At 47.3% G+C, this 52,637-nt stretch overlaps 4 protein-coding genes across 4 annotated transcripts in view; all 4 read left to right on the top strand.

Annotated features, from left to right (window-relative positions):
* The first annotated feature begins 2,295 nt into the window (after positions 1–2,295).
* Positions 2,296–5,968, top strand: arsib (arylsulfatase family, member Ib). The gene is made up of 3 exons (XM_047042887.1): positions 2,296–2,998; positions 4,025–4,174; positions 4,381–5,968. Exons 1-3 carry the CDS (start codon positions 2,688–2,690, stop codon positions 5,966–5,968), a joined length of 2,049 nt encoding a protein of 682 aa, XP_046898843.1. The 5' UTR covers positions 2,296–2,687.
* Positions 5,969–9,687: 3,719 nt separating this feature from the next.
* camk2a (calcium/calmodulin-dependent protein kinase II alpha) lies at positions 9,688–39,208 on the top strand. Its single transcript, XM_047043066.1, has 19 exons — positions 9,688–9,891; positions 12,434–12,528; positions 15,382–15,441; positions 18,635–18,689; positions 19,807–19,872; positions 20,430–20,502; positions 21,161–21,263; positions 24,652–24,735; positions 25,033–25,127; positions 25,433–25,555; positions 26,126–26,209; positions 26,506–26,548; positions 28,175–28,215; positions 28,933–28,965; positions 29,597–29,645; positions 32,561–32,636; positions 33,200–33,294; positions 33,599–33,827; positions 36,317–39,208. The coding sequence occupies exons 1-19, from the start codon at positions 9,830–9,832 to the stop codon at positions 36,318–36,320; spliced, it is 1,470 nt and encodes a 489-aa protein (XP_046899022.1). The 5' UTR covers positions 9,688–9,829; the 3' UTR covers positions 36,321–39,208.
* Positions 39,209–39,530: 322 nt separating this feature from the next.
* On the top strand, positions 39,531–44,584 carry LOC124482642. Its single transcript, XM_047043082.1, has 6 exons — positions 39,531–39,546; positions 39,640–39,706; positions 39,808–40,164; positions 40,336–40,599; positions 41,208–41,336; positions 44,342–44,584. The coding sequence occupies exons 2-6, from the start codon at positions 39,649–39,651 to the stop codon at positions 44,488–44,490; spliced, it is 957 nt and encodes a 318-aa protein (XP_046899038.1). The 5' UTR covers positions 39,531–39,546; positions 39,640–39,648; the 3' UTR covers positions 44,491–44,584.
* Positions 44,585–46,708: 2,124 nt separating this feature from the next.
* The window catches only part of LOC124482644 (hepatocyte cell adhesion molecule-like), a 13,857-nt gene continuing 7,928 nt past the window's right edge, over positions 46,709–52,637 (top strand). The window contains exons 1-2 of the mRNA XM_047043087.1: positions 46,709–46,832; positions 47,400–47,732. Coding sequence (XP_046899043.1) covers positions 46,784–46,832; positions 47,400–47,732 — 382 coding nt within the window. The 5' untranslated portion in view covers positions 46,709–46,783. The remainder of the gene's footprint in view (positions 46,833–47,399; positions 47,733–52,637) is intronic.

The raw sequence follows: 52,637 nt of genomic DNA, 5'->3' as shown, positions 1-52,637 counted from the left end.
GCAGGCAGACAGGTGCTGTGTACTGGTTCTGTGCAGCTGTGTAATGTGATCTACGGTGTTTCCAACCAACATGGCGCCAGCTACATTCCCCACATAGCTCTCACACATATGCAGCTCCAGCCATAGCCATGACAACTGACCTGGGGGGTCGCCCCCTGGGTCATGGCCTCACCCAACCACCTCTACTACACTGGAGCAGGCTGTGTGTGTGTGTGTGTGTGTGTGGGGGGGGGGGGGGGGGTTTCAAAGCTCATAAAGGACACTGATGATGTAAGGTATAATGGGGTTTTTACTTATATATACACATTTACATATACATGTATACCTTGCCATCTATCGTACACATATGTATGTATGGACAGAGAGGGAGAGGGATGAGAGGAGAAAGAGAGAGGGCGGGTGAGGGGGCGCCTCTCTTTTACTAGCCGTCTCTGGAGGAGGGGATCCCTCACTGAATGGCTCCTCCCAAGGTTTCTTCCTTTTTCTCCCCTAGTGACCTTTTCTGGGAGTTTTTTTCAAGTCTTCTTTGAGGGTTGAGGTTGGTTGAGGGGCAGTTCTATGGGTGTATGTGAAGCCCTCTGTGACATTGCTTGTCTATATAAATAATTGATTTGATTCAAATTCAAATTAAGATTTGAGGAGAGCAGAGGGAGAGAGAGGACAGAGAGGAGAGGAGAGAGGAAGGCCAGGAGACGGTATCTTTCAGCAGGCCAGGACAGTGTAGGCTGCAGGACATTATGTAATTCCGGTAGAAAAGCCAACAAGCTTCTTTGAGACCGCCACACATTCCTTCATACACACACACACACACACACACACACGCACAAATCTGATATATAATAAGTGTTCTATTCATCCTCCCCTGTGAGGGAGTCACGATGCCCTCTGCATTCTGCACTGCTCAATCACAACAGCACAAAGCCTGAAGGACCAGGCAGACAGGGAAAGGAGGGACGCAGGCTGACAGACAGACAGACAGACAGACAGACAGACAGACAGACAGACAGACAGACAGACAGACAGACAGACGGATAGATAGATAGATACGGACAGATGGACGGACAAATAGACAGTCAGACAGTCAGACAGACAGATAGACAGACAGTAGGATAGATAGATAGATACTTACCGGTCAAATATCAGATATTGGTGCCCCTCTTCTGAAATACTGTCACGGAGAGGAACTGAGAGCGAGAAAAAGAAAGAAAGAAACAAAGAAAGTATGAGGAGGGTGGGAGAGATAGAGAGAGTGGAGTGGAGAAAAAGAGAAAGAGAGGAAGAGAGATTCTGTGCGAGATAGATAGATATACAGCCAGGCGGACGGACAGATGGACAGGTAGACAGATACACAGATAGAGATAGATAGAGAGGCAGGGAGACAAGGAACCGGGTAGGCAGACCAACAGCTCCAAACTATTATTTTACAAACACAAGAGCTAGGGAAAGTATGTTTGTAGTGTGTGTGTGAGAGAGTCTATGTGTGTGTGTGTGTGTGTGTTTGTGTATGAGTCTATGTGTGTGTGAGTGATAGAGTATGTGTGTGCTTGTGAGTGTGTGTGAGAGAGTTTACGTGAGTGTGTTCGTGTATGAGCCTATGTGTGTGTGTCAGAGTTAGAGAGTAAGTGTGTGTGTGTTTGTGAGTGTGTGTATTTGTGTCTGACAGGGTTCAATGTTGCATGTGAACGAGCCCGTCTCAGTAGAACTGTATTTTCTGAAGCAGACAGGAAGTTGATGTCTCATCCACGCTACACCTAATGAGTCACATCTGGCATCCCTCCTCCTCCTGTCTGCCTATCTGTGTCTCCATACCCCATCTTTCTCTCTCCTCCTTTGTCTCTACCCCCCCCCCCCCCAGATATCTCTCCATACCTGCCTCTTTCTCTCTCTGTCCTTGTCTCTATCCTTACCTCTCATCCATCTCTCCATGGCCTCTTTCTCTTCCTTCCCTCTGTTCATCTCTCTCTTTCTCTCTTCTCCCTTCTCCTCTCAGTGGGTGTACAGGCGTCCATACTGAATAAAATCTCACACATCAGATCTACTTCTGCCCTCATCTTAATGTTACCGACTAACAATCGATCTTAATATCAACAAGATGTTTCAAGTGAACTCTCCCGTTAGATATAAGCTTGATTCGTTGCTACTACTTTGGTCATAATAAAGTAACAAAGTTAACCCCTAAATGAACAATCATGGAGGTAACCTCGAGCCTTGGATTTTCTTGGGCCGAGATGCACCTTGCCTCGCGGCACCGAAAGGGTGCTCTCCGGTTACACGGTGTTGGGATGAGTCCACGAGAGCCCCGGGCGGGGTTAGGACTTCACGAGTAGGAAGACAAAATCAATCGTTTTGGACAAACGTTGAGACAAATGCGTACATGTCTTGCGTAATATAAACAGTGTGATTTACATTTGTGAAGTGCAATTTGCGCGCGCGTGGCGCACGGAGATGGTATGCCACGTCCTAAAATGTTGCAACTTTCTGGGAAGTTGAACTGCACTCTGATAAAGAGCGAGAATTGGCTGCGTTCATGCGACGCTCATATCCTTGGTGTGTAGCTTAACAAGACTGTTAGAGGAAAGTCTGTTTGTGATGCGAACACACGAGAATGTGAAGAGAAGAATGAATCTGTGTGTAAGGTCGAACGGACTGGGTTTAATTCCCCCGCAGAACCCTTCCAAGTTGTGAGAATGCAAGCCGCGAGCGCCCTGTGCCTCTTCAGCCTTCTAAGCATCGCTTACTCGTCGTTAGACCCGTTCCAACCTAACTTGCTGGACCGGGACGAGAACACACAAAACGACGACGCCGCCTTTGAACCGAGGCGGCCTCCACACATCATCTTCATCCTTACGGACGATCAAGGCTACAATGACGTTGGGTACCACAACCCGGACATCCATACGCCAACGTTGGACCGGCTCGCCGCGGAGGGGGTGAAGCTGGAGAACTATTACGTACAACCGATCTGCACGCCGTCCCGGAGCCAGCTCCTCACCGGCAGGTACGGTGGGGTCCTAGGGTATTCGACGTGTGACGCTACACATACAGGACATGAATTCCCGTACATCTTGAAACTTTGCTTTTGTGAGTGTGTCTGTGTGTGAGAGAGTGTGTGAGACTGGGTGTGTGTGCGTATGTGTGTGTGTGTGGGTGCGTGTGTACTTGTGTGTGTTACCATATTCCATCTCAGTCATGCTTTGTGAACAGAAACATCTGTTGTGAAGAAGATGAGGGGGAGGGGGAGGTAGAGGGAGAGAGGGAGATGGGGAAAGAGAAAGAAAGGGTGAGAGAGCGGGAAGGAAGGAGGAAGAAGAGAGACAGGGATAAGGGAAGATTGGGGGAGCTGGAGATAGGGAAAGGGGGAGAAAAAAAGGGGGGGGGGATAAAGGGGGGAGGGGGTGAGGGGAGGGAGAGGGGGAGGGCTGCACTGTAAATGCACAGGGCGGTAGTTTTGGCTGCCGATGCTGTTTCATAGACTCAGTAAGCTGAGCCAAGACCAATATAGAGGGAGGAGGAGAGGAGAGGATGAGAGGAAAGAAAAGGAGTGGAGATGGGGAGAGGAGAGGGGACGGAGACGGAGAAGGGGGGGGGGGGGGGGGGACAGGAGAGGAAGGAGAGGAGGGTGGCAGCAGAAGTCAGTCAGTGTTTACTCTGTACAGCATCCATCCAGGAATGTAGATGTTCACCTTGTGGAACAAGGACGGCACGCACACACACACACCCACACTCACACACACACACACACACAAAAATTGAGCTTGTTCTCAGGAGAACTCACCATACCATGTAACACCTCTACGACACTCTCTGGAGGCCGGGTGCGTGTGTGTACACACGCGTGTGTGTGTGTACACAAAAGCGATTCAAGTGTGTGTTTGTGTGTACAGAGACCCCTAGCCTCTTGTTCCAGTGGTGTAGCTGTCTACATGCCCAGATTAGCACAGACTGGTGTATCCAACACACACCCCCACACACACACCCACCCCCCCCCTACACACAGTCACTAAGCGTTGTGTGTGTCTCCAAGGTACCAGATCCACACAGGCTTGCAGCACTCCATCATCCGTCCCCGCCAGCCCAGCTGTCTGCCCAGGGAGCTGCTTACCCTCCCCCAGCGCCTGCTGGACCGCGGCTACGCCACCCACATGGTGGGGAAGTGGCACCTGGGCTTCTACAGGTAGGACAAGGAGGTGCAGGTTGGACTGGGTGGGGAGGTACTACTGTATGCACCGGAGGAATGGTTCATGACTTCTCTTCTCTTGTCCTTCTCTCACCTCACCTCCCCTTCCATTTCCCCCTCTCTCCCCTCCCCTCTTCTCCTCCCCTAACCCCCTTTCCCCCCTCCTCCCCCTCCCCACCTCTCCCCTCCCCCCCTTTCCTCAGGCGTTCCTGTCTTCCTACCCAGAAAGGGTTCCAGAGCTTCTTCGGCTCGCTCACAGGAAGTGTGGACTACTACTCCTACGGGTCATGTGACGGCCCCGGTCTCTGCGGTTACGACCTCCACGAGGACGAGCACGTCTCCCGCGGTCACGCCGGCCGCTACTCCACCCACTTGTTCACCCAGCGGGCCCGCGCCATCCTATCCTCCCACAATGCATCGCTCCAGCCCCTTTTCCTGTTCCTGTCGCTGCAGGCAGTACACACGCCCCTGCACCCCCCCAAATCCTACATCTACCCCTACCGCCGCATGGGCAACATAGCGAGACGCAAGTACGCCGCCATGGTGACCACGGTGGACGAGTCGGTGCGCAAGGTCACCTACGCCCTCAGGAAGTACGGCTTTTACCGGAACAGCGTGCTCATCTTCTCCACGGATAACGGGGCTCAGCCCTTCACGGGGGGCAGCAACTGGCCCCTACGTGGGCGGAAGGGAACCTACTGGGAGGGGGGGGTGAGGGCGGTGGGATTCGTCCACAGCCCCCTCCTTAGACACAGGCGTAGGACCTCCAGAGCCTTGCTCCACATCTCCGACTGGTACCCCACCCTTGTGGGCCTGGCTGGGGGCAATGTGACGGCGGCGGAGGGGCTGGACGGCTACGACGTGTGGCCCACCATCAGCGAGGGGAAGGAGTCCCCACGCCTGGAGATCCTCCATAACATCAATCCCCTGCACAGGCGGGCTGGGCAGGGAACGGGGCGCAGGCCGGCGGGGAACACCTCCAGGAAAAGCCCTGGTCTTGCCAAGGCCTCCAAGAAGAGTTCCAGGAGAGCAGCAGGCCTTCGTAAGGCCTCTGGGAAGAAAGCCCCCAGTACAACCCCATCCACCTCTTGGGGTGCTTCCAGGAAAGGCTCAAGCCGGGCCTCCAGAAAAGTCCACAAGCAAAACAAGGCATTTCCGGGGAAGGATTCCAGGAAAGTTCCTGGTCCCACGAAGGCCTACATGGAAAAGGGCTCCAGCTCCAGACAGGGGCCCGGACGCGGGTCCCGGACCCAGGTCCCCAGCCCTGGTCCTGGGGGGCAGGTCCAGGAAGGCCTGGCTGTGTTTGACACCTCGGTGCAGGCAGCCATCAGGGTGGGAGACTGGAAGCTGCTGACGGGAGACCCTGGACACGGAGACTGGGTTCCGCCCCAGGTTCTCGCCACGCTCTCAGGAACCTGGTGGAACCTGGAGAGGAACATCGAGGGCATCGACAAGAGCGTCTGGCTCTTCAACATCACGGCGGACCCCTACGAACGCCACGACTTGGCCAATCAGAGGCCGGATGTGGTCCGACAGCTCCTGTCCCGCCTGGCGTTCTACAACCGCACGGCGGTGCCCGTTCGTTTCCCCGACGACGACCCCCGCGCAAACCCTGACCTCCACGGAGGGGCCTGGGTTCCCTGGGTGGGAGAGGAGGAGGAAGAGGTGGGGGGGAAGGTCTCCAAGAAAGGCAGGAATAAGACAAAGAGGAAGAAGTGTAAACTTTGTAAACTGAAGTCCTTCTTTAACAAGCTCAACACACGCATGATGTCTAACAGGATAGACAGATGAAGGGAGGGAGGGAGGGAGGGGGGGATCGGGAGATGGAGGGAGGGAGCTAGAGATTGCTGTTTGCGATACGCACACGCAGACACACACACACACTGTAAATATGAGAGTTGTGTAAAGAGAACTGATCCTCAATGCAGCCAAATAAAATGATAAAGCCTCCATAGTCTGATTCTCTCTCTTCTGTCCAGCATTCCTCCCTTTCCCTCTCACTTCTATCCAACATCCCCCACCCCCTCTCTTTCTCTCTTTATATCTTTCTGTCTGCTCTCCAAAATCCCTCCCTCTCTCCTTTTCTCTCCTTTTTTTCTCCCTCTCTCCCTCTCGGTCTCTCTCTTCTTTCCCCCCCTGCCAGCTACTCTCTTTCGTTCTGTGAGGAAACCCTGAAGGATAAGGTCACAGTGTTTATCTACGTTTGACACTTTGTTCATCGAGCAGACGTGTTTATCCACAACGGCATACAAATAGTGTGTGAAAAAAAGTACGGCAGAAAATCGGGCATCAGACGTGAATAGTTCGTGTTTCAGTGGCCTGTATCAAGGAATGGTCTGTTTACCACGCCCAGTGCAACAATAACCTAATTTCATCTACCAGGCACAGTGAACAATAACTGAATCTCTACTGCAGTATGACAGGTACAACAAGTATGACATAAAACAGTGCAACAGCATCTCAACCAGAGTAGAACGTAGTACAGTGCAACAATAACATCAGAGATGTTTTCTTTTTCAGCATAGCTATAGCTGCTCCGTGTTCAGGGACTGCATCCAGGTTGGCTCACTCGTACACATGCACACACACACACACACTCACACGTGCATACAAATACACAGACAACAACCTGAGCTCCTGTGGAATTTCCTTCCTGGATGAAAACACTTTTGGAGGGAATTTCTGGAGTTTAACTATCGTCATCCAAACTAACACGACCTGGAAAAATACGACCTGGACACATTACAGACAAATGTGAAGGTGACAGGAGTTCAGGTTGTTGTGAGCATTTGTGTGTGTGTGTGTGTGAGTTGGTCCATTGCATACCAGTGCAACTCATCCAGCTGCAGAACTGGACAAAATGTTCTTGAACAATTCTGTTGTTCCTCACAGGGCAGAGACAGCTCTGAGCATGCTCATACTGCACTTGGTTCAAAATACATTCAATGTCTGTGTGCGTGCGTACCTGTGTGTGTGTGTATACCTGTGTGTGTGCGTACCTGTGTGTGTGTGTACCTGTGTGTGTGTGTTTGCGTACCTGGGTGTGTGTGTTTGTGTTTACCCAGGCTGTGAGGACCCATATCACAGTGACATCATCTGTTACATCATCCTTGATGTCATCTGTGCCTTAATCGAAGAGAATGAAGACCCTCTGTGTGTGTGGGTGTGTGTGTGAGGAGGGGCAGAGGGCAGCTGCGTGGGTGTGTGGAAGGCAGAGTAAGAGAGAGAGAGAGAGGTAGAGGCAGAAACAGCGAGAGAGAAAGAGCCAGAAAGAGAGAAACACAGTAAGTTCTCTGTGGTCAATAAAGTTGTATCATCTCTAGTCAAGGTGGAAATGGACCCTCCTCATGTCTGCTCACTGGTTAAGTCTCTCCATCAGTCTGTCTCTCTGTCTCTCTCTAGGTCTCTGTCTCCCTCTCTTTCACACATCTTTTGGTCCAAATTGACATGTAGGCAGTCAGATAGGCAGACAGGCAGACAGACAGACAGACAGACAGACAGACAGACAGGCAGGCAGGCAGGCAGGCAGGCAGGCAGGCAGGCAGGCAGGCAGACAGGCAGGCAGGCTGACATGCAGTCAGAGAGACAGAGGCAGACAGACAGCTACGCAGAAAGACAGACAACTACGAGGCCAATGATGATGACGCATACCTATGTGTTGCCATGGAGATTTTGGAATATTCCCAGGAGAGACAGTAAGAATAAACGTTACCGCAGTTGAGATGCACACACACACATACATGTACATACGCTCACACACAAAAACATGCATATATACTTGTAAACACATTTGACTAAACACAAAGGATTAAGTGCACCCCAACTAGAGTCATGTTTGCCCTCCATCAGCAAAGTCCATCAGGAGATCAGGGTGTGTGTGCGTGTGTGTGTGTGCCAATGTGTTTTTGTGCTCGGTGTGTGTGGGTGTGTGGTTTGGGTTGTGTGGGTGTGTGTGCATTGTGTGTGTGTGGTGTGTGTCCAGATACAGTGGAAGATGCAATAGCATATCATGCCTCTCCACATCAACATGAAGCTGCACTTCTGAGTTGTGCCAACAGGAGGCAGTGCCTCTCCTCTGACCAGGAGGGTTAGAAGACTGATCTTCCTGCATCGCTGAACAACTTTAAACAAGCCACCAGGAGCTCTGATTGGATTCCCTTAGGTCACATGACCTCCTTTGTGTCCTCATGTGACTCATTGCAAGTAAGAATCCACAGGACTCACTCAACCATCATTGGTCAAACCTTCTCTCGCTCTCTTCCTTTCTCTTTCTCTCTCCCCCCTTTCCCCTATTAATCTGTGTCTCTCTCCTCCCCCCCTCTCTCTCCTCTCCTCTTACCCCTCTCTCTCCTCTCTTCTCATCCCTCTCTCTCTCTCTCCTCTCATTCCTCTCTCTCTCTCTCTCTCCTCTCCCATCCATCTGTCTCTCTAGCTTTTTCTCCCTCTCTCTCCTCTCATCCCCCTCTCTCTCTCCTCTCATCCCTCTCTCTCCTCTCCTCTCTTTCTCTGAATGTAAAATGTATTTGCCTCACAAACTCTCATGTTGGAGATGACAGGGGAGTGGCGGAGAATCCTTTTCTCCCTCTCTCCGTCCTTTCCAATCTTCACTTTGCTTTCCTATCTTGCTCTTTCCCTTCATCCCTCTCTCGTGCCATCCACTCCAGTGCCTCCCTCTAATTCTAGGTTTCATATCTCCCTCCCTCCCACCCGCTACCCCTCCTCCTTCTCCCCCCCTCCTCCTCCTCCCCTCCTCCCACTCCACCTTACCCCTCCCTCATTCCTTCGTCTGTGTTCGGAACCTAGTCTGTGCATCCAAGCGTGAACTTAACATTCAGAAAGAGCTCCAGCATTCTGTTTGTTTGGGCATGCATGTGGGTGTGGGTGTGTGTGTGTACACCGGCCAGTGCGTGTGCGTGGAAATGTGGATGTGTGTGTGTGCATGCATGTGTGTGTGGACGTGTGGGTGTGTGTTTGAGAGAGAGAGAGAAATGAAAAGAAGTCAGAGGGTATAGAAGTAAACTACACAAGAGGAATGGAGGATGTCTTTGAAGAGATGTGGGGGGGGGGGGGGGGGGAGAGGCAGGGAGGGAGGAGGGGAGAGAGGGGCACAAAGGGGGAGAGAGGGAAAAGGAAAAGAGGGGAGAGGAGCTTGGAGGAAAAAAGCAATAATAAAATCTTGATGAATCTCTGGAAACAAGCCAGACTCTAAACGTTATATATTTAATATCTGTGTCATGGATGAGCCTGTACTGTACGTCTGTGTGTGTATGAGTGTGTGTGTGCTCGAATGTGTGTGTGTGTGGAATGTGTGTGTTACGAGCGCTCCGAGAGACCAGGAGGGAGGCGGAGGGAGGACGCAGTTGCCATGACGACGCGGCTGTGTATTCAGAAGGCTCGCAGGCAGAGGTGAGATTGGACGAGGCTGTGTGACGGAGGAGGGGCCAAAGCTGTCATCCAGACGAGGAACCCTCCTTCACTCCCGATAGAGAGAGGAGACAGAGGAGAGAGGAGAGAGGAGAGACAATAACAAGAAGAGAGGGATACCATACCATACTTTGTGCTGTTCTTGTGCCACCACCGCCACACCAGGCAGTGAACCAGCCAGCCAGCCAGTTAGCCAGCCAGTCAGTGAACCAGTCCACTAGCTCCAGCATGGCCACCATCACCTGCACACGCTTCACTGAGGAGTTCCAGCTCTTTGAGGAACTGGGGAAGTAAGTTACTCTCTGTTTCACTGCCCTGTTTACGGCCTGGTTTACAGCCTGAAGTAGAATAGAACTCACGTTGCTCTGCAAGTCTGTGCGCGGGTTCTAGTGAGAATAGAGCAGCTGTTCTAGAACACTGAGACTAGAACTGCTGCTGTTGCTCTAGAACCATTAAAATAAAACTACTGTTTTTGTTCTAGAACACTGAGAATAGAACTACTGCATTGGTTACAGAACACTGAGAGAATAACTGATGCTGTTCTAGAACACTGAGAATTGTACTGCTGCTGTTGCTCTAGAACCATGAAAATAGAACTACTGGTTTTGTTCTCTAACACTGAGAATAGAACAACTGCAGTTGTTCCAGAACACTGAGAGAATAACTGATGTTGTTCTAGAATACTGAGAATCGAACTGCTGCTGCTGTTCTCGAACACTGAGAATATATTACTGGTTTTGTTCTAGAACACTGAGAATAGAACTGCTGCTGTTGTTCTTGAACAATGACAATATGACTTCTGGTTTTGTTCTCGAACACTGAGGATATAACTGCTGCTGTTGTTTGAGAACACTGAAAATATAACTACTGGTTTTGTTCTAGAACCCTAAGAATGGAACTGCTGCTGTTCTAGAATGTTGAGAATAGAACTGATGGTTTTGTTCTCGAACACTGAGAGCGCTGAAGTAAAAAAAAACTAAGAGAGATGAAAGGAGAGAATGTGGAGGGGTGGAGGAGTGAAGGAATAGAACATGGGGTGATAAGGGTAGAAAAGGTGGACTGGAGAGAGAGAGAGACAATGACTGCATGAGGCTTGTTGCTGTATGTTGCCGTGGGAACAGATGATAGTTGACAACAGTTGATCGTTCAGCCTGCGGATGTTAATGATCCTCCAGGACAGACACACACACACTCACACACACATATACACACACACACACTTACAAAATATGTCCTCCGGATCCTGTAGATCAAATCAGAGGGTTCTGTCTCTTTGTGTGATGGATAGAGCGGGAGAAAGAGAGGGAGAGAGATAAAGATAGACATAGGGAGAGAGAGATGGAGAGAGGGAGGGATGGAGAGAGGGAGAGACAGACAGAGAGTGATGATATGACATGTTACAATATAGTTCTGTTTTTGGTTCAGTCCACTTCAATGGATCAGGTTACAGAAGGTCCTGGTCAGTGTGACAAAGACACACACACACACACACACATACACATACACATAAACATGCACATACAAGCACACACAAGCACACACTCTCCCTCCCCTTCCCCTTCCCCTTAGCCAGACTGACAGCAGTGTCTCTGGGGATAGCTGCCTCCTCTGGTGTGTGTGTTTGTGTGGGTGTGCGTATGTGCGCTTTTGTCTTCTTCAGTGAAGCTATCTACTGCCCCCCCCTCTCCCCTCAGCCCCCCAGCTAGAGAAAGTTGTGTTTATCTCTCCCAGCAGAACATACAGTATAAACACCGACGACGGTGATACTGAGACATGATAGAGGACTGTACTCTATCTGCAGGTTGCAGAGAAGAGAGGAGAGGAGAGGAGGAGGAGGAGAAGCAGAGAGAAAGAGAGGGAGAGGGAGGGAGGGAGAGACAGGGAGAGAGAGATAGAGAGAGAGAGAGAGAGGGAGAGAGAGAGAGAGAGAGAGGCAGGGAGAGGGAGGGAGAGGTAGAGAAAGAGAGATGTAGAGGTAGAGGTGGAGAGGCGGGAGAGAGAGAAGAGAGAGGGAGAGAGAGCGAGACAGAGAGAAAGGAGAGCGAGTGAGAGGTAGCGCGAGAGAGGGTCTACTGAACGTCCCTGACCCCAGCCCACACTGTTACTCCCACACACACACTCTCAACATCACACACCTCTCTCTCTCACACACAATCACACACACACAAACACACACATACACAAACACACGTCAAGCAGCCAAAGATGTTACATAATTCTATTTGGGGGTGGAAACACAGTAGTACATCTGATACTTGCATCTCACCCACTATCGCTGACAAGGTATGTGTGTGCGTGTGAGTGTGTTTGTGTGTATGAGCGTGAGCAATGTGTGCCTGAGTTGTGTGTTCCTGCAGACATCCCAAACCTGCAGAGAGTCATTTCCGGGAGGTGGATTCCCCCCTCCCCCGGGACGCAATCCGGACGCATGAAGTACCCCCCCTCAACCAGCACGTACCCCCCCCACCCCCCCACCCCCGAAACGCTGTCATGACGCGCAATATGCACCTATCGCTAACAGAAATTACCAATTCACAGTCTCTCGAACGCTCGAAATACATAATCCCCGATTTCCGGGAGATTGTATAGCATTTGCGGGCGTCAGGGAGCCGCTTTTGAAATGCGGGAGACTCCCGGACCTTTCGGGAGACTTGGGATGTCTGGTTTCTGTGTGTGAGGGGTGTATGTATCTGTATGTGAGGAGTATGTGTGAGGTGTGTGTGTATGAAACAGATGTGAAGGGGTTTCTGCGACAGCAAACAGAATGGATGACACAGACTAGTCCAGGCCCAGGTCTGCAAGGAAAGTTCCTGACTGTGTTCTTGTTTCCAGGGGTGCCTTTTCAGTGGTGCGCCGCTGCCTAAAGGTGCTGTCAGCACAGGAGTACGCTGCCAAGATCATTAACACCAAGAAACTCTCAGCCAGAGGTCTGCTTGTCTTCCTGCCTGTCTGTCTGTCTGTCTGTCTGTCTCTCTGTCTGTCTGTCTGTCTGTCTGTCTGTATGGATATCTGTTTGCCTGTCTACTTGTCTTTCTGTCTACTTGACTGTCTGTATGTATGTCTGTATGTCGGTCTACCTGTCTGTCTACCTGTCTGTTTGTCTGTCTGCATGTCTGTCTGCCTGTGTATATGTCTGTCTGTCTGTCTGTCTGTCTGTCTGTCTGTCTGTCTGTCTGTCTGTCTGTCTGTCTGTCTGTCTGTCTGTCTGTCTACTTGTCTGTCTGTATGTATGTCTGTCTTTCTGTCTGTCTGTCTGTGTGCCGGTCTACCTGTCTGTCTACCTGTCTGTCTACCTGTCTGTTTTTCTGTCTGCCTGTCTGTCTGCCTGTCTATATGTCTGTCTGTCTGTCTTTCTGTCTACTTGTCTGTCTGTATGTCTGTATGTATTCCTGTCTGTCTGTCTGTCTGTCTGTCCGTTTACCCGTGTATCTGCCTTCACAGCACACACAAACACACAAGCACACACGCGTACAGAGACGAAGTTGCTAACAAGCAGTCTGTCAAAAGGAACTGTCCTTCTCTTTGTATCCTGATGGGTGTGTGAGCGTGTGTGCGAGTGAGTGTGTGGGTCCATGAGTGGCCGTGAGTGTGTGTATTCATGTGTGTGTGCGTGCGTTCACGCACACGAGCGTGTGAGTGTGTGCGCTCATGTGTGTGCGAGCGCATGCGTGTGTGAGCGCACGTGCATTTGCGCATGGGAGCGCGTGTGTGCGCGCGGGCTTTCAAGTGTGTGTATGTGTGTGTCCGTGTGTGCATGCTTTCAAGCGTGCGTATGTGTGTGTTTTGGCAACGAACGAGCGACACCGGCATGAGCCCCATCTCATGTCGTCAGACGCAGTCAGGGTCAGCGTCAACACAAACGTGTGGCTTCTTAACGAGAAGGTGAACGAAAAGCGAAAGCTTTCAAACGAAATTCTTCCTCCGGGTGAGAAAATCGCAGAGGCTCTTTTAACAAGCCCTCATTGCAGGCATCGGTCAGGCAACAGGGAGCACAACCGAGTCACACACACCCCAAAAAAGGAGGAATAATCCGCCGGCTTCCAGCCCTCACCCTCTCTTTCTCTCTCTCTCTCTCTCTCTCTCTCTCTCTCTCTCTCTCTCTCTCTCTCTCTCTCTCTCTCTCTCTCGGTGGTCGACCCCTGTGTGAGCGAGTTGGCCTTCTTCATCCCTGCTGCCCTGCTTGTTGGCTGACAGAAGCTGGCCTTGTCTCTGCTCTGCTGACTGGGATGAGGGGAGGTCTCAAACAGGCTGTCCGTCATGGCTCCCAGTGGCCGTGTGTGTGTGTGCTGGCTGTGGTGCTGACTCGGCGGAGGCAGTGACTTGGCTTGTCAGGCTGTGTATCAGCTCGGGGGTTCCGAGAGAGTCGGTGGGTCTCAGATCCATCTGGAGCTGCTGGCGCTTCATCCTGGGGTCTCTGCTCTGCTGGTGTGTCTGCTGCTGGCGCATTGGGGTTTTCGTCGTGCTGTGGTTGTGTTGTTGTCGTCGTCGTCGTGTTGTTGTTGTTGTGTTGTCGATCTGTGGTTGTGTTTTCGAGCTGTGGTTGTGGTGTGGTCGTGTTGAGGTCGCGTTGGGATGTAGACGGAATGGGTGCGGTGAACCGGTTTGAGACAGACAAAGCTCAGCAGCAAAGAACTCTCCTCCCTGTCCTGTTGTGGGTTTCGTGTGGTGAGAGTGTGTGTGAGGTTGGTTCATGGGGTGGGTATGTATGTGTGTGTGAAGGGCTGGTTCATGGGGTGTGTGTGTGTGAGGGGTTTGGTTCATGGGGTGTGTATTGGTTTCCCTGTGGTGGCCTCCAGGTGTGTGTTTGTGTTTGTCAGCTTTAATTACAGTACTATTAGCTGTTTGGCATCAGTGAATCTGTGTGCATGCGTTTGCGTGAGTGTGTGACTTTGAGTGTGTTAATGGGTTTGTGTGTGTGTTTGTTTGTTTGTGAGCAGTCATTAAGGACATTCTAACCAGCTGCTTGTTTGGCTTTCTGCCAAAGAAAGAGGCAACTATACGCCTATACCCCTCCCTCCCTCCCTGTCACAAACTTTTGAGACATTGTCCCCCTCAACACAGCCATTGTCACGGTAACAGCTGTAAGTAGGTTAGTGTGTGTAACAAGATGGTTCTGCTCAATAATTGACTCATCAGACAGTTCCACAGACAGACTGACCGGGAGACAGACTGAGAGACAGACATACTGGGAGACAGACAGACATACATGTATTCTTTTTCATTTCTCTTCCTTTCCTTTTCCCCTCTCTCTTTTCCCCCCTCTCTCTCTCTCTCTCTCTCTCTCTCTCTCTTTCTTCCTCCTTTTTTTCTGCTTCTGTCTGTCTGTCTCGACTTCTATATCTTTGTAATCCTGTTCTTGGTATATTCAGCAAGGTTGCTTAGCAACACCATTTTCAGTTCATAGCATAGCTTTACCTATAGTGGTACAGTGGCTTACAGGAGTGTGTGTTGGTGTGTTTGTGCGGACAGGTGATCAGTGTGACTAAGTTAGTTTGAGAGGGTATATATGTGTTAGAGTGTAAGTGTGCGAAAGATAGAGAGTGTGTGTGAGAGAGTGTGTTTTGTGGTTACTCAGACCAACAGTGTGTTTATTGTATGAGAGAGTGTGTGTGTGTTCTGTGTGTCATTATAGCGTGCGTTCTCTGTGTAAGAGAGTGTTTGTGTATATATGTGAGTGTTTGTGTGCAGGCTGCGGGTGTGACTAAATTAGGTTGAGAGGGCATACATGTGTGAGAGTGGGAGTGTGTGTGTGTGTTAACAGTGTGTGTTCTGTGTTTTAGACCACCAGAAGCTGGACCGGGAGGCCAGAATCTGTCGACTGCTGAAACACTCCAACATAGGTGAGGTCACATTCACCACAGACATGCTCAGTAATACACACAAACCTCTCTCTCTCTCTCTCTCTCTCTCTCTCTCTCTCTCTCTCTCTCTCTCTCTCTCTCTCTCTCTCGTTCTCTCTCTCTCACACACACACGCACACACACACGTGTGTGGATGCAGACTCTCAGGGCTTTAGAAGTGTGTCCCGCTGAGCTTCTGGAACCCTCCATTATTAATAGTGAGGTATTCTAGTCTAGGAGAGAGAGAGGGAGAGGGAGAGAAGGAAAGAGCGAGAGAGCGAGGGACGGAGGTGGAAAGGGAGGGAAAGGGACGGAGAGAGGGAGTGAGAGGGGGGGAGGGAGATGGAGAAGGGAGGGAGGTGGAGAGAGAGAAGCGTAGAGGGAAGGAGGCAGGCAGGGTGGGTTAAAAAGAGAGGTAGAGAAGTGGAGAGAGAAAGGTTGGGAGGGAGAGAGAGCGAGAGAGCGAGCGAGAGGAAAGAGGTGGAGAAAGAGAGGTGGAGAGAGGGAGAGGAGGGCAGTGGACACAGAGAGAAAGATGGATGGAGATAGAGGGAGAGAGAGAGAGAAATAGAGAGGGGGAAATACATCGAGAAAGAGAATGAAAGCATGCTCAAATACATGAGTTCACAGTGTCACAGTCATGATGAATCCTGCGTGTGTGCGTGTGCGCGTGTGCATTTCAGTAGGTTACTTGGGAGTGACCTGTAGGGGGAGCCCATCCCCCACCCACTCACACACAAGCACTCAGTGAGATGTATACCATTCTGGCGTGGCTAACAGAGCTGTCTCTTCCCACACACAGCCAGAGTGTGTGTGTGTGTGTGTGTGTGTGTGGGGGGGTGTGTGTCAGGAGGGCCATACAGAGAGCTACATGATGTACAACTATCTGCTAAGGATCTACCCCCTTGGCCTTGTATACACCAAAAGCCCAGATGGGAAATCATCTCTCTCTCACGTACACACATATGGACACTCGCACACCCAGCCCGTAGCTTGACAGGATAAAGAGGCTTGCGTAACAATATGGTGGAGCGCTCAAAGGGGAAGTCCCCTGCTCTGGGAGGGGGGACCTGGGAGGGAGAGATAGATAGAGAGAGAAAACGAGGCAGGGAGGGAGGGAGGGAGAGAGTGAGAGAGAGAGAGAGAGAGAGAGAGAGAGAGAGAGAGAGGGAGGGAGGGAGGGAGGGGAGGGAGAGAGAGAGTGAGAGAGAGAGAGAGAGAGAGAGAGAGAGGGAGGGAGGGAGGGAGGGAGGGAGGGAGGGAGGGAGAGAGAGAGAGAGAGTGAGAGGAGAGAGAGAGAGAGAGAGAGAGAGAGAGTGAGAACGAGGGGAGGGGAGGGAGGGATCGATAGAGAGAGAGAGAGAGAGAGAGAGGAGAGGAGAGAGAGAGAGAGGAGAGAGAGAGAGAGAGAGAGAGAAGAGGGAGGGAGGGAGGGGGGAGAGAGTAAGAGAGAGAGAGAGAGAGAGAGAACGAGGGAGGGACGGAGGGAGAAAGAGAGAGACAGATAGAAAGGGGGAGGAAAGGGGGGAGGAAGACAAAGAGAGAGGGGAGGAGAGAAAGATGGAGAGATAGCGGGAGAGAGAAAAAATCTGAGAGAGAGAAAGTGAGAGAGAGAGGGATGCAGGGAAAAAGAGCGAAAGGAAGAGAGGAAGAGAGTTATGACTCTTTGTTTACTGACACCTTCTCCAGTCTTCCTCGCTGGAAGCGGGGGTTGCTATTCGTCAAGCATCCAGAGCCCGCCCACACACTGACAACCACAGCAGAGTCAGCCAATGAGAGCACAGCCTGCCCACACACTAACAAACACAACAGACAGAGCCAATAGGAGAGACGCCTTCAGTTTGCTGTTAAATGTATCTGGCAAGGTGGTTGATACAGGTTGAAATCGTAAAAGGCAGAGTAGAGTGGTTGTATGCAGTCTAGAATGGTTGGATGCAGGGTAGAATGGTTGAGGACAGGGTAGAATGGTTGGATGTAGTTTAGAATGGTTGATGGCACGGTAGAATGGTTGGATGCAGGGTAGAATGGTTGAGGGCAGGGTAGAATGGTTGGATGTAGTCTAGAATGATTGAGGGCAAGGTAGAATGGTTGGATGCAGTCTAGAATGGTTGGATGCAGGCTAGAATGGTTCACAGAAGTGAAGTGTGTGGAAGGGGTGTAGGAGGCATGGGGGAGGAGGAGGAAGAGGGAGGGAGGGAAAGGTGGAGGAGGGGTGGTGGAGGAGGAGGGGAGAGGGAGGGGGACACACACCATGCTAACACTAGGCCAACGCAATGAAAACAAAATGCTAACACCATGCTAACCTGCTGTTTTTTACTGTAAAGGACATGCTAGGTATAAGCGAAGACATGGTCGTCATGAATGATGATGAGGTACACCTGGATGAAGCTAAAGTAAACAGGAAGGATTCAGCCAGTTTGACCTGTCTAAGGGACTGTAATTGGCACATGGCGCAAATTGCACAAAGCTATCGGAATATTGATTTTGTTGTTGCAAACAAACCTGGGAAAAACCCCAATTATGAGATTGAGTTGAGTGAGGAGTGTGTTGCAAATGTACATTACATTTACATTTATGCATTTCGTAGACGATTTTATCCAAAGCGACTTCCAAAAGAAAACTTTACAAAAGAATATAGGTCACTGCAGTGGCGGTTCTAGATACATTTTACTGGGGGGGCCAAGGGGGGCAGTGTTTAATCAGAGGGGCACATACAAAACGGAATCAAGTGATATTTAAGCATGAAATACTTTAATTTAGCTTTACATTAAAATCATACAAACGGCTCTGGCTTTCCCTCTTCCAGCTCCTCAACTCTCTTAATACCTCGATATGTTTCTCAAACTTTTTTATTTGCAGGGGCAAAAAAGGCTGCAATGTCCCTTCCTCGTTTCATGATGACTACTAGAAGAAGAAAAATGTGTAAAAAAACTTCAGACAGCTCAGGGGGGGCCACAGGGGGGGGCAGGGACATATTTACAGGGACACTGGCCCCTGTAGGCCCCCGTGTAGAAACGCCCCTGCGTCAATGATCATAAAATGTAGCTTGTAGTATCCTTCTGCAGCTGGACTCTCCAATGGAGAAGCACTCGCACAGAATCTCTCTTCCTCTCTTTCTCTTTCTCTCCATTCCATTCTTTACATCTCCCTCCTCATACTTTTATTTTTCTTTATTTCTTTTTCTCGCTCTCAGTTCGCCTCCATGACAGTATTTCAGAAGAGGGGCACCATTATCTGATATTTGACCTGTAAGTATTTATCTATCTATCCTACTGTCTGTCTGTCTATCTGTCTGTCTGTCTATCTGTCTCTGTCTGTCCGTCCATCTGTCCGTATCTATCTATCTATCTATATATCTATCTCTCAGAATATCTCCATCTCTTACAGTTTTTTACAATCACTTTGACACTAATTTCAGAACCTTGATGTCCTTTTTCAAAACTCTAGACACAAAACTCACAACTAATGTTTCAAAAGCCTAGCACAATTTTCAATTGCTTGGATACAATACACATCCACATTAGATCATTTGTTCATTGAACTATAATCATCTGTTCAAAATGACAAAACTAAACATCAAAGTATCACCATTTAAAAATGAAATTCACACATAACATCTGAAATGTCTGTCATTTTCTTACATAACAATGATCTAACTGTCAATTGATACCATGAATGATAAATGATATAAGTAACTGTTGCATTACTCTTACTGTAATGCATAGTTTTATAGAAACTGACAAACAATATTCCAAGTTTAGAACATGAAAGTTACAGTATAATGAGATCCATTGACACCATGCTCAATTGGTGCAAGCATGGTTTCAGGCCCATCCACAATTTACAGCCTTGTACTTTCCCCCATACTCTCCCTTCCTCAACACTATTGAGGATTCTTCTCCACATGGATGTGGAAGGTGTACGATAAGCACCCAGTGTGTGTTACAAGTAATGACTGTTTCGAGTTTTGTATCTAGAGGTTGGAAAAAGGACGGCCCGGTTCTGAAGTTAGTGTCAAAGTGATGGTAAAAAACTGGAATTTCTGGATCTATATCTATTTCTGTGTGTGCATGCTTGTTTGTAATAGTGTGTCTGTGTTTCCGTGCGTGAGTATGTTACAGTGCTGTGTGTGTAAATGCGTGTGTTACTGTGTGTCAGTGTGTCAGTGTGTGTTAGTGCTCTGCCGTCCATCTCCCATTCTCTCCATGGTCTATTGACCATCTGGATCCTCTTCAGACAGCACTCTCCACCCTCCAACCGCCCCCCCCCCCCCCCAGTCTCCCTCACCCCCTATCCTTCCACATCCCCCCCCCCCCCGCCTCCCCCTCAGACCGATTGACAGAACCTCCCCCCCCCCTCCTGCAGGGTGACAGGAGGAGAGCTGTTTGAAGACATTGTAGCCAGAGAGTACTACAGCGAAGCCGACGCCAGGTGAGTCTTCTCTCCTCTCCTCTGAGAGGAGGAGAGGGGAGGAGGAGGTGGAGGGGAGGATGAGAGAGAGGAGGATGAGGAGGGGGACGAGGGGAGGTGGAGGAGGAGGGGGAGGTGGAGGGGAGGATGAGAGAGAGGAGGATGAGGAGGGGGACGAGGGGAGGTGGAGGGGGAGGATGAGAGAGAGGAGGATGAGGAGGGGGGACGAGGGGAGGTGGAGGAGGGGGAGGTGGAGGAGGAACAGAGTCTCATACATGGCTATGACCTTCGGTCACTCCGCAATAAAACACAAAAACACGCGCACACACACGTACACACACATAACCCGTGTGTTCTTCATTCTTATTTGGTCTCCAGAGTGCGTAGGATGCCAGGATTAAATGTTCAAATTTATTCTCAATAGCCTTCAATTCAGCCTTCTGACTTCCTGCCCACTCCTTCTCTTCTCTGCTCTCTTCTCTCTGTTCTCTCTATATTCCTCTGTCTCTCTCTCTCTCTCTCTCTCTGTCTCTCTGTCTCTCTCTCTCTGTCTCTTCCTCACTCTATGTCTGCATCAGTCATTGTATTCAACAGATTCTGGAGGCGGTGCTACATTGTCATCAGATGGGTGTCGTCCATAGAGACCTGAAGGTACCTTAAAGACATACAAGCACACACGCATGGAACACACACCCTAACACATGCACCCACTCAGCCACCCACATGCACCCACCAACACACACACACAGAACCCTTCTCTTCAAGCGCTCCTCGTCCGTGTCTCAGTAGACCATCGCGGCAGAGATCCTCGCGCCCACACGCTCTAGTCATAAAGAGGAGAGGAGGGGGGAGGAGCGGAGAGAGGGGACGGGAAAGGTGAGAGAGGAGAGAGGAGAGAGAGGGGAGAGGAGGGGGAGGAGGAGAGGATATGAGAGGAGGAGAGAGAAAATGATGGGGATGAGAGGAGAAGAGGGGAAAGGAAAGAAAGGAGAGGAAATGATAGAGGAAAGGAGAGGAGAGGAGAAGAAAGGAAAGAGAGGAGGAGGGGAAAGGAGAAAAGGAGAGTACATGAGAGGAGAGAGAGAGATAGAGGAGAGGAGAGGGGAGAGAGAGAGGTGAGGAGAGAGGAGAGAGAGTATTATTACATACAGTTCTATTCTTCACTATTACAGTAACAGGTATGACATAATAGACACACACCTCAACCATTTAGCATGTGAATGTTTCTGTTACCAGAGATGCTGTGATAAACATCACTTTCTCTCCCCCCCCCCCCCTCCCCCCTCTCCCCCCCCCCTCCCCTCTCCAGCCGGAGAACCTTCTCCTGGCGTCCAAGTCTAAGGGAGCAGCAGTGAAGCTGGCTGACTTTGGCCTGGCCATAGAGGTGGAGGGGGACCAACAGGCCTGGTTCGGTACATCATACACACACACACACACACACACACACACACATACTCACTCATCCACTCACACACACACAGACTGTCCACATACACACACACACACACATACTCACTCATCCACTCACACACACACAGACTGTCCACATACACACACACACACACACACACACACACACACACACACACACACACACACACACACACAAACTCACACATCCACTCACACACACACAGACTGTCCACATACACAAACACACATACACGCGTTGCTTCATGTCGGTGTTACATTGGAAAGTGGAGAGTACATTGGAGAGTATGTGTGATGTGACACATCAGAATGACCCAGAAGAGACTGCTCAATTTATACAGTCAGTGAAAACTGCGCCTGACGATGAGTCGTTTGTCTGTTTATTGTTGGAGCTTATAACAAGGTCAAAAAAGTCAGGATCCAGGTCAAGGTGAACTTATAAGTTATTTCGAAAGTGTTTGGAAAACGCCATGATAACCGATTCAATTGAAGCTTTCACTCTGTGTAGATTCTTCCGACCAATTCTGTCTGAGTGACGAGCTGCACCTGTTGTCTTGCTCAGCGTGTGCGAGCTTCAGTTGGCTCTTCAGCTGGAGTGGTTTCACCTGTGTCTCGTTTGGTCCTCGTGTGCAGTCACGGTGGCTTCCCTGGTGTGTCTTTGTCAGTTTGTCGGTTCCTTCTTGGTGTCCTGTCCTAGGAAGAAGTGGTCTGTCCCTCGCGTTCCTCCGTTTGGTTCAAAGAAAGACTCGCTTTTCGGTTTGGGTTTCCCCGCCCGCCTTGCCCTGTATTTGCGTCGCACGCCGATTCAGATCCAGACACGTAGGCCCGTGCACGTTTATTTTTTTTTACACAAATGCAGGACATCTGGATACTGTGTACTTCCAGTGGAGGGCGTGAATGTGAATGGGTGGGATGAATCATCGCAACCCTCACCCCCCCCCCCCCCCCCCCCCCCCCCCCCCCCCCGCTCCACAACTCCAGGCAGCAGCTCTCCTCGCTGCCGTGTCTTCCCCCCTAGCTTGATGCCATATTTCCTTTGTGCATCAAGTGGTTCCATCCAGCATGATTTTAAGCACGTCACTTAACCGTCTGCTACTCTCTTTTTTCGGTCTGTTTTTAAATCAACAACAACATGATTTGTACTAAAAAGATTTTCTTCAGAGTAGGGATTTAAACTAAGGACTCATGCTCTACCACTGAACTCGATTTCTGAATGAAATCTCACATTTGATGTGATTAAAACATTTGGGATACAAAGGTTAGAAAGTAAAAACAGGAAAACCATTAGTGTTAGATGGAAATATGGACAGTTTTTTTCATTTCTGTAAAGACATTAGTACAGTATTGAAATGTACAGGATATATAACGGCATATTTAATCCTTGCTGAACAGCCACAAACTAGAGGACAAAGATTGGTAGGTTCACATGAACTGACACCTCTTCTTTCATTAAAGGGAAGGAGGGATAAAAGGAAGGAAGGAAGGATAAGAGGGAAGGATAGAGGGAAAGGAGAGGCATGACTTGGTCATGACTTCATGAAAAATGATTTGATGTGTACGCACGCTCATACACACACCTACGCGCGCGCACACACACCTGCGCGCGCCTACACACGCCGACACCTACACACACACACTCTGGGGTGTGCAGTGAAGCCCTGAGTCTAATGACAGGGTGAGCAGAGTGGAGGAGAGGACGGGGCTCTAGGCTCATTAGAGAACATTATCTCTGAGTCACGCTGTTGTCTCTCACAAGCCCTGCCGTAGGTGTGTGTAGGAGTGCAGATGTGTAGGGGCGTAGGTGTGTTTCGACGTCTCTGCACACTCTAGGTGTGTGTGTGTGTGTGTGTACAGCAGGTGTGTGTGTGTCTGTGTCTGTGCCGGTATCCCTGGGTGGGTATGTGTGTGTGTGTAGGTGCGTGTGTGTGTGTAGACTAGGGGTGTCACGATACCAAAAATTCAGTAGTCTGTGATAATACCATTAAAATAACACGATTCTCGATGCCAATTTCGATACCATGGTAAAAAAAAAGAGGATTGTCTAAGATTCCATGTAGGCTACTTGAACCATGAACTTCTTCAAAAAATTTGAGAAATAGCAAAATGTCCTACAAAGACATACAAAACATGTGCAATAGAGCATAGCACAACATAATAAAGTGCAATTAAGCCATTCAGCTAACAAAATGAACATGACATGAGTTTACCTTCTAAGCTATGGGCTAACGTTAAAACTACAGCTAACCTAAACTATGTACATAAGCCATTGTAACACACGTGCCCACCATCTCAAACATCATGTAACCTGTATTTTAATTTGACAGATTAAACAAACAGAAAAAGAGCATTATTTTGATGTATTCAGAATTTCGCCGCGACTTCAACGACCATTGATTTATTTTGTATGATGCCAGATGTTAGCATCGGTGCTGCGCCGAGTCTTCTGGAACTGAATCAGAACTTGCCTTGAATTCTCCACAAACAAATCCAGATGACGATCTTTCAGGTGCTTAGCTAAATTGGAAGTATTCCCCCTTTGTCTGAAGACTGCGGTAGCATTTTTTGCATAATGGCTTCTGCGGATTAATTATAACGCCACGGTCATCTGCCTCAAACGCAAACTACGATCTAACTGCGATCGCTAAAGCAGCAGTTGTTATCTTGTTTTTCTTAATGTAAACGTCGACTGGAACACTCCTGAAGGCGCAGCACCGATGCTAACATCTGGCATCGGCGCTCACGGTACTTACGGTGCTTCAAAAAAATGGGCATCATCGGTGTTTTGTTATTTTAGCATCGGAAGGTACCGTAAGTATCGGTTCTCGTGACATCCCTAGTGTAGATATGTATGGCGTGTGTCTGTGTGTTGGTGTCTCTGTGTGTATGTGCAAGAGTGTATGTGCGCATCTGTGTAGGTGTGTAGGTATTTGTGTGCGTGTGTATCTTGGTGTGTGTCGGTGCGACTTTGTGTCTAGATGTATGGATATGCAGGTGTGTATGGCTGTAGGTGTCTGTGTATAGTGTGTGTTCAGGTTTGTGTGAGTGTCAGTGTGAGTGGGTGTTTGTGTGTCTCTGTCTCTATCTCTGTGTTTGAGTAATTGTCTGTGTGTGTGGGTGGGGTGTCTGTGTGTATATGTGTGTACCTGTAGATGTGTATTTGTGTGTAGAAGTGTAGATGTGTATGTACAGGTGTGTGTGTGTGTGTGTGTGTGTGCACTATTTGTACTATTATAACATTCAACGTTAAATGGACTGTGTGTATGCATGTGTGTGTGTGCTTTCTCCACTCGTGTGCTTGAGTGTGTGCATGTGTTTGTGTGTGGGTGTGATTGTGTGTCCTTGGGTGTGTGTGTTTTGGGGTGTATGCAGGCTTCGCTGGAACCCCAGGCTATCTGTCACCAGAGGTTCTGAGGAAGGACCCATATGGCAAGGCTGTGGACCTGTGGGCCTGTGGTAAGTACAGGAGTGTGTGTGTGTGGTTGTGTCTGTGAGAGTAGGTTTGTGTGTGTGTTTGTGTGTAACGTATGTGTGTGTAAGTGTGCGTGTACCATACGTGAGTGTATTTGTATGTGTGTGTGTATTTGAGTGTGCGTGTGCCCGTGTGTGTGTAGCACTTGTGTGTAAGTGTGTGAACTGTGTGTGAGCACTTGTGTGTGTGGGTGTGCCCATGTGTGAGACAGTCTGTGTGTACTGTATATGTGAGAGAGTGTGTGTATGTTCTGACATGTTGCATGTTTTGTGGGTTGCCAGGTGTGATTCTGTACATCCTCCTGGTGGGTTATCCCCCTTTCTGGGACGAGGACCAGCACAGACTGTACCAGCAGATCAAGGCGGGGGCGTATGACGTGAGCTACTCCATAAGCCTCTCTCCGTGGATATATGTCATTTTATGGCATCACATTCATGTAATAGCATCTATAGAGATGACCTGCTAGAATGTGCTCCCTCCCTCCCTCCCTCCTTCCTTCCTTCCTGCCCTGCTCCTCCTCCTCTCCCTTCCTCCCCCCTCACACACCCTTACACCCCCTGCTCCCCTTTCCTCTCCCCTCGTTCAACTTCCTCTCCCCTCCTCCCCCCTCCCCCCCCCCCTGCTACCCCTCCTCACCCCCCCCCCCCCCCCTTCCCCCTGCTCCCTCTCCCCCCTCCACAGTTTCCGTCTCCAGAGTGGGACACAGTGACCCCCGAGGCCAAGGATCTGATCAACAAGATGCTGACCATCAACCCTGCCAAACGCATCACTGCTTCTGAGGTCCTCAAACACCCCTGGATCTCTGTAAGACCAGGGAGGAGGGAGGAAAGAGGATGGAGGAGGGGCAAGGGAGGACAGAGGAGGAGAGGGAGGAGGGGGAAGGGAGGAGGGAGGAAAGAGGATGGAGGAGGGGGAAGGAGGGGAGTGCAGGAGGGCAGAGGGGGGTGGGAGAGCAGGAGGGAGGAGGGGAGAGCGGTGGGGGAGAAGAGGAGAGCAGTGGGGAGGAAGGGGAGCAGGGAGAAGGAGGTGGAGAGGGGAAAGGAGGAGGACGAGAGGGGAGACGGGGAGGAAAGGGGCGATGGGAGGCGGGAGGGAAGTCATTGTTTAGATGATAATGAGGATAATTAACATGATGTAAATCCTTTCACATCCTAGAAACTCTATTGAACCTTGTCTTGTTAATGAATAACATTATCTCTTTCTCTCTCCCACTGTCTCTCTCTCCCTCTCCCCTTCTCCCTCTTTTTCCATCTCTCTCCCTCCCTCTCTTTCCCTCCCTCTCCCCCTGTCTCTTTCTCCCTTTTTCCTCACTTCTCTCCCTCTCCTCCCCTCCTCCCCCCTTCCCGCTCCCCCCCCCCCGCCCGCCCCCCTCAGCATCGCTCCACCGTGGCCTCTTGTATGCACAGACAGGAGACAGTAGAGTGTCTCAAGAAGTTCAACGCCCGACGGAAGCTCAAGGTATGTCCTGTTGGTCACCGTGGTAACCTGCACCCCCTTGTTCCTGCCTTTCTTGGGATTGGCCCTAGGATCATCACCCTGTGACAGAGCAAATGGATCAGCAACTTGTGGCACACAGGAAACACATCATCACCCTGTTGGCAACAAAGGAAACACAATACTCTCAACCACTTTCAACAAATTGACTTAAGGATTAGTGGGGAATGGTGATATATTGTCAGTGATTGATGGAGTGGGATGATAACTGTTGTGTAATTGGAGAAGAGGGATGATAACTTGTCTATGATTGGTTACAGGGTGCCATCCTCACTACCATGCTGGCCACAAGGAACTTCTCTGGTAAGTTCTGTCTCTTCCAGGAACAACCCCCTACCTGATAACCACCTTTCTGCTCATGCTCAGAGTGACGTGATCACGGATAACGTTTTTTTGTTTCATGCAATCATTTCAATTGTAGTCACATGGTTTAATATAGGCTATATTAGCAACACAAAATATTTTATTGGGTTCTGTTAGGGTCCACATTCTCATTCCAGTCTGGAATAGAACACCCGCCACAGACCAGACTTCCCTCCCTCCCCTCCTCCTCCCCCTATCTCCTTTACTCCCTCCCATCCTCCCCCCTCCTTCCTTCCCTTCTCCTCATCCCTCTCTCCCTCCATATTTTCCTCCCTTCCTCTCTCTCTCTCTCTCTCTCTCCTCCCCTCCTCTTCATCCCCCCCAGACAGGGAACACCAGGCAGATTTATGAGCAGATAACATATCACAAGTCTATTTATACATTCTCTGTTCTGTACATGCACACACTAACACCCACACACACACACACACTTTTCCATGTCATTATAATGACAACAATAGCACCAATTGTTATGAACAAAGTTAATACTACAACTTGCAATAATAATACTACCACTACTACTACTTCTACTAACAATGATGTATGTACATCTGTAGGTCTGTAGTATGTGTGTGTATGTGTGTGTGTGCGGGTGTGTGTGTATGCGGGTGTGTGTGGATGTCTGTCTGTGTGAGACCAGGACAGACCACTGCTAAAAATAGACGCATGTTGATGAATGAGGGGAAACCACCCTGCCCCTTCATGACCCCCCACGATCCCCCCGAGGCCCCTCTAACCCCCCCCCCCCCCCCCCCCCCCCCCGATGCCCTGATCCCCCCTCCCCCCATGGTCCCCATGCCCCCCTCCTGATAGTTAAGGTGCAGTGAGTTTTCAGAGGGTAAGGCAGGATAACAGTCAAAAGGGGGAGAGGGCAAGAGAGAGCATGTTAGCGAGAGAGAGTTCAAGTTCAAGCTCATAGACCAGTGGAGAACACGAGAGAGACACAGACAGTGATGGTGAGAGAGAGAGAGAGAGAGAGAGAGAGAGAGAGAGAGAGAGAGAGAGAGAGAGAGAGAGAAGGTATGGAATGTGCCATATCTCAAGTGCTCCTATATCTGGCCTCCCTGGGGGGGGGGGGGAGGGAGGAGGGCGGTGTGGCAGGAACGTGGGGGGATCGGGGCGGGTGGGAGGGTGAGGGCCCCTCCTCTCTTTCTGCTGGGTGGTGTGGGGCTCTTCAGTCCAGCCAGTTTTCTTCTCACCCTGCCCGTCTGCTGCTTCTCAACATTGTCTGGGTCCGGGTCTGGGGCTGAGAAAACCGGAACACGTTTGCTCTGTTCAACGCTAATCCACGGAGCTCCGCGGTCTCCACAGCAACGACCGTCTGACCCCACGGTTCCCACTACACCCTTCCGGAACGTCCGCTCCTCCTCTCCTTGTCTCCTCGTTCGGTTGCCATGGAATCTACTCTTTCCTTCCTCCCCCTTTGAAGGCGGTCTCTTCCAAGAGCGAGGGGTCAGGGGTGAGGGGCTCAGGGCTCAGGGGTCATGCCCTTTGCCCTCCTCTTTTGGGCGTTTGTGCCCGTCCTCATGGCTGTGTTCTCCCTCTTCCTGTTTCTCTCTCGCTCAGGGGGGAAGAGCGGAGCCAACAAGAAGGCTGACGGTGTAAAGGTAGGGCTCACACACACACACACGCACACACTCACACACACTGACACACACATACACTTACACACTGACAGACACGTCCACTCACACACAAACACATACCTACTTCCCAGATCTCCTACCCTTTATGCTTGACACGATGATGTCCAAAAGGGCATCAAAACTCTATACAAGTGTGGTGTGTCTGCAGGTGTGTATATTGGTGAGCGTGAGTGACTGTTTGTGCATAGATATACTGTAAACATGTATGTGTGTGTGTATGTATGTGTGAGTGTGTTTGAACATATGCGTGTATGTGTCTGTGTGTAAGTATGTGTATGTGCATGTGGATATATGTGTATGTGTATATGTCTGCGTGTGTATGCGTATATGTGTATGTGTGTGTTTGTATGTATGTGTGTGTGTGTAGTTTCTGTGTTTTCAAAAGGGTCACAGGTGACTCTCTCCAAGCTCCCTTGATGCTTTGCAGCGGCTACCCACAGGAGCATAGTGAGAGGAATACTGTAGGAATGCACACGCGTGCATACACACAGACACACGCTCACCCACGCACACGTTCGCACTCACACGCAAGCATATACACATGTACACACACGTGCACACTCAAACATTCGCACACTTGCGTGTCCTGCCTGGCCTGTCATTGGTCCTCCATACCTCCATCCCTCCATCCGTCCATCCCTTCTGTCGCTCCTTAACCTCTTCTAACTTCTCTTCCAGAAAAGGAAGTCCAGTTCCAGCGTGCAGCTGATGGTGAGTGATGTCACTTCCTGTCGACCGCGCGCCCCCCCCCAGTGCCGCGCCTGGCTTTATTCCGCCCCCTAACACTCGGGAAAGTGATTGATTAGCGCACTGGCCAGAAGAAACTCTAGAATAACTCCCGCAAAAAAAAATCGTCCAATGAACGCGTGGCTGACAGCTGTGGTTCATTCAGAATGGAGCTGGACTTTCTTTTTGTCGATTTATCTCTGTGGACATCCCATCACACACAGACGCACACACACACACAGACAAACACAGACACACACACATATACAACCCCCCCCCCACACACACACATCCCATCCTCTAACCCAGCCTCACTGCTACTGTCTGGGGCCGGCTCTAACATAACGAGTCTGTGAGACAACCATCCTCCTAGTATAGGTGTGCCCTACCTCCTTCCCTCCCTCCCTCCCTCCTTCCCCTTCTCCCTCCCTCCCCTTCTCCCCGTCCTGCTAACCACCTGACTTTCCGACTGGTTTCTCTTCTAAAGGGGCAGGACGCGGGCTGCTGTAGACCTGTGTCATTCTCTCTGTGTGTTGTTAGGTGTGTGTGTGTGTCTTGCGTCTGTGTTGGTGGGTATGTGTGTGTGTGTCTCTAATGGAGTGTCTGTCGTTCATAGGAATCTTCTGAGAGCACCAACACAACTATAGAAGATGAGGACACCAGGGGTAAGCCGACACACCCTCACAAACACACGCACACGCAAACACACTTTCGCAAACACATGCTCGCACACTCACACAAGCACATCAACACTCGCTGACATACACACACACTTTCACAAACACACACACAGATAGCTGTTGGGACGTGTCTGTCAGTGACTGGGAAAGGGACACTCCATAATGCTATATATAGTATAGACATCCACCATAACTGCAAGTGCAGAGCTTACAACTAAAGAGTTGCACTGGAGTTACACTACAGTTACACTACAGTTAGACTGGCGTTACACCAAAGTTATATTGGAGCTTGACTGAAGTTACACTGTAGTTGCAATGGAGTTAGACTGGAGCTGCACTTAAACTTGTAAAATGGAACCACATGCAATTATCCTATGGTTTCTGATTCTGACCTGGTCTGATAACCGACCTTCTTCAAATACACACGGAGGAGGAGAGGACAGGAGGGAGAGGGGAGAGAGAAATGTAGGAGGAGGAGAGGGGGAGAGGGCAAAAGGAGAGTGGGTGAGGGAGACTAGCAAACTGGACTGAAGGGATGGAAAAAAACAGAGACAGTGAAAAAGAGTGAGTGGGAGAGAGAGCGTTGAAGAGATGGATAGATGAAGGTTAGAGAGGGATGAGAGAGTGGGAGGGCAGGTGAAGAGCTGTGTGTTCCAGCCATGGCGGATCACTATTTGACGGAGTCTTGGAGACCCGGTCAGCCAGACAGCCATCCAAGCAGCCAGTCAGTCAGCCAGCCAGCCAGCTCACCAGTCTGTGAATCAGTCAGTCATTCAACCAATCGTTCAGCCAGCCAGCCAGCCTGTCAACCAGTTAGTCATTCAACCAATCATTCAGGCAGCCAGTCAGCCAGCTAGCTAGCCAGCCATCCTGCCAGCCGGCCAGCTCACCAGTCTGTGAATCAGTCAGTCATTCAACCAATCATTCAGCCAGCCAGCCAGCCAGCCTGTCAACCAGTCAGTCATTCAACCAATCATTCAGGCAGCCAGTCAGCCAGCTAGCTAGCCAGCCAGCCAGCCAGCCATCCTGCCAGCCAGCCAGCCAGCCAGCCAGCCAGCTAGCCAGTCTGTGAATCAGTCAGTCATTCAACCATTCATTCAGCCAGCCAGCCAGCCTGTCAACCAGTCAGTCATTCAACCAATCATTCATTCAGCCAGTCAGCCAACCAGCCAGGTAGCAAGTGAATCCATCAGTCACTCAACCAGTCATTCAGTTATCCAGTTAGTCAGTACTGTGTGATGTATCTCACTGTTATGTAAGCCTCTGATGTTTGAAGTTGGTTTCAGCTGTTTCATCTGCTTTTATTGTCATGACAACGATAGAGACTGAAGTTGGTACAGTGATTTATTCTCTCACTTTTTCGCCTTCTTCATCTCTCCCTCCCTCTCTTTCTCTCTTCCTCTCCATCCCGATTCCTTTCCTCCACTCTCCCCCTTTCTCTCACTCCCTTTCTCTCACTCCCTTTCCCTCTCTCTTTCTATTATGTGGAAAAAATGAGAGAGGGCAACCTGTTTAGCTGGAAGTGCCACTGTCCTCCATATGTCTCTCACACACAAACAAACACACACTCACACACATACAAGCACACACGTCCATTGACACACAGACACATACACGCACAGGCACACACACAGACACACACATATACAAACACAGAGACACACACATCCATATGCCAGTAGCAAGCCCTCCCTCTCAGAACTGAGCTGGGTGGGAGGAAATTATTCTCTTTGCTGGCGCTCTCAGCACTCAGTGTGGGCAGATCACACACACACACACACACTTAACGCGCTGAGACGCACACACAGACACACAAATATACATATGCACATGTACACACACACACACACACACATACACACTTATAAACTTACCAAGATACTCACATACAACAATAACAACGCACTGAGACACACACACACATACACACACACACCCTCAACAACGCACCAAGAGATACACACACAAACATTACCTCCTACCTACAGTATCTTATGAAATGCTGCTTCACATGTTGCAGCAGCAGCTGCTGCTGCTGCGTTTTTTGGTTATGTAAGCAGTCAACCATCAATCAAAATATCTGAGCTAGGCTGATTATAGCCAGTCTATCATCATCAGTTATCTCTGAGCTAGGCAGGTTACAGTCAGTCTATCATCATCCGTTATCTCTGAGCTAGGCTGAGAAATATACAGCCAGTCAACCGTCAACAGTTATCTCTGAGCTAGGCGGATTACAGCCAGTCAACCGTCAACAGTTATCTCTGATCCAGGTGGATTACAGCCAGTCAACCGTCAACAGTTATCTCTGAGCTACTCTGATTACACGCAGTCTACCATCAACAGTTATCTTTGAGCTAGGCTGGGGCAAATACAGCCAGTCAACCATCAATAGTAATCTCAGACCTAGTCCAGTCTGACAAGCTAACTGGATAAAATCTGTCTCAGAGCTAGCCCAGTCAAACAAGCTAACAGGCTAACAGTATTATCAGAGGTAGTTTAGCCAAACAAACAAACAAACAAACAAAAAAACAGGCTAACAGCTATCTCAGAACTATTCCAGTCTTACAAGCAAACAGGCTAGGCTAACAGGCTAACAGCTATCTCAGAGCTACTGTAGTCCAGTTTTACAAGCTAACCAAATCTCACTGTCAGAACACCACTAATGATCATTTATCTTCCCGCCTGAGCAGCAGCTATACTGGGAAATAATGAACTCAGTGGCAGTCCCATTTATCAAACTGGCTGATATGTGTGCCTGTGTGAGTGTGTGTGTTTGTAAGATAGAGGATGAATACATATTACATTGTGTGTTATCACTTCGCAATAAATAACATAATTGAGCATGTGTGCATGTGGTTGTGAATGTGTGGTTGTGAATGTGTGGTTGTGTGTGTTTACAGTTAGGAAACAGGAGATCATCAAAGTGACGGAGCAGCTTATTGAAGCCATCAGCAATGGAGACTTTGAGAGCTACACGTGAGTAACACTCACTTCTAACGACAGCCCTATCCCCCCCCCCTCCCACACACACAGACACACACACACAAACCCCCCACACACACACATACACAGGAATAGGGTGTATAGGTCATCTTGACACCTGTTCACAAGGAGAGGAGAGGGGAGAGAGAGGAATGGAGAGGAATGGAGTGGAGAGGGAGGAATGGAGAGTAGAGAAAAGGAGGACAGGAGGGGAGGGGAAAGTCTTGTGCATTTTCAGTCAGTCAGACTCATGTATTTCTTTGGAATGATAACTGTGTGAGACATCAATGCAAAACACCATCTACTTCCTACGTCATTCTTTCTCTGCTCTCATCTGCTCCTCCTCTCCTCCCCCCTTCCCCCTCCCCTCCTCTCATCTCCCTGTTCCTTTCATCCCCTCCCTCCCTCCCTCACTCCCTCCCTCTCCCTTCCACCCCCCTCCTCCAATCCACCTCCTTCCGCCCCTGCCCTACCTCCTCCCCTCTTTACACCCTTCTCCCCTCCCTCCCCCCCCCCCCCCTCCCATCCCCTCCCTCCTCCCACCCCCCTCCCCACAGGAAGATGTGTGACCCCAGTGTGACGGCGTTTGAACCAGAGGCTCTGGGGAACCTGGTAGAGGGCCTGGACTTCCACCACTTCTACTTTGAAAACTGTACGCACACACACATACACACGCTCACAGACATCCGCACATATGCACACCCACTCTCTCTCTCTCTCTCTCTCTCTCTATCTCTTTCTCTCATGCTGTCAGAGTTTTAGACAGTGACCAGACAGAGATAATGATAACATCCATTATCCCCTGCGCCTTGTCTAATTGTCTGATACGTGTGTGCGTGCCTGTGGGTGCTTGTGTGCCCGCTGCGTCCACATGTTTGTGTGTGTGCCGTGTGTGTGTGTCCCTGTCCACCCCCCCTTCCCCCCTCCCCCTCCCCCCCCCCCCCCCCCTCCCCCAGTGTGGTCCAAGAATAGCAAACCAGTCCACACCACCATCCTGAACCCCCACATCCACCTGATGGGCGAGGAGGCGGCCTGCATCGCCTACATCCGCATCACCCAGTACCTGGACGCCCAGGGCATGCCCCGCACTGCCCAGTCGGAGGAGACGCGCATCTGGCACCGCCGCGATGGCAAGTGGCAGATAGTCCACTTCCACCGCTCTGGCTCACCCTCCGCCCTCACCAAGTAAGACTGGGAGGGTGGTGGCGGGATGTGTGTGTGTGTGTGTGTGAAGCGGGGGGAGTGGGGTATTTGGAGGGGTGTGTGTGTGTGTGTGTCAATGATGGTTGACTGTAATTCACCAGCGGTCAACATTTTTGAACAACTTTTTTTAAATTAAAGGACAAAACAAATTAACAATTGGAGATGAAAAAAACTGTGTTTTTTGGCAGAAATCTTTCTTTTACTGATCAAAGTAGCCTTTTTTAGGTATAACTCCCAAACACACTCTTTCTACAATGAAAATCAAATATTGTTAGTGAAGTTCTTCATAGCAAGTTCCCACTAATTTGTTGCACTTCCAGTTCATCCCAAACAGGCTTAATGGGGTTTAAAGCTGGTGTAGGAACATTTTGCGAAGTTGGCTATTTTAGCTTCTATTACAAGCGATTCAAACCATAATATCCCACCCCCTCCCTTCAAAGTGACTCCCACAAAACACATGAACGTGGTGCCTGACTACAGAACTGCCGGGAGACTAGTCTAGTTAGTTAATGAGAGAAAGTGCTTTTAAAAGAGTTGCATCGTTTTTGTTGCATTCACATGTAAGAACACACACAACACTATCATAACGAATATAAACATGGCTAACGTTAGCACTCACTACTTTCAAGCTAGCATGTAAGTATTGGGAAATTCTATAATAGAGTTTAAACCGTGAAATATGCAACTGGATTTATTGCCTGCTCTTTCTCCGCCAGTCTTGTGCCTCTGACTCGGTTGTTTAGAATAGAATCTACCTCTGCCTAGCCTGGTTGAAAACTACAGTAGTTGAGTGCAGGTGCAGAGTGCGAGCAGCAGTTAGGTAGGTTGACAGACAGGTAGCCCATCCAATCATTAGTCTCAAAACGGTCTTAATGATTTGTCGTGTTTATTACAGTCGTGCGACGCCCACAGATGTCAGATTGATTTAATATTACCGTCAAACCTTTAGATGTATTGGTTGCTATCAAGATTGCTTGATAGCAACCAATAATAATTGCTTCTGCCTACATCATCTTTATGTCTGGAGACTGTGCTGGCCATTCCATGATACAAAGCTACATCTTGTTGTTTCCTTCCCAAGATAGTTCTAACATAGCCTGGAGGTATGTTTGGGTCAATATCTTGCTGTAGGATGAACCCCTGACCAACTAGACAGATACCAGTGGCTTTTGCATGGCACTACAAAATGCTGCGGTAGTTGCTTTGGCTCAGGGTGCTTCTTACTCTGTCCTTCCTTTTCTATGTTTGACATTCGGTGTCACACACGGAGGAACCATTCTTTCAATCCTTGATGCCATACAAAAACCTTGCATGATGAATCGAAGATCTCCGATGACTCATCGGTCCACAAGACCTTCTTCCAGGTGCCTCATGGCCTCCTGTTCTTCTTTGGCTTCCTTACTGCCACTCAAACGTGCAGCTCTGAGTCTTCTCTGGTTGACAAGGAGACTTGCTTACTCCCACCAGTGTTGAGCTGTGCTTGAAGCTGGACTTGACTCTCGAGAAGCTCTAGAACATTATTTTTTCAGGCTTTGGGTCTGCCAGAACTCTTACTGTCAGAGTTTTCTCCATTGGCCATCTGTCTTTTGATGGTGTAGCAAAATGTAGGCCTACTCACCAACAACTTGGCTTTTTTAGCAACATCCCTAAAGGAACAACCTTCACTTTTAAGGATTATACCGGTCTGTCTGTCATGCTTTGTTGATGACCCTTTTTTGTCACAATTAAAATAGCAATATACTACCTCCTGTGGTACAATACTTGCCAAATAATGCTTACAGTAAGTGGGTGTTGTAACAGAAGTAATAAACATTTGTTGGGACACGTTGTTTTACTTCCATTGCTGCAGAACAGCTGTAAATTGTGAAAAACATTGTTAATTCCTTATATAACTCTGCCTTACTTAACTTTGTTTTGTATTTGGTAACAAATTATTACTATATATTTGTTTTTTACCCCTCACAGTTCACTGCGTACCTTTATAATATTTAAGGTTGTACGCAGGACTCGTATGAATACATTTCATGACATATTGAAAAATCTTGAAGCTCTAAAACTTTTGAGCGGTAGTGTGTTATATTAGAATTAGGGAATGGAAGGTTTTGTTCTGAGTATTCTAGACAGATGGCTCAACACTGATTCCTAGTGGCAGAAAAGTAAACTTGCTGCATCTCCCCTCTTGCAACCTTCAGGTTTCTGTCTGCATTCATCTTCCTATTTCCTCTCTACCTCGCTGTTTCCCATCTACAGCTTCCTGCTCAGTGTCTACATCCATCTTGCTGCTTCCTATCTACCTTCCTGTTCCTGCTTTGTGTCTATCTTCACCTTTCTGTTTCCTGCATGCTTCCGGCTAAGGAATGTTAATTAACCTTGTATTTCTGTCTCCACCCCTCGTCTCTTCTCTTCCTTCATCTCCCTCCCCTCTCCTTTCCTCTTCCTTCTGCCCCTCTCCCCTCCCGTCCTGTCCTTAGTTGAGCTCCGGAGTGGGAGGGGTATTGAGCGACAGTCTCTGTGATTGACAGCAGTGATGACCAGTTGACTGAGTGGGAGGGAACACAGAAGGACCCGCCCCCCAGTGGCAGGACCAACCACCAGCCCTCTGCTTCTCATCTCGACATCATCTAGCCATCCTCTCCGTCTCGGTCATCGACCAATAATTAATCATCGCCCCGTCATCTAATTTAATCATGTACTGTATGACTATATAATCTATCTCACAGGCCAGTCACTTTGTGGTCCAGGGAGGTACGACACCTAGACGTTCTGGTGCCTGTCTCCATGTTTTCACTTCCTCTTTTGACCTCAAAGGAGACATATGACTGGTTTGCAGAAAAATACGATCATTTACAATTCATTGTAACCTCTTAGGCCTGTTTCTGTTTCCTTATTACCCAACATTTCCTTTCTGCTACAACAACTGTTAATTAATTTATAGTGTGTCACACTAACTCGCACACAATCACACACAGACACACATAGATACACACACATTGACATAATAATAATAATTATTATACATGTTAGTAAGTTGTACTGACTGAATATGTTAGAGCCACAATTATATTTACTTTATATTAATTGTTTTTCAAGTAGCGTGTGTGTGTGTGTGTGTGTGTGTGTGCAATTACAGTCCTTTAGAGGAATCTGGAGGTCAATCCCTGCTAACTTGGAGGTTCTAAAAGACCTTGTCAGGGGTCAGGGGTCCGGGTGTGTGGGTCTCCTGTCTGTGTTGCTGCACTGTCACTTTAGGTCTCAGAGGCAGGATGACACAGCTGTACCTGAACACAGATGAAACCCTCTGCCTGACAGCTACCCCCAGGACCTCCACACGAGAGACCCCAAGTTTAGAATTAGGCTAAAGAAAGCACTTAAATATTGCCCTGCCTTAAGTGTTAAAATGTCCTGGAGCTTCGAGTTACGTCTGCGGTTGGACCTCGCTAAAACTCAGACACTGGTTACAGGTATATGGCTGACCCCCCCCCGCCACCCCCCCCCCCCCCCCCAACACCACCAAACCCCCCTCAAAGTTTGTAACACCCTCTAAGATTTCCTGCAATAAGCCGCTTGCTGTGTTTGACTTCCTACTGCGCCATGGCCGCAGAGATGTGGGTTTTTGAAAAACGACAGTTGATTTTCTGTTTTCTGATTCTATTCATTTGTGTTGGCTGCTTCTGTTCTAGGTGTTTATCAATCTCTTCCTAACCCTCTTTCTCAAGTATTAGAGCACACACATGTATTGCATGACAATGTACAAAAATGAAAACTGATTATTGACACGTTTATGTTTAATGGCTGAAATCTGATGTCCGAAAGCACTTCAGATGTACTGTCCCAGCGATTTGCAACACTGTTCTTTCTATGGTCAAGCAAATGTACAAAGTGGTAAATGAAGGTTATTGTTATCAGCTTTATAATGTTGTTTAGAAAATATAATATATATACATATATGTTTACCCTCGGACTAAAATGGATGCTTTACAGAATGACGATGTTGTGAAACACTGCCAGTTTAGGCACTGATAATATTGTTACAGTATTGCTGGTTCCTGTTGCTGCTGTCAGCATTGGAGCAAGGTGTGCCCAAATTTTGTACTGTACAGTTAAAATAGTCTTCTGAAAATGTGAGGAAGGTATGTCCTGAACCAGGACACATCTATCTGGGTACTCAAATACACCCAGGACATTACACTCTGCTCCAGCTCCAGGGTAGTCTATACACCTATACTAGTCTAGGCTCTATAGTCTATACACCTAGTCTAGTTTAGGTTAAGCTATGTAGTATACACTCGTAGGCTAATCTATATAGTCTATACCTCCAGGTTAGTCTAGATCAGTCTATATAGTCTATACCCCTAGGCTAGTTTAGGTTAGTCTATATATGTTAAACAGTATACTCAACGCCCCTGGATAGTCTATATAGTCTATCACTAGGCTATTCTAGGTTAGTCATATGGTCCAGCGTAGTCTATATGCCTCTGGGCAACTCCAGGCTGGTTTATACCCCGAGGTCAGTGTAGGTTAGTCTATACAGTCTATTCTTTATAGCCCACGGTTAGTCTGTATAGTCCGGGTAGTTTTTAAGCCAAGGCCAGTCTTATACTTATATAGTCCACAGTCTAATTATCTTAACGCTAGACTATAGATGTACATTTATGCATTTAGCAGACGCTTTCATCCAAAGCGACTTCCAAGAGAGAGTTTTACAAAAGTGCATAGTTCACTGATCATAACAACAAACAAACGTTGCGGGTAGCCAAACATGATGCATACATTGTGAAGCCAAACTAGTCCCAAAGGGAAGAACAATAAGAGCATGTAGTTAGACAAGTTACAATTTAACAGCAAGAACTTCAAAATTGCAAGAGTGTACCCGTGGAAAAAGCAAGCAACAGTAATATAAAAGCAAGCAACAATGATATTTAATTGATTAATAAGATTTAATTTTTATAGTCCGGGTTACTCTATTTAGTTTAGGTTAGAATGTATAGTCTACGTTAGTCTACATAGTCCAGGTGACTCTATATAGTCTAAGGTAAAACATTTTTGTCTAGGTTAGTCATTATACCCCCCATTCTTTATATCAGTTTGTATAGCCTGGGCCTGGTCTTGGTCTTGGATCTGGTCCTGGTTCTGAGAGCACAAAGTAGACACCAGTCTCCTGACTGTAGTGTACATGAGTGTGGCTTTGTGTAAGTGGAGGCATGCAAGTTTGTAATGTGCTGAAGTTGATGTGTGTGTGTGTGTTTTTAACATTGATTTTGTAAAGATTATCTGATGCAGTAATATGCAGTTGTTCTGTAAAACTGTTGTGGGTGTGGTCCTGTAAATAAATGTTTATGACATTAAAGACATAGACACAGTGGTATTGTGTTTGTCTGTGCTTTTCTTTGTGAAGTGTGCATATTTGTGTAGATGTTTGTGTATTACTGTAATATACTGGAAGTGTGTAGGCCTGTCTGCGTGTTTGTATAGGTGTGTGTATTTATATACTGGATGTGAATAGGTCTATGTGCGTGTTTGTGTGTGTGACTCAAGCCCTCTTTAGGCTTTATATATCCTGTCAGACAGTCACACACACACATACTGACAGAGGTCATCGGTCTCACTGCGGTGCAGTCTCTAAAGATAAACAGGGTGTGCAGATTCAGGGCAACTCGGTTCTACAAAGGAAAGTGCGTCATCTGCTCCACAAGGATGTGAAGTGAGTTTGTTTTACCAGGGTGCATCAGAGGTTACTTTTCTCTCACCAGTTAACCCTGTGACTGTAGCTAAGCCTGCTACTCATTCTGCCCAGTCAGCAGAGATGGGCCACAGGCTGGTCCTGGTGGGGGTGGTTCTGATGCTGACTGCCGTGACTCAAGGTAAGTTCCCCATGACTATGACTATCACTTATCACCTACACATGATCAATACACAGTGTTCTCTATCTACACATGATCAGCACCACCCTGCTGTGTTCTAGTGATTTCTGCGGACAGTCGCGGGGTCTGCCGTTTCCTTCAGGAGAAGCCAGACGAAGTTCCTTTCTGCTTCGTCTCTCGAGGAGAACCGTTGTTTCTCCATGTGGATCCTGGCCCACAATTCCTGGAACAGGAAGTCATACTGCAGAATGGAGATGTGCCTATCGCACGATCCATCCCCGGGCCTGTCTGGGATTACAGTCTCTATCCAGGGTACTCGAGCCGGGCTGAGTTCTTCTCTAATGGAACATTGTTTTTAGATCAGGCTGAGAGGAGAGACACAGGGAGATACCATCTGAGAACCTACAACACCGCTGGATATCTGCTGTGGGACCTCAGGCTGGACCTGGAGATTCAAGGTAGGAAGATTGAGACTCAGGGTAGATAGGCAGAGACACAGGCTAATCTAGTCTTGTCCTTCTCCTGGTTTTGGAAAACGGTTTAATCTGTGTAGAAACGGATGTAAAGCTGATGTTCAAGTACTGTGTGTGTGTCTGTGTCTTGTGTCGGTGTGTATGTGTGAATGTCAGTCTCCGTGTCTGAGCCAGTCCTGTCTCTCATCTGTCTGTCTGGAGGAGAGACTCAGGTCACATGTTCTTCAGAGGGAGAACCTATGGAGTACCGCTGGAGTCTGGACAGCCAATCAGTAGCCAATCAACCAATTAGTATCTCCAACCAATCTCATCACATCACCACCATCACCTTGCCGGGCCATATGACAGGAAATCTGACCTGCAAAGTTATGAATGATGTCAGTACCAGCATTAACACAATCCACCTCTCCACCTGCTCAGGTACGATGTACATACGTATTCATACGTACTGGGGGGATTTTAACCTGTGACCTTTGGATCTGCAGCCAAAAAATCTACCACTTTTCCACAATTGCGTACCACATGCACCACAATGACACATGGTCACATTCTGATCACCATTTACTTCCATTGTAGTGACTGACTTAGCCAAGGAACCAGATGAATCTGCCAGCTCATGTTTTATTTGCTATAGTAGAAATCCGGCCAACCTCCCATTTGCACAGATTTCTCTTGCCGACCAGGTTATGGCTAGACCAATCAAAACCATTTGAAAACCAAGTGTTCAATACGAGGGCTGCACAGAGGAGTGACGTTGAGACATTTTTAGTCAGCTCTCTCTTTCCATCCCCTCCCCCCATCTTTATCTACCCACTTCCGCCTCTCTCTACCCTCCCATCTCCCTCTATCTACCCCATATCCATACCCCTCCCCCCATCTTTCTTTACCTTCCCACCTTTATCTACCCCCCATCTTCCTCTATGTACCCCATTTCTATACCCTTCTCCCCTATTTTTCTCTACCATCCCATTGCTATCCATCTTCACCCACCTCCATATCCTCAACCCCACCCATCTCTTTCCATCTAGTGGTCTCTGAGCGGCTCCTGTATATGGTGTTGATCAAGGGAGTGGCTGTGATGGCCGTCATCCTCCTCCTCCTCGTCTCGCTGTGTGTTTGGCTCAGTCAAACCTCCAGGCCCCGCCCCTCCAGTACAGGTGAGGAGGCCACACCTCTCTCTGGTCGTAGGACTCACACCCGGGGTTTACTGTTACATTTACATTTACGCATTTAGCAGACGCTTTTATCCAGAGCGACTTCCTAAAGAGAGCTTTACAAAAGAGCATAGGTCACTGATCATAACAACGAGGTAGTCCCAAACATTGCAAGCAGCCAAAACACGAAGCATACATTATGAAAAAACTAAACAAGTTCCAAATGGGAAGACCCATAAGAGCATGCAGTTATACACGTTACAAATTAAAACAACATGAACCACAAAAAAGTGCAAGACTGTACCTGTAGAAGAACAATCAATAGTAAAATATTTCACAGCGAGTACAAGACTTAACTTTGTTATAACTAACCTACAAGAGCAACAAGTCACAATGACAAAGAGTCATTGTGATCCTGGAGGAAACTAACAACAGGTCCAGCCAAGCATTCCTAAGTGCCGTTGTACTCCCGGGGAGACAGTCAGTGTCCCTGATGGAGGTGGGGAGCTGGTTCCACCATTGGGGGGCTAGGCAGGAGAAGAGCTTGTGTTGGGATCTGGCAGTCTTGAGCGGTGGGACCACCAGGCGGTTGTCTGAGGAAGACCGTAGGTGACGTGTGGGGGTGTAAGGTTGCAGGAGAGACTTGATGTAGTCGGGTGCAGTCCCGTTCACTGCTCGGAAGGTCAGTACCAGGGTCTTGAATCTGATACGGGCGTTGATGGGTAGCCAGTGGAGAGAGATGAGGAGCGGGTAACATGGGAGCGTCTGGGTAGATTGTAGACCAGGCGGGCCGCTGCGTTCTGAATCCTCTGAAGAGGGCGGGTTGCACATGCTGGGAGACCAGCGAGCAGCGAGTTGCAGTAGTCCAACTTGGAGAGGACCATTGCTTGGACTAGCAGCTGGGTGGAGTGCTCAGACAGGTATCTCCTGATCTTCCGTTGTAGAGGGTGAATCTACAAGACCGGGAGACTGCGGCAATGTGGGCCGTGAGGGAGAGCTCATCATCCATGGTAACCCCAAGGTTCCTGGCAGAGGATGAAGGGGTCACCGTCGCAGATCCCAGGGTGATTGACAGATCATGGGAGGTGGAGGGTTTAGCCGGGATTATGAGAAGTTCTGTTTTGGCGAGGTTCAGCTGGAGGTGGTGGTCATCCATCAGCCATGTGAGGTGATGATTGGTCCAAGTGAGGTGGTGTACAGAGAGAAGAGGAGGGGGCCAAGGACGGAGCCCTGTGGGACACCAGTGGAGAGCTGGCGAGGGCCTGACAGTTTGCCTCCCCAGGAGACCTGGTAGGATCTTCCCGACAGGTAGGATGAGATCCACTGGAGTGCAGTGCCAGTGATGCCCATCTCAGAAAGTCTGGAGAGCAGGATCTGGTGGGTAACCGTGTCAAACGCTGCAGAAAGGTCCAGCAGAACGATGACGGATGACCTGGAAGCCGCTCTGGCAGACTGGAGGGCAGTGGTGACTGAAAGAAGGGCAGTCTCTGTGGAGTGACCAGTCTTGAAGCCCGATTGGTTGGGGTCAAGCAGGTTGTTCTGAGAGAGAAAGTAAGACAGTTGGTTAGATACAGCACGTTCAATAGTTTTTGAGATGAAGGGTAGCAGTGATACCGGTCTGTAGTTCTGGAGGATGGCAGGGTTAAGGGAGGGTTTTTTGAGTAGAGTGGTAACTCTGGCCTGTTTGAAGGCAGAGGGAAAGTTGCCGGAGGTAAGGGAGGAGTTTAGGACATGGAGAAGAAAAGTTATGATGGAGGGGGAGATGGTTTGAAAGAGAGGGGAGGGGATAGGATCAAGGGGACAGGAGGTGGGGCGATGAGAGAGAATGAGGTCAGAGCTGCCTCGGACAGAGGAGAGAAAGAGTTTAGACATTTAGTTGGGTCAGTCGTGGAGGGTGAGAGGGTAGGAAAGGTGGGTTTAGGGAACCGACTGCTAATGTCGGTGACTTTTTTCTCAAAGAAGGAGGAGAAGTTGTCTGCTGTCAGGGTGGAGGGAGGGGGTAGGGGAGGTGGGTTAAAAAGGGTGGAGAAGGTAGAAAAAAGCTTGTGGGGGTTTGAAGCAGAGTTCATTTTATTCAGAAAGTAGATGGTTTTAGCACCAGTTATGTGAGAAGAGAAAGATTTAAGGAGGGAGTGATACTTATCAAGGTCCAGACCGTCTTTGGACTTGCGCCATATCCTCTCAGCTGCCCTAAGGGTGCACCGCTCTTCACGAATAACATCCGTAAGCCACGGGCATTATTTATTTATTTTTATTTCACCTTTATTTAGCCAGGTAGGCTAGTTGAGAACAAGTTCTCATTTACAACTGCGACCTGGCCAAGATACAGCATAGCAATAAGACACATACAACAGAGTTTCACATAGAATAAACAAACATGATAAGCACAGTAATGTGTAAAAGTGTAAAGTAAAGTAAAAGTGATGCAATTAGAGTGGTTAACAAGGAGTCGGTGGCAGTGTTAGTGGGGTGGGACGAGAACTCGTCAATGGGAGGGAGGATGTTACAATAGAGGAGAAATGGGAGGGGGATAGGGAGCGGAGGTTGTGGCGGAAAGTAACAAGGGGAGGGGACGCAGGAGGGTTTGGAGGGAGAGAGACAGAGAATTGGATAAAGTAGTGATCAGAAGTGTGCAGTGTACTGTTGCAAAGAAATGCTGTAACTCTGAGCTAAAGCCTGGCAGGCATTGTGGTGTAAGGCAGAATGCGCCAAACCATCTCTGTCACATTCACTGGGGTAGAATCGTCTCATGGTGTGTTCTGATAGAAGAGTTGGTACATTCGAAGGGTAGAACTGATCACATTGTGTTTACATCTAAACTCAGTGGGCATCAACCTTCTACTGTGACACTGGTTACACAAACTGCCTATTATCTTCCAGCTTTTCAGTCAGCTGACCCTTCTACTTCCTGGTCTTTGATCATCTGATTATCTTACTTCCTGATCTTTGATCAACTGACTCTGTTACTTCCTGGTATTTATCAGCTGACTCTTCATGTGTGTCCTCAGGAGATGTTGATGAGAAGGTGGACCTTGATGACATCATCTATGTAGAGGTGGTGAAGGGCTGTAAGACAGATGGAGATCAGGCCCCTCCTCCTTTTGACAAAGTCGTCTACGGCCAAATCAGGATGGACCAACTGGAACAAGAAAGCTGAGATGAGGGGCATATCAGCTCTCGATAGTAGCTATCGAACCAAACATAGTAGTTAGACATAGTGATTTAGAACTAAACAAAGTGGTTATTGATCTAGAAATAGTGGTTATAGAACTAGACATAATGGTTATAGAACTAGACATACTGGCTATAGATCTTTTTTTGTGCTATTTCATATTAGGTTTAAATAAGTAAATTTTGTACCTTATTGTTTACATTGCTCTTGGTTTTCTATAGCTTTCATGTTTCTTTTTTAAGAGTTTTATGTCTGTCAAATACTGTATATTTGTGTTTGCACTGATCTAGTTTTGACATAGTTTAAGTGAAACATATGTCTGCACTGCTGAGAAGGTCTGGGACTCAATCGTTTCTTTGCCTGTAACTCTACTAATGTGCATCTGACAATAAACCTGAAAAAAGAGAAACAAGATCTCATGCATTTTTCTGTTACTGTATTGAGAGAAAGCATTCAAAAAAAAGAGTTGGAATTTGCATGTAAGTTGTGTCTAGTTTTAAATAACAAGGCCCTCTAGTAAATTGTGTATGAACTCTCACAGGGTGTGTACGGCCTCTGACAGGGTGTCTATGGATTCCTCAGGTTTGTATGGACTGTCATATGGTGTGTTTCATGTATTGACTACACTGAACTCTGTAACTCTATACAACCATGACACTGTTTAGCATCCAGGCTTTGAGTTTCATGCGCGTAGTATACACGTTTCTCACAGTCTATCTTAGGTATCACAAAATTTGCACAATATCTGAACAGGAAACAGCTAAAGCAGCTCTCTGTGTCTAGAAAGGTATCAGTGGGCCTGCGTTGAGGGATGGAAGTAGCCTTTTGTTTTGTATTGAGCATCTGGTGCTGAGAACAAAAGGAAATATGAACCCTTTTGGTTTCAGGCTAATGTTTTAAGTGTATTTGCCATTTGTAACAAGTCATATGTAAAGGTACGTTGCAATTCTTAAAATGTGTAATTAATAATGACAAACATTTCCTTGACAACCCTTATAAAAATGTATTACTCTGTATATGATTAAAATGACTCCCTTGACATGCATATGGCATAAATGTACAGTCAATAAGCAACCAAAACCAGCTGGATCTCATGTAAGGCACTGGTGTGGGTTTCCAAATCTAAAGCCTCCCCATCTGGACAAGGGACACTTGTCATCATGAAGGCAACTTTAGTCACACGAGGTGCAGCATATCATTCACATACACACAGTGGACATTGGTCTGAGAGAGTAACTTTGCAACCACACTGACCTTTGTGTTTATTTCTTTTTTCCACTTGAGAAAACATCCTGGGCTTTTTTATGATGTCACAAATGTGAAAAACCACAGAAATTGCTGTGTGATTATAGGAGTTCATTTATAGATGCACAGCAATGACAAATCAGAACATTTTGTTGTGACATCTCTTCACTTTATATGTTTATTGGCAAACCACTCAAGTTCTGTATAAGTAAACATTTGACAGTTAATCTTTTTTTTTTTCTACGGGTTTTGTAACATATTGGGAGTCTGGTTGGTTTTTCTTAATGCAGATGACATTGCTGCCGTCTCAGTCTTCTGCAGGTGCCGCAGTCTATCTGAGACAGCTCTCTCTCACAAGACCCCCAAATAACTCCCAAATCTCACTTCTGTCAGGCATGAATACAATCAAATCGGTGAAAGAAAATCAGGAAATCAAGGAAAACGATTCTGGTGAAAAAGAAAAATACACACAAACACCTGAACAAAATATAAGTTGGCCAGCATTGGCACACTTGGTATATAAATGACAGACTACCTGCAGCCCATGTCTATAAATATCAAAGACCCTTTCATCTTAGTTTGTACACTGCCCCACAAAAGTAGAAACAGATTCTGGTCTTCCAGTAATAGTTATTTTTGAGGTGAGTTCAGAAATATTACTTACTTAATATTACCTGAAAATCATTGTAAATCTTAGAATTGTGATTATTGCACTACCGTGCAAGATGTTACTCTCCCAGAATAATGTCAGAAGATGAAGATGCATAAAATGCTATTGCTACTTTCAGAGTGATGAACAGAGGCTTTTGGAGTCCCTCAGTACTGGCTAATTCTTGAAGACCTTCTAGAAGATGTTCACAATGAGGCTGACATTTTGTTTGTGTGTCCGTGTGTGTTGACACTGAGTCTCACATGAATAAACCCACCCTTTAGAAACTAACACCCACGTCACCAAGCTCATCGCACACGAAGACAGAAGGATCTACTGGGCGGTTGATGTTCCACTAGGAGTCTTCTAGTTCAGTCAGAACAAATGGATCTTATTCTGGTTATGTTCCTGGTGGTCTTCAGAGCTACACAGGGTAAGATACATGGCAGGCTGTACCTCAGCAGGGTGAGGTGGAGAACACTAACAACAACACACCCAAAGATGGAGGACGGGACCTTTCTGTTCCCCTCCTTGCCCGCTCTTTTAAGCGTGGAAGTTTGATCATGCGACTTATAGATATTGGGGTTATGAAAAAGCACATTCAAGATCACTTTAAGTTCAATGTATGTTTTAACACACATATTATTTAAATATGAATATATTTAAATGTATTCAAACCCTTGACTGCAAAGTAAATACATGTATTTTACATAATATTTTACATTTTTGCAGAATGAATTTAAAACAAAGCATAAAAGTTAATCATAGGTGTTTAAAAGTTAAAAACTAATGTTATGACAGCTATAGAAATCTTATGTTATCAATAGGTAGTGTAGGACTACTACACTGGTATTTGTACCAATTGGGGAATTACAGAAATTGTTATTAAGGTTGTAACTGTTTTTTTGCGTAGGTGTCTGTGATGTCTGATGTGAGTACTTATAGGTATATTTTAGTTGTCAAAGAGGAAGTTATTTAATACTTGTATTTTTTAAATCAGGTTCCAGAACCTGTAATCCTTCTGACACTGTTGGAACTGTGAAGTGTTCTGGAACTTTAGGAGAGCCATTCTTCCTTCAGCTGACCTCGGACACAACTGGAAAAGAGATGACACTGTTTAAATTCAACAATGGCAAACACAGTGTCTTTCAATTTAAATCTAATGTGTCTAAAGTCTTGCATCCAGACTATATTAATCGTACAAAGTTCTTCACCAATGGTACCTTCTGTCTGGACTCAGCAGTGAGGACAGACAGAGGTTTGTACTTACTCGAGGTCTTCAATTCAGACGGAAAATTGTTTAAGAAAGTGAACATGACACTTGACATCCAAGGTAAGTTTGAGATTTTTTCAATTGCTAGAACACAATTTCTGAAACCGTGCTCCATTTTCATGATTTATTAAGCGATTTTGAAATACTTTAAAGACGACCTGTTTGGGCTGATCTTGTGTGGAAAAATAACAATATAGAGCAACGTGAAGACATGAGAATATGTAATGCCTGCATGAGGGAGAGGAAGACAAGTACCAGTACAAGGGAGAGGAGTTAGAATGCATGGTGGCGTTCAAAGAAGGGCCAGAGCTAGGGTAAGTATTTCATAGTTAGGTTAACTATGAAATACCGTAAATGGCAGCTATATTGCATATTTATTGCAGTTATGTCCTGTTGCAAATGAAGCCTTTACTGCAGAAATTATGTTTCTGTCTTCTGTTTTTCAATACAGTAACCGTACATTCTATAAAGCTGCTCTGAGATGGGTCATTCATTTTTTTTTCTGAATTTCTTTAGCAAAAGAAACAAAATGTATGCATTTTCCAAACCCAACAAAACATAAATGTTAAGAGGCTTCAAAAGAAACTGCATTGCAAAACACAATCTATGATCCATTTACTGTGAGACCTGACACATATATAAAATAATACAGTGTCTGTAATTGGGATGTGCTTGCCTTCGTGGAGCACAAACCATTGTTATCTCATATATTATTATTTATTATTATTGTTTATTTTTGCGCCCCTAAGGCTCAGTCAATATTTGGACTACATAGGCAACGTCGATGTCAAAAGGTTCGTCTTGGTCGCGATTGCGTTGGTTCTATTGGGATTTATGTTCCGTTGCACGGTTAAGGTTATAATTAAGTTTTTGTGGCAAAAGTGAAGCTAACGGTGGCTAACTTGCTAGCCACAGTCACTGACGCTTCTGACGTCACTAACATCACGAAATATCGCGTGACTACCTCTAGCAGAACATTAGTTTAGCAGCTCGTTAACTTCTGGGAGATAGCTAGGCTAACTGCTTAACTGTAAGGGAGCTGCAGAAACGCCACAAGCAAATAGGCCAGGATGATAACTATTTACTCATTTTACTTTGAGATACTTTAACTTTGTGATATGAAACACAATTGTGAAGTGTAATGTACAATATAAGCTGTTATAAGGAAGTAGTTACGTCTACTTTGGGAAACAGTAGTCTACTATTTCACTGAAGCATTAGCATCATGACATTAGCCTCTGTTGCCCGGGCAACACATACTACAGCGGTCTATGATGCATCTGTTTTCAATCGTTAAAATAAACATTCCTCTCAAACACATTTTCGTTGTAGGATTTATTATGACATTATATTACAAGTAAACGATTTTTGGGAGAATTTGGGCCAAATTTGGTAAAGTGGGCCAACCACAGCTGATTCCAGTGTAGCTTAGACTCAGTGGCAGGGGTTATTTCCTTCAATTACTATACGTAAAAGAAGGACTTCGAGGAGAGATGTTTTGGGATTTAGGAAACAGAAACAGACAAATACAAACACTGTAATGTTTGGACGAGGAAGAGCAAGGGGCCCAGGGAGATTCGAGCAGGCCCAGTGAGAGATGGAGGGAGAGGAGCAGGGCTGGGGATAAGACCATGCCCAATTAGAGGGCAAGGTAGAGGTGTAAGAATGCATGGTGGTGGCATTCCAAGGGCTGCAAGAACAGTAGTCAGTGATGGACTTCGTACCACTATCATTGACCATGTAATCAACCACGGTCTTTCACTAAGAGAGGCTGGTGAAAGAGTGCAACCCAAGTTGAGGCGGTCAATGGTTGCCTCCATTATACGCATCTTTCAACAAACTAATATTTTGTTCACTGTAAGCATTACTGTAAAACTTTTTCTGTTCTATTACTGTATACTGTGTTTCTACTGTACTTCCTTTACGTAGTAAACAGTAAGAAAAAAAAGAACTGATTTGCTTTTTACTGAAATGTGTTTGAATGTGAACATTATTGTATATGTGGACATACAGTTCCCAACCAAGAAATTTAGTGTAAAAGGTGGATTGCATGTTTTCCATGCAAATACCTGAAACATAAGTCTATGCAGTTTTTATAATGTCTACAATAGCCAGTATTTTGAAAAATGGTGTACTTTGATTGACTGCATGTACCTTGTGAAGTGAAAACAAGTGTTTGGCCGAATCCCAATACTCCCCCTTACCCCTTCCCCTTAGTTTTGCGCGTTCCCGTGAGAGCTAGTGGTGTCCCAATACTCTTTTGGAGCTAGGGGAAGGGCTAAGACTAAGGGGTATACACCCCTTAAAACCAAGTAAGATCGGGAGCTTACTTGAAACCTAGGGCTATGTGAAAACTGCGCGAAAACTGCCGGCAACAATGGCGACCAAATCATCCAGAGTCCGATAAATGTTATGTTATCGGCTTAATTAATTGATTAAAAAATTATGACAGTCTTGTTTTGTGTTATATACAGTCATGAACATATATATTTGCAACCATTTTCCTAATTGAAACGTTTCTAAAAATCGCTAGTTTGGTACGTTAATGTTACAGTTCTGAATTGCACAACAGTCCCGCATTTCTTTGACTAGCATGTCTACAGTTCTAAGTAAACTCCATTAGCAGCGAATTTCGTTTAATATCAGTGCATAACGCTACTTGCTTTGGAGATATCGATACGTGCTAGATGACGTACCTGTAACCAAGTGGCGTCCCATTTCCTAGGACTATGTAGCCCTTACCCCTTACTTTCGAGGGCCATGGGGAAGGGGTAAGTTAAGGGGAAGGGGTAAGGGGGAGTATTGGGATTCGGCCTTATTCTTTGACAGAATACTTTCATTTTGAGTCAGATTTCCAGTGTTTTGGTAAAGTCAGTGTGTGCAGAGAAACATGTGTTCTGTCTTGAAATGGAGAGTTAGTGTATATTTAACAAAATGTGTTTTTGAGAAGAAAATTATCAATTTGGCCAATTGTGTTTTGTAGGTGTCAGTCTGTGTTAAGAGTTTAGAAAAAGTATCCGAAGTATGGGTAAGCGCTTCTTAGCGATTGAAAAAAACTGTAATTGCTGTTCACTTTGACTTTAGCCAATAAGTTACTAACAAACTTACAAACACTAACACAGGTTCTCTTTTCACAGTAACATTTAGTCAATCACAGCACAATGTCATAAAAAACACTAACATCAGATGGAATTACAGAAACTGCATTCATTTATGCAGGTATGTGTCAGGTCTCACAGAATATGGCTTATAGATTGTGTTTGCAATGCAGTTTCTCTCTACATTTTTGTTTAGGTGGGTTTTGTAGATGCATGCATTTTGTTTCTTTGCTGCAGAAATGCAGAACAAAAAATGAAATACCCATCTCAGAGTAGCTTTATAGAATGTACTGTATTGAAAAAAAGAAGAAATGAACAATTGCTGCAGTAAAGGTTTCATTTGCAACAGGACATTACTGCAAGAAATATGCAATATAGCTACCATTTACAGTATTACCCCTAGCTCTGGCCCTTCTCTGAGCCCCACCACACATTCTAACTCCTCTCCCTCACCCTTGTCCCACTCTTCTCCCTTGTCCTGGTACTTGTCTTCCTCTCCCTCATACAGGCATGACTATATTCTTACTTTCTTCGTGTTGCTCTATATTGTTCTTTTTCCACACAAGATCAGCACAAAGAGCTCCACTTTGCAGTATATATACCATATAGTCATGCGATTGAAAGAACCTCAACACCATAGTGTTTCCTAGTTGGGAATCAACTGTAATTTATAGTATTTGCATAACTTCAACCAGCTTTTTCTCAGTAGCAATGGAATAAAATACAGGGGATATATTTGTGTTTCAATTCACAATATGAACAGCTGTTCACTTTGACTTTAGCCAATAAATTAGGTTTTGAACATAGTGTTATCTGTTCTGACATACAGTGTTAAAGCATTGGTAAATTGGTCCGTAAAAATTGATTGTTTTGGTCTTGGCTGAGCTTGTGTGTAAAAGAAGGAATTTGGGAGCCAGATGGCTGAGCGGTGAGGGAGTTGGGCTTGTAATTCGAAGGTTGCCAGATCGATTCCCAGCTGTGCCATATGACGTTGTGTCCTTGGGCAAGGCACTTCACCCTACTTGTCTCGGGGGGATTGTCCCTGTACTTACTGTAAGTCGCTCTGGATAAGAGCGTCTGCTAAATGACTAAATGTGATGTAAAAAGAAGTTCAAGCATTTAAAATTTGTGTTTACTCTATGCATTTTGTGTTAAAGCAAAAATAAATGTGTTAATTGTATAGCCAACACAGACGGATGTTGTGCTAACTGTGTTAAGAGTTTCGGAAACTTAAGTTAAAGGTATTGAAAAAACTGTCATAGCGATTGTAAAAAACTGTAATGGTGGTATAGAGTAGTCAAGCAGGCACAGGTCGTCAACAGGCAAAGAGAGCAAGGCACATCCAAAGGATAGTCGGTTCACAGGCTTGGGTCCAACAGGGGCTGGCAGGAATTTCAGAGGCTAGGCACAGAGCAGGTACGGATGTCAAGCAGGGGTTACATTTGAGAACATTTGGCCCTATTCTTCCACGGCCTCCAGGTCTACATCTCCCTACCGCTCTTCCTCCACAGGCTCCCCTTCTTATCCTCACTCTCCCTCTTCCTGCAACATTGCCTTCCATTTTTGATGAGGACAGGTACACTGACATGTTGCCTTTTTGTAGTGCTTACAACTGATTGGTATGTTTACAATTATGCACTTTAGCGCATGTACACAAAGGCGCGGATTTAATGCACGGGCTTGCCTAGGCTGCAGCCTAGGGGCCCCACGTGTGCAGGGGGCCCCGGATTGGCCGGATAGTTTTTTAATATTTTAAATGTACTTCAGCGGGAACAAAATAAACCGTTAGCAGATGATACTATTTGAATCGCGATTCCATCTGATATAGCTAGCTACTATAGCTAGCTATAGCTAGCTAAATATTTAG

This window comes from Hypomesus transpacificus, chromosome 20 (assembly GCF_021917145.1).
Source record: "Hypomesus transpacificus isolate Combined female chromosome 20, fHypTra1, whole genome shotgun sequence".
Classification (NCBI taxonomy): domain Eukaryota; kingdom Metazoa; phylum Chordata; class Actinopteri; order Osmeriformes; family Osmeridae; genus Hypomesus; species Hypomesus transpacificus.
The sequence above is the reverse complement of the archived record's forward strand: the minus strand, read 5'-3'. Positions and strand labels throughout refer to the sequence as shown.

Coding starts and splice junctions, on each gene's coding strand:
- arsib (XM_047042887.1), top strand. CDS start 2,688: ATGCAAGCCGCGAGCGCCCTGTGCCTCTTCAGCCTTCTAAGCATCGCT. Junction 2,999..4,024: donor AGCCAGCTCCTCACCGGCAG/GTACGGTGGGGT, acceptor TGTGTCTCCAAG/GTACCAGATCCACACAGGCT. Junction 4,175..4,380: donor TGGCACCTGGGCTTCTACAG/GTAGGACAAGGA, acceptor CCCTTTCCTCAG/GCGTTCCTGTCTTCCTACCC.
- camk2a (XM_047043066.1), top strand. CDS start 9,830: ATGGCCACCATCACCTGCACACGCTTCACTGAGGAGTTCCAGCTCTTT. Junction 18,690..19,806: donor CATTATCTGATATTTGACCT/GTAAGTATTTAT, acceptor CCCCTCCTGCAG/GGTGACAGGAGGAGAGCTGT. Junction 26,549..28,174: donor GGCCACAAGGAACTTCTCTG/GTAAGTTCTGTC, acceptor TCTCTCGCTCAG/GGGGGAAGAGCGGAGCCAAC.
- LOC124482642 (XM_047043082.1), top strand. CDS start 39,649: ATGGGCCACAGGCTGGTCCTGGTGGGGGTGGTTCTGATGCTGACTGCC. Junction 39,707..39,807: donor GCTGACTGCCGTGACTCAAG/GTAAGTTCCCCA, acceptor GCTGTGTTCTAG/TGATTTCTGCGGACAGTCGC. Junction 41,337..44,341: donor GCCCCGCCCCTCCAGTACAG/GTGAGGAGGCCA, acceptor GTGTGTCCTCAG/GAGATGTTGATGAGAAGGTG.